This window comes from Camelus dromedarius, chromosome 21, assembly GCF_036321535.1.
Source record: "Camelus dromedarius isolate mCamDro1 chromosome 21, mCamDro1.pat, whole genome shotgun sequence".
NCBI classification, from domain to species: Eukaryota; Metazoa; Chordata; class Mammalia; order Artiodactyla; family Camelidae; genus Camelus; species Camelus dromedarius.
The window spans coordinates 32,424,780-32,496,868 of NC_087456.1; the positions used below are offsets into that span (position 1 = coordinate 32,424,780).

The 72,089-nt window shown below is 39.6% G+C and overlaps 1 long non-coding RNA gene across 2 annotated transcripts; it reads left to right on the forward strand.

Annotated features, from left to right (window-relative positions):
• The first annotated feature begins 3,227 nt into the window (after positions 1-3,227).
• LOC135318764 (uncharacterized) lies at positions 3,228-52,398 on the forward strand. 2 transcript variants are annotated; one of them, XR_010377084.1, is made up of 5 exons: positions 3,228-3,379; positions 8,117-8,192; positions 9,125-9,213; positions 26,383-26,507; positions 52,007-52,398. It is a non-coding gene; the product is annotated as an uncharacterized LOC135318764 (long non-coding RNA). The 2 variants fall into 2 exon arrangements; XR_010377085.1 differs by lacking the exon at positions 26,383-26,507.
• Positions 52,399-72,089: the final 19,691 nt, after the last annotated feature.

Consider the following 72,089-nt stretch of genomic DNA (forward strand, 5'->3'; position numbering starts at 1 on the left):
TGAGGAAGGCAGGGTGGAAAGATGACAAGTACCTGGTCCTGGTGACACTGAGCCACTGAATCAACCAGCCTCGGAGTCATAGCATTCTCAACTCTTTGTTTAGAGCAGTAAAATCCCTTTTTCTTTAAACCCCGTTGAGCTGTGTTTCTGTCACCTGCTAGGGAGAGCCACCTGGTTCAGGGTCCCCGTGCTCCTTCCTAGCCCGGCTAGTCACGTGCTCCTCGAGAACTCCACTCCTCTCCTCTGTATCTCCTTACGAGCTTGTTGGGGGGATTAAATAACAAAGTAATAATAATAAAAAACACATATGGAGCCCTTTTTATGCATCAAATTGTATTAAACACTTTATACGTTTCAGTTATTTTATGGGCCTGCAAAGGCCTGGGGCTGTGTCTGGCATCTAGTTGATGGAAAAAAGTAATTTTCTCTCCTTTCTTTGCCATTCATTAATGTACTCGGTGCCATGGAGGGAATAAACATGCGGCGTGTCCTTGTTTTTAGGAACCGATGACGTAGATGGAAGGGAGCTGGGTGGGGAGTCTAGTTTACAAGAAATCACAGTAAGTCGTGTTAGAAAACATGTAGCTGTGATTTGATCAACTAAGCGGTGGTTTGAGGTAGATGGGAAGTGAGACTGGGAAGTAGAGGGCTCAGTCTTTCTTAGAAGGTCTTGAAAACTAGGCAAAGTAAATAGGACTTGATGTAATATAAACTGGGGGACACCTGAAAGCTTCTGACTCAGGACTAACATGATGAAAGTATTTAAAGAAGGTAAGTCAGAGTGAAGGGAAAGACTGAAGTCGCATAAATTGATAAGGGAGCTATTGCACTATACTCTGGATGGAATGTGATAAGGCCTAGATTATATTTTAATTAACTCCAATTTGTTTTTGGTCTCAAAAAGCAGAAAGCGCCAATTAAAATAATGCGTTGTGTGTTTCAGTGCAAGGACTATTGAATGAGAGTTACCTGAGAGAACTCAGGATGCTTGAATCACTTGTAGATCACAGAGACAGATCAACTTACATTCAGTCCTGTTTTAAAATTATATTTTTAACAACAAGAAACCTCCAGACAACCTAATCAAAAGGTGAGCAGAAGACCTAAATAGATATTTCTCCAAAGAGGACATACAGTTGGCAATAGGCACATGAAAAAATGCTCAATGTCTCTAATTATTACAGAAATGCAAATCAAAACTGCAATGAGATATCATCTCACACTGGTCACAATGGTCATCATTAAAAAGTCTAAAATAGTAAATGCTGGATAGAGTGTGGAGAAAAGGGAACCTTCCTACACTGCTGGTGGGAATGTAAATTGGTGTAGCCACTGTGGAGAACAGTATGGAAGTTCCTTAAAAAAAAACAAAAAACAAAATAGACTTACCCTATGATCCAGCAATCCCAATCCTGGGCATACATCCAGAGGGAACCTTAATTCAAAAAGACACATGCACCCCAATGTTCATAGCAATACTATTTACAATAGCCAAGACATGGAAGCAACCTAAGTGTGTGTCGACAGATGACTGGATAAAGAAGATGTAGTATATTTATACAATGGAATACTACTCAGCCATTAAAAAGAATGAAATAATGCCATTTGCAGCAACATGGATGGACCTGGAGATTATTATTCTAAGTGAAGTAAGACAGACAGACAGATGTCATATTATGTCACTTATATGTGGAATCTAAAAAAAAAAATAACACAAATGAACTTATTTACAAAACAGAAACAGACTCACAGACATAGAAAACAAACTTATAGTTACCAAAGGGGAAGAGGGGTGTGGAGTGATAAATTAGGAGTTTGGGCTTAACAGATACAAACTACTGTATATAAAATTGATGAACAACAAGGTCCTACTGTATAGCACAGGGAACTAAATTCAGTATCTTATAATAAACTATAATAGAAAATAATCTGAAAAAGAATATTTATGTATATAGATGTGTGATTGTATTACCTTGCTGTACACCAGAAACTAACACAACAATGTAAATCAACTGTTCTCCAATAAAAATTATTTTAAAAGTAGTCCTAGTATATAAAGATTTTAACCCATTTAGTATTTATAACAATTTTATACATACATAAAGGTATATAAACAACAAGTAGATTATTAAAACAGTAGTGTCCTATTCCCTGTCATTGTGGACAGATGAGGAGTCATTTTGCAGTATTTAGAAATGGTTTCTGTATTTACTAATATAGAAAACCTAATGGTAATTTACAGAACATTTTCATACTTTAAGTAAAGATTTTTTTTTTCTGTATCTATTTAGTGGATCTGGCTGTAAATATTCTTCTTTTCCATATTGGAGAAGAAAACAGGTCCACAGATTTCAGGTGACATTTTCCCAGGTTAGTGGGAAGTAGTGCTGTAGAAAGAAAACACTTAGGAAAAAAAGCTACCTGTGTCAGATAACCAGAGAGTGGTTTAAAAGAACAAGCCCTAGCAAATCATAGACTGAAAAACCAGAAGAGAAACAAGAAAGAGATAATGACATGCCGCAGAGCAGAAGGGACCAAGACCAAGGCTGGGCCACTCATTACAAGTACAGACATAAAACCTCGAATGACTACAAGGTCAAAAACAGAATTGTCACTGAGGACCTCAATTTCGGGAAACAAATCACATGTGGCCTCGATGCTGTCATGAAAGGGTATTTCTTGCCCTCTCATCAGATTTTTTATTGTATTTTTTGATTGATTGTCTTGGGTGTACAAAACAACAGTAGGAAACTAGGCAAAATTACTGCCCATGTATTTAAATATAGTATGATTCTGACTCCAGCATTTTGAACACTGTTAACTAGAAAGTAAAGATTTGTTAAAAAAAAAAATCAGACTTCTCTTCCATACACACATGCAATTATAACCAGTTTCACAAATTAAAAAAAAATCACATATTAATAGAAAATAAGGCACATCCTCTTTTTTTTTTTTCCTTTCTTCCTTTCTTATTGACTTTTATAAGCAAATGTTAGGTTACATCCAGCTCTTTTGGTTCCCAGATTTTAAGAGTGAGCTCTTCAAATTGCTAACGTGCACTTGAGATTAGTAACCATTTCCAAAGACTTTGTTATTTTGGAACTGTCTTTTGTAATTCATTAACTCTAAGTTTAAATGCCTTGGCATGACATTTACATTTTAAGCATTTTTTGGAATATACTATCCCGTTGACCAACTAAATTTTAAGCCATTCTGTAAATGCTTATTAAGAGCCTTTTGCAAGTAACAAGTAAGATAGATATTGCCCTGTTCTTCTGGAACTTGAAGGGAGGAGAGATTGTTGGCCAGGCTACCAAGATGTCAGCGGGGTGTGGATGTCGTGGGTGATAGAGGTGATGTTTAAGCCAAAACCCAAAGGGTGAGTAGAAATTTTCAAGTGACAAGGAAGGGAAAGAAGGTCCCTGGGCAGATAAAACTGCTTGTATGAGAGACGAGAGAAAGCACAGGCTTTCCAAAAACTGTAAACCTAGTTTGGGAGGAGCTTTGTTGGTGAAGAGATAAATAAGAACTGCTCTTTTTTCACTTGGCAGAAAGATGGTAAACAGATCTGCCACAACCCAGGCTCTTAAGGCTATTTGACACGAAGGGACAGAAAAAAAATAAAAACCAGAGTGAATTTCTTTTTTATTATTCATGAGAGTAATTACCTGATTTCCTTTAGGCAAGTCTTGATCCCTGTCGATCCCTGGGTTCACGAGATGGAGCTTTTTGCTCTGCTCTGGTACTGGCTTCCATTGTGTATTTCCCTTTTCCGGCAGACTGAGAAGCCTCACACCAAGCCTCAGTTTCCAGTAGGAAACTTATTATCCTCCAAGGAAAATGCTGAGGGAAGAGAGGCATTATATTAAAAAGAATGGAAATGCTTTCTCATTTTGAAACGTGCTTATGAGCCCCACTAGGCAAAGCAGAAATTCCCCTGAAGAGAACTCCAGACACAGGAGGCAGGAAGGCTGGGCTCTTTGTCTGTGCAGGTACCTCACTAACGTGCTATCTGTGGAACAGAGTCAGCGCTGACGTTTTGTGTTCAGTGCGTTTCTTCAGTGGGTTTCATTTCGTTACACGGTTCATTTCGGGCTTCCTAGCTTCTCCCAGGGAGCTCCTTAAGGACAACATGTTTCATAGAGTCACAGGGAGTCAGTCTTCCTCTCTCTACAAATACAGCTGAATCTGATGGGCTCTAGTGTGGATAACAGTTTCGGTCCGATGATAGTGACTTGAGCTGATTGTGTATCTCATGCCAGATGGACTTTAGTAACTGGGAAGACACTGGTCTTGTTCCTGTATCAGCAGCACCTTGGTTTGTAAGTCTGGTTTTAGGTGCTTATCTAAATGTTTGATATAGATACAGAATATTGAGTTGAAGGAGATAATGGACCCCAGCTTGAGGTCTGGTTGTGTCAGTTAGTAGCCATGTGATCTTAGAAAAATAGCTTATCTGAGATTCCTTAATTCTAAATGGGGATAATTTAAGCAAAAATTAAATTGCTGCTACTTATTCCTGCACTTACTCTATTCTTGCTTCTGTTCTAAGTGATTTACAAATACCAGCTCATTTGATTCAACAAACTATGAGGTGGATACTGTTTTAGCTGCTCTGATATTAATCATACCAGGCCAGGGGGCTTTAGGAAGAAGTCAGAAATCAGTGTTTCTACCCACCCTTCATTTCTTCCTTGACCAAAAGGGTGCAGCTAGTTAACGCGAGAGGGCTTACCAGGCGCGTGAGCCTTTGTTTCCTGAGATGGTTTGTGATGGCGTTACACCTGCTGGTGTAACTGGTCTGCTGCTTCTTCCTTATGAGAAATCAAATTTCTGGAATAGACTCTGGCCTGGGAATCTAGAGTGTTCTTTAGCAAGGAAGATTTTAAGGTGTGAAGGAAATGGGTTCTTTTCTACACTGGAGAGAGGAATTAGGGTCATTCCAGATGGTATCATGGTGGCACATGGATGTCTGTGATCCTAGGAATTGGTTCAGTCTGTGGCCAACATTGTCCCTCAGTCTGGCAATCCCTTCTTGGGTGGTGAATAAACTTAGAGCGAATAAAGGGGAAAAATGTAATTTAGGATAGCTCCCATATAGGAAAAAATGTCAATTCCTTGAAACAAATGTGAGAATGAAGACATAAAGAGAAGAGGTCTTTTAATAGAAGCAGTAAAAAAAAAATAATAATATCTTTCAGAGAAAGCATAAAAAATAACACTTTTCATAATAAAGTGGATCATATTGTCATGAAAGGCCAAAAGGATTCCAAAAGTAAAGTGACATTTCTCAGAGCCAAAGATATCTTTGCCAAAACAAGCGTGCTTATTTCTGATAATTCTGGTTATAAGCCTAATAATTAACACAAAATAAAGGGTAAATATTTTCCTTGAAAAAAAAAAAAACAGGAGGTCTTTGGGGTTTTGTGCTGAATTAGAATAGGCTAACTCGTGAGGAAAACAAGAAACACGTTAGTGGCTTGATGCCAGACGGACTGATTTCTCACCCCACGTGGCCGGGGCTCTGTCGGGTGGGCAGCTCTTCTCAGGGGACTCTGGGTGCTTCCATCTGTGGCTCTCACCCATCTCGGTCCTTGGAGGAAAAAGAACAAAGGTTGTAGGTGGAAGCATTTCATAGGCCAAACCTACCCCTGCCTTCCTCCATTCTGCCCGTGTTTTATCTGTTGGGGCTCAGATACCTCTAGGGGAGGCTGGGGCAGACAACTCAGCCATGCCTGGGAGGAAAAGAGAAATGGTCTGGGGACCGCTGCCCTACTGCCACAGGGAACTGAGCCAGATAAGCAGGAACACAGGTTTGCTGACCTTCTCCGGGAGGTCATATTTTTGCCCCTAATGATTTCTCCCACACTTTCCCCTGAGAGATTAGACATTCTCACTGATTCCATGTAAGTTGCCGTGTCCCCCACTGTAGACGTAATACACTTTTCTCCATTGACTCTGAGCTTGGCTACGCTCCTTGCTTTGGCCAATGAGATTCAGATGATACTGTGTTCTGGCAGCAGCTTACAGAGCCCTGGTGCGTTTGGCTCCCCTTTCTCAGTGCAGTGAGGACATAGCTGGCCCTCAGCCTGTCTTCTAGAAAGGGAAGACCTGTGGGGCAGAGCCAAGTAGAGCTGAGTAGAGTTGACATTTGCAGCGGCTGTGGCCAACCTAGAGCCCCCATCATGTACAAGGAGCACGAAATCCATGCCTGTTGTTAAGAGCTACTGAGATCTTTGGCATTATTGGCTGCATACGTCAGCAAAGGTGACTTCGAATGTCTTCTTTAGGCATATGTATAAGTCCATCATAGGAAAGGTCATAAAAACGTTGGCACACAGCTGATGAGTGAGAGACACAAATTCTTCATTTCTCAGAACTGACTCTCACAGTTGATGGTAATTTGCAGGGTATGATCTGAGGGAGGCATAAGGCCCTCCACTTACTCTCCAAGTATTCAAATAGTCATGTTGTTTTCCTTATGCTTCTTTATTTCTAGCTGTAATGAAATTTCTAGCAAGAACGTCACTAAATGGTTAGAAAATAAACATCCTTCTGTATGAACGGTCACTCAAAATAAATACACAGGACTAGGAGGGGTAGGAGGGCCGATAAAGTTCTCCATTCACTTTGTAGCACATCCTAAATATCGATGTAAAATTTTTGACACCCTGTGATATTGAAGGCAGCATTTTAAGCAAGTGGAACATGGTATCATTCTGTTTTAATAGAGGATGAAGAGTCAGACATCAGGGAGTTGTGTAGGACTAGGGAACCCGGGTAGAGCTCTGAGGACCCCTGGGTGGGGAATATCACAGGGAGTAGGTCAGGGGCATTGAGTAAGTCAGAAGACCACATGGGGTGTTAAAATAGTACTTCATCCACGGCGAACCCTATTTGCCACTGTTCGAAGGCTTTAAAAGTAGCTTGAACTTATACGATGATAAAACTTGTGTGGAAATGCACTAAATTCTTTGGCTATTGGTTATGTAGATAGAATCATTACTGGAGAAGTGCATGAGACTTGTCACCGTTATTAAATTTATTTAAAACCAAAGGCTCTGTGCTAAAACGCAAACTGATGTTTTATTGGCACATCAGCTTATTGAAATGACGTTGGACAGTGTAGTTATGTGTCTGGGCTCAGACTTGGAGCATAAGGCTTAGCGGAGCAGTGGGCCATCTTAAAGACAACGTATTTGGTTTGAATGGGGTGATATTCTGATCTGGGTGATGTAAGTGAGAAGATTAATTTAGTGGTTGCAAACAGCAGAAAATTTTGAATTGTTTTAGACAATAAAGGACATTTGTTGGTCATATATCTAATCAGAGACAAGTCAGGCTTCAGGCATGGTTTAACACAGGCTTTAGCTCAGCTTCTCTGTGATTATCTCTGCCTTTTATCATGCGACTGCTTTAACCTCAAAGTGGTAGCCCTCATGCTGGCGTGTGTCTGCCAGCTATAATCAGGGCTGTGTGCTTCCTCATTCACAGTTCAGGGGGAAGGTGATGGTTCCTCACACTTACCTAACAAAATTCCGCCTTTACTCGGATTGTTCCAACCTGAACCTGTCACTGGGTCCAGGGGTAACTCATCTTTTCCAGTTGGCTTTCACTCATCCTGAAGCAACTGCTGTGATTAAATGAATGAAATAGTAGTATCTGACTTATGTCATCCAAACTACATGGCTGCTGCAATGGGGAAAGGGTAGTTCCTCCCAGAAGCATTCTTAGGTAGAGGGCAGAGTGGGAGTGGGTTCTGGGCCAACAGACGAATGTCCCGTCCACTGACCTGGGCTCTGCTACTGACGAAAACGTCCAGGCTGGCTGAGGAGAGTGGAACAACTCAGGGCTTCAGTGTCAAATGGATGTGCTTTCTGTCTTCATTCATGTCACAAACTAGCGTGTGAACTTGATGAGTCCTATAAACCTCAGCTTTCCTATCTGTGAAAAAGAAATAGCCTGTACTCCCTCGGCTCCTGGACTTCAGTGTTTTCTAGATGCATCATTGACTAATGAACAGTTTAAAAAATAGGCTCTGTATAAAATGTACTCAACATTTGTTAAGATGCATCCCAAGTTCAGAAAATGCAAAGCATTTTTTTTTTTTTAACAGAGATGAATCTCAGATCTGAGGATATGGTAATGGTTATGCTTGGCATTGAGGTTTGTTCTGAAGATCAGAGAATATGGTATGTACTAGGCAAGAAAGTATTTCATCATTATCTGTCTGACTTGGGCTCCATTAGTTGTTTGGGTTAAGAGTTATTATCTTGGCTTTAGATTTAAATTTTCTCAAGCTTGCATGAGTCTTTGGGCAAATGCTTCTGTGTTTTCACTTGAAAAATGAGTGGTCTAGATTAGATAATCTCTAATGCTTCTTGCCCCAGTTTTATAGCTGTGAGTGCTGGCATGGACCCACATTCCTAGAAGTAACATGAAATTTAAGCAGCCTCTTAGATTTAGGGGGCAAGTAGCTGAGTGATTGGGTGAGTGGCCCTTCCCTTCTAAACTATGGCCACTGTTGGCTCACAGATCTGTGAAAGCCAGAGCATCTCTGTCTGATTTGCAACATTGCTGGCACCAAGCAACTCACCTTTTAACAAACCAGCATGGAAAACTTCCAGGGCATCTGCCACTCTAATTTATACTTTAGAGGATAAGGCTGACCAGAAAGGCCATAGAAATGACTAAATTTATTCCCATTTGTTCAATTACAGTGCCTCTTTCAGAAAAGTAGATTTGTGGTTAAAGATGTTGAGTATTCACTCTCTTTCCTGGAAGAAGCATCTGTTGGCTATAAAACTAGCAAAATGGAAGTAGTTAACGCTTTGAAAACATCCTTAAATTATCCTCTAAACAATTTTTTTTCTGGAGAAATATAAGTTTAAAAATATGTATGCCAAAGACTTCTCAGGGGAGTCTGCCTTTCTGTTCATCACCAACAGTGAAGTGGTTAAAGGGAAAACTTTTAAAAAATCCTTTTCTCATTCCATTCTGCTTAAGATGAATGGCTGTCCCTCTGCTAAAAATGAGGTAACTCACTTTATTTCTCCATTCTCTTTCTTTTTCTCTCCCTTCTCTCCCCACTCCCCTTCCCTCCTTCCTTCTTTTTTCTTTCCAGAATGAGCTCTATTTTTGAACCATGTAAACTTAGACTAAATTAGGGACTTTTGGAAATGGAACCAATACTTTCGGGCCGATAATCTCTCAGTAAGTATAACCAAGTAGCAATTTATCAAGGATTATACATGATACAGCTTCATAAATGACCAGCCCTATAGGGTTAATTCTTTTGGAAGGGGAGAGGGGAAGAAAATCTTTACTCAAAATGACTACGTCAGGCCCTACGATGGGTTTATTCACATGCATTAATGTATTTCATAACCATAGTATAAGATATGTAGAATTACCCCTAGTTGCACCTGAGGAAGCATAGTTTCGGATGGGATGATGAAATTTATGGCCAAATAACTCAAAAACCATAATTATAAATATGCATATTTGGCTATAAAGCTGGTTATCTTGCTCCTTAGTGCACTTTGATAATCTGGATTTTCATCTTACAAAATTCTGTGTTGATACTTCAAATAAAATTTACTGGGTATTTGCTCAGGGTCGGGCATCAAACCATGTCCTTTACATGCATTCTTTTTAAAATTCTCATAACAGACCCTTCCTATTATTTATCTTTATTTTGGAGATGAAGAAACAGAGCTCTCAAGGATCACATTTTCTATTCACAGTCTCTCCACTTGGTAGCCAGAGGTTTTTTTTGTTTTTTTTTTTAAACCAAAATGGAAGTCTGATCACATCACTCTCTTGGAAGAAAGCTTTTAGGAGCTTCCTCTTTGCACATGTGTCATGTGGCCTGGCCTGGCCCCGCTGACCCACCAACCCCATCTTGCCCTCCTTCCCAGCTCTCTCTTCACCACTGCCAGCCTGTCTCATGCTGGGCTCCCTCTGCCCAGAATGTTCTCCTCACCACCACCCCACTCACCCCCTTCACCAGGATGCTCACCCTTCAGTTCTCATGAAATGGAAACATGAAATGGATCTTCCAGATCCGACCTGGGATCAGGATCACCCATCTGTGTTTCATAGTGTTATTCACATGACATCACCGCGTCTTCATTTCTGTGATTTTGTTTTGATTCCTGTACGATTCCTGAAGACCAAGTGCTAGGCTAGTTTTTATCATCATCCCCAGTGCCAAGGGCATTTTTTGGGTACTTAGTAGGCATGTAATATAATGTTTGCTGAATGAATGATTGACTAGGACTGAAAATAATTTTTGTCTGACTCCATAGCTCTTATCAATAAGACATGTTGATTGAGAAAACAGCGGTGCCACAGGATGATATATAAAGTATTAAATAGACATTTTTAATTTTTCTAAATCCAGTGATCCTAGTCCATTCGAGCAACAAGGATTAAGGTCATCAATGCTCCAGTTGAGCAGAGGGGAAGGTCATTTGGAGAAACTACAGAACGTGATGTTGCAAGCATTGGCTGTTCACTTTTAAAGCCTATGACCAGGTTTAGGAAAGGAAATGTCTGTGGGAAGAAGACTGTACGGGCTGAGTGAGATTAGAGAACAGCCTCTAAATTAATGGTAAAGTGAGGACCACGTGGTCACTAAAGAAGAGAGTTAGATGCTGGTCTGAGTTGCTCAACATTCACCCCCAAACCCTTGGGAGAAGATGATGACCCTCTTGAGGTCATGGGGCCTAAGGAGAGGAGAATGCTAGCTTACAGTTCACATGGTTGCCTAGGAACCGTGAGTGGGGCAGAAAAAGCCTTGTGCCTCTACAGGTGGAGAAAGCAGAGGTGGTTGCATGGATGCGCCTGACTGCAGCCTTGGTGGGAACACCCCGGTGGGGAAGAAGAGCACTTCCACATGGCTTGGGGAGGCAGGGTTATGATGCCGAGAGCCGACGCTCTGCAGGAGGCTCACAGATGTGGCTCAGGGATGCAGGCACAGATGTAAGCAGGGGTTGTACATGCCAGAGCCCAGATGTGGACGGCCCAGGCTTGGAGGATTCCTGCATGGGAGAGTGCAGACAGACGGACGACAGGCGTGGAGAGGAGCACGGCCACGTTCACGACTGAGCACACCGTGATGCAATGATCACATCTCGGGACGGCAGGCCAGGGCACAGCGAAACTAAGCCGTGGAGAGACCCCAGTGCCCCCTCCTCCGGGAAGGACGGAGAAGGAGGGTATCGAGCGTGGCTGAGTATAAACCTTAGGTAATGAAACAGCCAGGTTTATCTGGATATGACCAGAGGACATTCCTTTTCTCTGGGGAAATAAAGGCTGAGGTAGAAATTAAGTTCCATTGTAAGAAAAAAATATATATAATTTGTCCACTTGAGTTTGTAGTTTGTGCGAAATTGTACCTCTTGAAACTCTTGCGCTTTGCTTTTTCAAACATATTTTACAATAATTAAATGGCCATGCATTTTAGGTTGTGTGAAATCAATGTGGCTGAAACCTACTCTGTCCTCCTCTCAATCCCAAAGGAAATATCCTTTGCCTTTGGTTCTCAGAACCAGTAAATCCTCTGGTGGTGATTGTCTTCTTGCATTATACTGAGAAGATGGTGGGAACTGCATAATTCATGGGAGGCAAGTTATTCAGCCTCAGAAGTAAATTGCCCAAAGAAAAGGAGAAACACTGCTTTTTATTATTTTTCCATATAACCCAGTATTATTGCATTGAAGATAAACTGCCTCAAATTCCAACTTACCAAACCAGAATACTCTAATAAAAGCAAGATCTGTCAGGTGGCCAGATTTAGCCCTTTCATTACCTTGAATCACTGGCAAATACAACAATTTTCTAATATAATACTATTTTCATTTCATCTTCTGTTCTGAACTGTAACTGGAGAAGAGTACAAGACCTCTAGATCCAATTTTGCCATTTGGCATGTTGACCATTTGGTGTTGATCAGGGCTTTTTAAAAAAAAATGTTTCCTCAAAACATAAATGACCTTTCAAAAGCACAGGCTGGATTTCTGATATTTTGTTGAATATTGCTTGAACATATCTCTACCTCTTTAAGGAACAAGATGTTTTCTGAGATTGTTTTGGAAAATAGGCACATGATTTTTCATGTCAGATAATAATTACTTGATTTTGTTTCATTTACTTATCAACTTTGTATCATAATCATAGACTATTAAAATAAAACCATAATGTCATTTCCCCCATCCTTTCTCCTCAAGACTCAACCTCGTTTTGCATTTAGGGGTGACTTAGGATTATTTATTCTGTTTTCCTACTTTCCAGGGGAGAGACAAATGGTACAAAGTAGTTTTAATCAACACTAGAGCATTTATTTGTTCTTTATTTTATTTTAGTACAGGTGGGGTCAGTTTTCCCCTCCAACCAGCAGTGAGGAAACGTTACCACTAACAAGTAATAAAGGAACTTTGAGTTCAAAATGCAACAGATATTCTTTAAACAATGCTACCTTTGAGCCTGAGTTATTTGCCCTGAGAGTCTCAACTGATCAAATTAACAGGATAATTTCCAAACAGTTATTGTACAGATGCACTGTAAGATTGGGCACATGGGCTCTTAAAGTGAATCCCGATTTTTACTTCATGTAAATGACCTAGGAGACCCACTGCAATGGAAGCAAAATCATTTATACTGCAAAGTTTTGTCTGGTTTTGGCTCCTGATAGAAGAGATGTGTAGTCAAGGTCAACTGAGAGGGTTTTCCAATTTTTTCCAACTTGGAGGGTTTTCCAATTTTTTCTTTATAGTTGGTAGAAAATGTTTACTTTCTGTTTAAAAATGCTTGGTTAAAGCAATTAGACTAAATCCTAACTCAAACATTTCTCTTATTGAATTTAATAATTACTACATTGGTTAAGATGTATTTTATAAATAATACAAGGTGTAAGGGAGTAGAATCTTATGTGGGGTCATATATTAATGTCAGCTAAAGATGAAAGTTAGATGTAATTTAAATGTAATGTAAGGTAATTAAAATTATCTTTGAAAATCCTTTATATCTCAAATTTGTATCAGTCTAGACATATTTCCTGTAATCCAGTCTCATACAGCCATTGCCTGCATGTCCACTTGGAAATAGAATAGATAACTCAATCTTAGTATGTCCCTAACTAAACCCCTAACCTCCCCTCCCCAAATCTCGTCCTTTTGAGCCTCCTAGAGTGAGTGACAGCAACTTCATTGCTTTTTTTTATTAAGTGTCTCAGATCAAAAAGCTCAAGTCATCCTTGATTACTGTCTTTCTCTTACACTTTCTGAACTTAGTCATACATTTCATATAATTAGTCAAAAGATCTTGGTGGTTTAATTTTCAAAACAGATCCAAAATCTGAGAACAGTATTCATTGGTTTTAAGTGTCTAAAAAATTATATATATTATAATAAAAGTATATGTAATGAACCAGGCATTCATAATGTAGATTCCAACTTTGTATTTGTATGTCAAAAAGGAAAATATTTTAGGGTACTTTTTCTGCTATAAAAATAGCCCCGGTAGGAAGCAAAGTAATGAGTGGCTAACAAAAGGCTCTGGAGTAAATTTTTGGGGATCCTTAACACAGAGTGACAATAAAATGATTAAATCAGTGGTTCTGAGTGTCCCAGTAAACACAGATTACCGTGCAGCATATGGTTGAAGTTGTTGGATCACGGTGCTGAGAGATTTTTGATGACACAGCCAGGCTCTCCCACTGTTAGCGGATGGTAGGCGTGAGCTGGATTAGCTTGGGGTGAGACATGCAGTATCTGGAACCGTTGGCTCACATAGTGATGGAAGTGGAACTTGGGTCCTCTTAACATGCTCTTCTCATCATAGTTAATTTCATAATCAGAAAAGTGTATGTTTTATTATATTTTTTTCCTAAATAATATGCCTGTGTCTGGGTGTGATATGTATCACTTTGGTGCCAAAGCTGAGAAGAGCTGTACCCTAACCATCAGTCACCTCTCTCTTGGCCCAGGTCAGAGGAGGCTGTGTGATCCTGGCGGTGCAGTTAAGGTTTGCTAGAATCTGGCAGCCTGGGTTCTGTCTTGTCTGACCCTTTCCACCTGCACTTGGATATTAGGATCTATCCTGGCTAATGTGAATGCCGTTTACAATAATAATAAAAAATAAATGTTGGTCCATGTTCAGTAGTGAAAGCATGTATGTTCAAAATTGCTTTGGAGACCTGGATCCCCAGTCCATAGGGATCAGTCTATGCAAAGTCATGGAGGCATGAAGTGGAATGAGGGCTGGGGAGCTGATGGTGGGCACTGGGCTGGCAAGAGCACACACACTGTGGGGAGAGCAGAGGTCGCAGACCAGCTCATAGGGGAACTGAGATCTGCTGCACTTAGAGCCCTTGATCCTGCTGTGTGATATGTGGGGAGTCACTGAGACAGACGTATGGACATGAATTAATGGTTACTTGGCTGGACTATATGCTTATATTTGTAATAAAGTCAAGAGAACCTAAATCACCCAGACTCTTAAGGGGAACTAGGTAAGAACCTCAAAATATTAATCACTCATTAGTCATGATCATGGTCTCTAAGTACTGTTCAGCCAGCTCTCTGATTACCTCTCACCCCTAAGTGCAACAGCTAATGACCCCATAGGGCATTAGTATAAGGTCACGTGTCCACATAACTCTTCCTTTTAAAGCAATAATTCTCAACCTGAACTGGACGTGAGAAATGCATAGAAGGGTAGAGCACTTCCAGGGTCCTTAGTCATGCCCAGGACTAGTTAAATCAGAATCTCGGCAAGGACCCAGACACCTGTATTTTATAAAGACACAGATACGACAATCAGCTTCCTTGGTCTACAAAAAAAAAATTACTATTTCCACCTCAGTAATAACTTCCTACTGGTTAATGAGGTATGTGGCACGTTGTCGTTTCAAATGACCGTTTCCTTGTATGATTTAACTGTCTTTTTATTATGAGTGTTATTTGCAAAGTAGAATGTAATACCTCTGGGGAAATCTTAGACATTCCAGTTCCCCTTAATGTTTCAAGGGCTGGATTAGCGTTTTCCCGGGTTTTGATCCATTGATTTATTTCCTCGAGGCCTTAGCTAGACAAGGGAAGTGCCATGTGGGAGCTGACATTCAGCTAAAATCACTACATGTGTGTATTTGAAGATAATTATTGAAGTAAACACAGTTGACATTATTCTAGTGTGCCAGGTGCAGGATATGTGTATGTGCAAATGTGTGTGTCTTGGGAACAGCAGTATGTCCTTGTTGTATTAAAAAGTTTGTAATGAAAAATACTTGATATTTACATACTGAAAGAAGAATTTTTGTTAAGGCTTTTGCATCTTCATGAAGTCCTTGCAAAGCCTGAATTTATAGGCACAAGTTCCTATCCACTGTTCTAAAAGAAAAACTGACTTCCTCTTTCTGTTTGGAAATATATGGGTGAGATAAATTCACATGCAGGGGTACATATGAATATGTATCTGTATACTAGCGTGTCAGGCTGTGCACTTGGTAGTAAATCTTTGTAGTAATCAATTTCATGAACTACTTGCTATGATAAGTTCTTATTTGATAAGTTCTTATTTCTAAACATTCCATAAACAGGAAGTATTTTCAGTGATTGAACCATGGGCTTTGCTGCCAGACAGGTTGGGTTTGAACCCAGTCACACAACTCACTAGTTGTATGATTTGGGGAAATTTACTAAATATCCCTGTTCCTCAATTTCTTCATCTGTAAAGTCAAGGATGGCTGTAATGTTATTTACTTCATAGGATTATTGTAAGGCATAAATGAGATGCTATATTTAAAATGCTTAGAAGAGGGCCTGGGACATAGATGATGCTAAAAAAATATTTACTACTGTTCAGAAGTCATGTGAAATATAGGACAAGACATTATGTCCCTAATGTACATAAACAAGTTTTAGCTAAAAGCCGTTAAGTGAGAAGACCGCATATAGACAAAGAGAAGCATCTGTCCTCAGAACGCATTTGCTTTATGTGCACGTTGATCCTGGAGCTTCATGCAACTTTATGACTTTTGTCTCATGGTTTTCACACCATTGGAAAACTCACCGAATTATCTCATCTGTTGTGTTCTGTGAAACCGCGGCTCTCCTGCTTCATTGGTTTCTCAGCCACTTTGGTTGTGAACTATGGTTGTTTCCAGTTGAGAATTAATGGCATCTTCTGTTGACTTCGTTGCATTATGAGGTTATTCTTCACTGGGGTGAGACGTCTGTTCCCGCTCTGTGCTTTCCATTCTCCACGGTCTCCAAGTACGGAGGTCTTGACTGTGTGTTCCTGCACACTTACCTACGTAGACCACTGATGGGAAGGAAACAGGTACCTGATGTATATCTGCTTTCTCTTGCCTTTCACTCAAAATACGTCTCTTTTCAAAATGCACATGCCTCAGTGTTTTACGGACCATCTGGGGATGAGGTATCCAAGGAGAAGATGCCTTGAAATGAGACCTTTAGATGCCCAACATCACAATTCAGAGACATGAACCTCTAACGAGACTCTGGGTATCACGGCAGGTGGATGAAGTAACCTGAAGCTAAGAAATGAAATGTAAGGCACTGTTGTTGAGATTTTCTTGTCACCTCTCCTAAAACTCTGCTACTTCAGGGAAAAAGACGGTTTCACTCTAAGTTAATCAGAAGAACTTAGTATTACGTGCTTTCTGAAATTATTTATATATATATATACACACACAGTATATATATTTATAGATATACATTATATATTTTTTTATATATACATATATTATATATTATATATATATATATGTTTGTTTTCTATGTCTATGAGTCTCTCTGGTTTTTTATAAATAAGTTTATTTGCATCTTTTTTTTAAGATTCCACTTATAACTGATATATGACATTTGTCTTTCTCTGTCTAACTTACTTCACTTAGTATAATAATCACTAGGTCCATCCATGTTGCTTCAAATGGCATTATTTTATTTCTTTATGGCTGAGTAGTATCCCATTTTGTGTGTGTGTGTGTATAACGTACATCTATATATCACATCTTCTTTATCCAATCATCTGTTGATGGACATATTTAGATTGCTTCCACCAAAAGGGGTGGGGAGAGGGATAAATTAGGAGTTTGGGATTAGCCTATATACACTACTATATATAAAATTGATAAACAACAAGGTCCTACTCCATCACTCAGGGAACTATATTCAATATCTTGTAATAACCTATAATGAATAAGAATATATATATAACTGAATCACTATGCTCTATACCAGAAACTAACACAACATTGTGAGTCAACTACACCTCAACTAAAAAAAAAAATATATGTGTATATATATATGTTAATTAGAACTTAAACTAATAATAGAAGAGTCATCATATGCCAGTGGGGGCAGTTTCTGTAACACATTCCAACAAGGAGACTTGGGGTTTTTTCTTCTTTTTTTTTATCATAGCCATTTAATGCTCTGTCAGCTGTAAAGAGTCATCCACTAGTCTTGTCATTTGATACTAAGAATTAGGGTAATGCTGGCAGCTTTAATGGGATTATAAGCAGGCCACCTTTCCACTAATGGATATTTTATATCAGCACTGCATTTAGAATTTTAATCAGCTGCTTTTGTTACTTGCTCATAGAAAATAGAAGGAACATATCAAATGTAAGATTAATTATGGCTAACCCAAGGTTGTTTCATTCAAGCTCAGTGGGAATTTCTCCTGATACAGAAGTAACACAACAAGTGAAGGCAGTCTCTCCATGAGATGCTTTAGAAACAGTCAACCTAGTAAAGAGAAATCACAGTTGTTTTTAGCTGGACAATTCCGTCATTTAAAAGTTTTTTTTTTAGTGCTCTGGTTTAAAAAAAGAACGTCAAATGGGGCACGAAGAAAAAGCTAATGTCATGGCATCTAAAAGCTGATGTTTTAATTTAGCTTGTTTCATCTGTATCTTATAATCAGTTTCCATGAACCGTCTCCCAAGAATAGCCTCCTCAGATTACTTTTCATCTGATCACAAAGTTATTAATCACATTTTAAGCACTTCATAAATCCCAGCGCAGAAAAGGCTTGCCTGTTTGTTAGTTGCATGTGGAGGCTCAAAGGGCTGCAGGATGGTTCAAGGGCCATGCACTTTTTTTGCTACCACCTGCGTTTGCTTTTTATGACACTTAATTACTGTCAGCAAATAGACAGGGACTATGAAACAGGTAACAGATCACCTCCATGTCTCTCTCACACTTCTTCATGCTTTGAGAGGCATTGACTGCCTTTGTTCTGGACTCTCTTCAATATTTGTACAGTTAACTGCATGGGAAGGTACAGTGTCTCCCTCTGGAGCAAGAGGCTGGCAAGGTCACTGTCCAGGAGGATAAGAAAATGGCACAAAGGACAGGCATTCTCACTACCCATCGTGAGTGGTTCCCTGGCCGCAGGGTTCTGAGAGCGAGCCACCACATGTGTGTGTTGCCTGAGCCTCTTGGTATTGCTGTGTGGGAATTTGAACCTGGGGAACCAGTGTGGATGCTGACGTCCTGGCTCCTGCTTTGCAGTGATGAGCTGTCCTTTGTCTCTGACCCGGGAGCCTCACGTCCTCCCCGCAGCCGTGGAACTACGACAGGCTAACTCATTAGCTTCAAAGTAGAATAAAATCTCAGCTCCTTCACGGTTCCTGAGCATTCAAAACCCTCTGCTTGGATTTTTGAATGTTATTCAGTTCATATTATTATTTTAGGTTTTTCCTTCATATTGTTGCCACAAAACTGGCCTCTGCACCCTGAATGCCAGATTGAGACTGAGAGGCAGAGTTTTGGGAGAAAAAGAACAGCTTTATTGCTTTGCCAGGCAAAGGGGAGTTGGAGCAGGCTCATGCCTTAGAAGCTGTGAACCTGTCTTGGAGTTGGGATCTCAAAGTTTTATAGAAAAAAACCTGGATGGAGCAGACAAGGTGAGAACAATCAGGGCGCTTTCCAGGCAGCTGCTTTCCCCTTAACCTCCGTGGGTCTTTCTGGCCCATCACCTTCTTCCTGGAGCATAGCCTCTGGGTTAAAACTACTGCAGAGAGTGTAAGGGAGAAGTTTGGGGGTTACTTAGCACGAAAGCAGTAAGGGAGAGAAAGCAGACTGCGGGATTTCTTGGAAAGAATCAGCAAGCGATTTAGCATCGGGGGAGTTGGTTCGCTTCCCACTCCTTCAATATTCCTAGCTTGGGATTTGGGATTAGCTAGCTATCTCCACTGAGCCTCATTTACACCTGTCCTATGGCCTTCTTGGAGAATTGAATGAAGTAATATTTGTAAGATAGTGTTATGTAAAGCAGCGTACTGCTTTAGTAATTCGTTCTGTAGCTCACAGTAAGTTTCCCATTGTAATGTGCTAGTTAGTGCTCATTGACAGGTTACAAATAAGCACAACAATCTGTCACCAGGACACTCTAAAAGCATCCTTGTGAAGTTAGAAAAGAGGGGCAGAATTTATGGTCTTTTTGTTTCCATTGGAAAATGAAGACAAAGAAATGTTAAACTCATTTCTCCATAGTTTCACAGCTTTCAGGGCTCACATATTTTAGGAAGCAGCTACAGTTCATGCGTGGAAATCCACAGATGTTTTTATCCATGAGACATAATTTCCAAAATCATCTTTTCATAACCTGGATCATTAAAATGTAGGTGTTAACAGTTTTCTAAAAAACACAGAACGAATATTGCTCGATACTTTTATATGGGAATATCTTTTATTTTTTTAACATCTTCGCAAAGTACTAAGTTTAAAATATCTGAAATGTTGAAAATAGTAAACTGGACTGGATGGATGTGTAATTATAGTCAATAATCTAGTGTCAAAAGTAGACTAAAACGCGGTTAAAGAGCACCTCTTACAGAGTTCAGTCTTACCTAATCTTAGCTCTGTCATGGTGCACTGCCTGCTTTCAAAGGTTCAGGAATGGGTGTTGGAAGGTAGGCGGTGGGTCCTGACAGAAAGCAAACATCTGGGACTCTCATGTGTGTGTGGTTTATTCCATGGAATCATTTCTCATGAATGCAGTGATGCTGGGTTTATTTTCTGCAAGCAACACCTAACCATGGACATCCTGTTAATACATAAGATCCCTCCTCATAGCAAATATCATTCCTGTATTTGCTCGAGAGTCCAATTACCCTCTCAACAAAGAGATCAGATCATTTGCTTTCTTTTTTTCTCCCCCAGGGACCTCTGATGGTAAACAGAGTGAACCTTCCCAAACCAGATGCGTTAACTCTTTTCTCTCCAAATACTAAGAGAGAAAAATGAGAAAGTCACTTTTGGAGAACTGAAACATTATATTTAGAACTAATTCTGATGTTGTTGCTAAAACTCTGCTAAACATTTTGTATGTATTATCTCATTTTGTCATAAAAATAACCCAGCAAGATTGAGGGTATTATTCAGTGTTTACAAATAAGGTCGTTGAACTTTAAAGGAAGTAAACTTTTTTCCCAAGTTGATCCAGGTTTAAGTGTCACAATCAGTTTGAATCCAGATCTCTTTTAATATATGTTCGAAGCTTTCTCCCTGCATCACACTGATTCTTCTCAGACCTCAGTTGGTTTGACTCAACTCTGTGTTATGTATTGGAAAGTTGATCATCAATGGTCTGTGTCTTGGGGTGGTTTGGTTTCCTCCAAAGCAGTGACTGGAAAAAAAAAAAACCTTCAACTAGTTTAAGGGGAGCAGGGGCTGAACTTCTGAAATTTACCACAGAGACCCCTCTTTGGCTGACACTGGAAAGCACTGAAAATGAGCGTACCAGTAAAGAAATGTTTTAAATTCTGTCCACACACCTTACTTCACACACCCTTTTACTCACCTGAACTGACTAGAAATGGCAGTTCTCAAAATAGGCTACTTTTAAGATCCTTCTGCTCAAGAAGCTGGAGACGGGAATGAGCTGGGAGTAATGGAGGGTAGCAGAACTCCACGAGCGCGTTCCGACTAAAGCCTACGTTCAGACAGCAGACGAGGCGCACTGAGGTTCTCTTAGGGCCCAGGTGCCTTCCTCGGGCGGGTGTTAAGGGCCTCTTCGTCCTCGGGAACACCTCTGCGCTTGTTTCCCCATGTCTCTCCCCACGCACACACACGGAAGACTTTTATTGGTTTCGTATCATGTGTTGAACACTTAGCTACTCTATTTTCCACAGCCTCATCTTTCCAGAAGTCGTGGGCCACCGTCTGTCTTTTCTCTACCTTTATTCTGAGGGGGGCACAGATGTTTAGACTGTAAGGAGGAAGGTGGTAGGCGTGCGTGTCTTTGTGTAAATTTGTATATTGTGGGCTTGGAGGTGGATGATTTATAGCAGCTTACACATTTTGCAAATCTGTGTTCTGGTTGTTGAAGTGTTTGAAAATTTAACCAGGGTTCTCGGAAACAGGCGCTAATTTTGCCAGTGGGTTGGAAGTAGTCCTACCTGGCGTACTAGGAATTTATTATTTGACTTTCTTTGTACAAATCACACAAAGTAAATCATTTACAAAAGATAAATGTGTGCATAAACAAAACATGTATATACAAATAGTTACTTATAGTGTATTTCTCACTCGTTACGTATGATTGGTGACCAAAGTCGTATTTATTTAAAATGCTTTTATTGCTTGTTACACTATAGCCTACTTAACATAATTATCCAAAGCAAATAGAGTCAATAAGCTTGCGGAAATACGATGTCCTAAAACCAAGAATTACGAGTTACCGTGTTCCTCATTTATATATTATTGGTTATTAAATGGTACGTTTCACAGTTCACTTACAGGAAGATACAGCCGTTGGGTATAGTTACCCAAGGGGTTGAGAGAAACAACTTTGAGTTGTTTAGATCTTCTGGAAGATCACTCGTGGGAAAGTAATTTGAATTTTTTGGCAGGTAGGAGTTTTATTTTCGAGCATTGATAAGAGAAGGAGCAGTTGGCTGCCGTGAGTCATGGTTCTTGCCTCATGTTTGATAGGAGCACTGGTGGGAGCCTTTGGGTAAATCATTTAACAGCTGAGAGCTTGGTGTTCTTAGCTGTGAAGGCTGCTCCTCTCTCTGGAACGCTCACTTCGTTGGGTCTCAGGGAGGAATAAACGAGGTAGTGCTGGAAACAGTGCTCCCCAGCCCTTCCAGGGGCTGCCCCCCTTTCACCCTTCCCATCTCAACGAAAAGTCAGCTTGTTAGTAAGTCTTGCCCCTTCTGTCCCGCGCTCTCCGCATCCCCACCGGTCTTCCCCGTCCTCAGGCACTGCTTACCTCCTTCACAGCACTTACTACCTCTGACCTTAGCTTGCTGACAGGTTTGCCCACTTGTTTATTTTCTGTTTGCTCCCATTAAATGTGAATTTCATAAGGTTAGGAAGCTTAGTTTCCTTCTGCATTCCCTAGGACAGTAGCTAAAACAAGCGCTGGCACATATAAGCATTCAGCAAACATATGGAGGCAGAAAATGGGCATGAAAAGGATAAAAAGCGTAAAGCACGTGCAGGAGGGCTGCTTCGCTTTCATATTAAAAGGCGCTTCTGTTTTATCTAGACGTGTGTGTTGCTTTCCTTCGTGAGAACAATTTTTCCCCTATAGGCTTTGCAAGTGTCAGAGCTTTTTTTTCCCCCTCTTTTTTGTTCTCTTTAAAAAAGATCCGTGGAAAGTATTGGCTGGCGAAGAACCATGGGGAAGACACGGTGAGGCTAGCAGTTGATGCAGGAGCCAGCTTTGCAGTGGGTGAAAGCAAGTAATGTAGGAATGACCTCCCCCCACTGCCATGTCGACCAGGTCCTGAGTCTGAGACAGGAATCGTCTGATTGCTAATGGGACTGAACGGGAGGAGGAGGAAATGCAGAGATAAAGCCCTGGCCGAAGAGACTCCATCCCTCGGGTTGTAATGAGACACCTTGAATAGCCAGTTGGACCTGCTGTGCCTTAAACCAGTTAAAGGTGGTCCTTGATGGGTGCCAGCTATTTCTGTGAAGGCTCCAGTTTACTTGAGAACAATTTTCTCTTAATAAGTTTATTCAGTACAACCACAGGGGGAATATCATTTAGATGGCAGAGATAACCCTCAGCATTTAACCAGCTAAGAGTAGAAATGGATCAAAATGCGCACCTATTAAAGGACAGAGGAGAACAATCTTTTTGATTTGCTTGGAAAGTCTGGTGGGTTGAATGCCTGCCCCAGGGAAGCAGTGGACCCTGGGGTTAATAATGTCATCTCTAGAGTTAAAGCTGACAGGCCCCCGTCATGGGCAATCGTTAGCTCAATGATCGTCATTCTGTAAGCCTCGGTTTCCTCACCTGTAAGATGAAGACGGTGATGGCGACAGTCTGGTGGCACTGTTTGGAGGATTAAGTGACATTAAGTGAGTACACATATATCAGACTGGAAGTGGAGGCTGACGCATGGGGAGCATTTGGGGATCATCAGCCAACGTTACAGTCTTCCTCGTGCGTCGGTCACCCAGAAAGGGGAAACACAGATCTAACCGCTTCTGCGGTGGCTCTGAGGTCCTACGGCTATGACGGTTTGAAGTAAAATGCCTCTCCTGTTGTCTCAGAGCTCTGGAGGAGGAGGAGTGATCACAGGCCTTTGATGCGCTGGTGAATAAACCAAGTGAAGGGACAGTCACAGAGGAAGGGAGCAGGCTCACCCAGGCTGCGCTGTGAGCCTGTGTGTAGCTTTCTGCGGAGATGGGTAAATATTGCTAGTTTTCTGTGCTGCTTTTTTTCAGAGGAAAATGAGTGTTTTTGAAAGAGATTCTTTTCACTAAAGATTTATGTTAAAAAAAAATCTTATCTCTTTGGGACATAAGTGCCTTTATCTGTGTTTCTCATAGGGAATGCATAACTTGCATTTAATTATGTGTTTGCGGGTCTCTGGGTCACAACAGCACCCACACAGGGTCTGTTCACAGGAGGCACTCGGGGGGCCACGTCGTTCACGGTGTGTGGGCTGCGAGGCTGGAGAAACTGCAGTGCGGGTGGATTTCCACGTGGCTCACACCCCAGGTGCACCCAGACCACCGAGGAGCACCTTTCACTTAGTAATGAAACTGGCATCTTAGGCTTAGGGTACCTGTTTCCATCAGTGACTTTATCTCATATTTTGTGTCACTACCTTACTACGTAAAAAAAAAAAAAAAAAGAGAGTAATGAGTCCTTCTCTGAGTGAACGTTGGAAATGTCACAGATGCAAAATAATCCTCACTCACATCTGCCCTCCCTCTTCACCCTCTGTTCCTTCTCTCTCTTCTTGCTCCTGTGCTAGTATGCACCTACCTACGATATGTTTATTCTCAGAGCAGTCTTTCCAGTGAACACTCACAGACTTTGACGGGTGAACTGATAGGTGTGATATAGACCTGCCTGTATGTTACAGTAAAGAGAGGATGCACTGACTTCTTAGGGTTTTTATTGGTCAGAGTAAAACATCATGCACTTGAAGACAGGAAGATCCTTATCAAACGCTGGAATTGTTATTGCTTAGCTTCCACAGCTTCCCTGCAACTTGCCAGGAAAGAGGCATTTCTCCTCCCAGTCTGGAGGGAATAGAAGGGGAAATTGACTGCAGTTTGTGTTTGTATGCATAATGAAAGAAAAATAATAAACACAGAGTCCTGACTGGCGGGGGCAATTCATGTCACTATTTTGTGTCCCGATTTATTTTTTTATTCTGCTATAACCTTTTATCAACACCAGCTTCTTTCCTCTCTCTCCAAACAGAAGGAGGTCAACATAAACATGCCTGTCCAGGAACTGACAGAACAGATTTATTGTGCAAGTCAGATTTTGTTGGAGCGTTCTTCCCTTACATTTTGCCCTAGGTGCTGGATATTTTTGTTTTCTTTCTTGAAATATATATATTTTCCTCTCCTGAAAGAATGCAAACATAAACCACATAGGTTATTCCAGGAGCTTTGAGATATTGGTATACTAGCTAAAAAAAATTATGAGAATTTTCTTCATTGCTTAGAGATCTATGGTGATAATGAAAAAAAATCTTATAAACAGTGGGATACCTGAGGTTTAATGGAGATATTTAAAAACTAAGACTTTGATATATTCCTTCCGTGAATTTTTATTTCTAAAAATTTTTTGGTATTTTTTTTTTTCAAATGGAGCTGAGTCTGTACATCAAACATCACATGAAGACTGAGGCATTTTAATATATAGGTCATGAGAAAATAGCACCATTTCTCCCCTACTTCCCCCCCTTTTTTAAAAAAAATTATCACCTAGATAATTCAGGTTAATTATTTTTCTGACCTAAATCTTCTGGGAAATGACTTTAATTATCCAGCTAACCTTGCACATGTACAAAGTTTAAGTAAGGCACAGGCCCAGAAGAATATATTTTTTTAAAGTGGAAATTCAGTTAACCTGTTTATTGACATCATGTGATTAAAAATACAAAGAAAAATGATTTTTCAATTTAACTTGAATGAACTCGGGTGCTTTGCTGAAATCAGACCGTGGGCACAACGTCCTCCAAGCCCAGGAGATCCCGGGGGAGCTGATCGCATGTGTCCTGGTTTAGAACTGCCCTGTGATGCCGAGCTGGGCTCTGAGTGTTGTTGCCAGTGTCCTAGGGCTGCTGTAAGAACCAGCACAAACTGGGTGGCTTAATGCAATGACAGAAGTAACTTCTCTCTCAGTTTTGGAGCCTAGAGTTCTGAGATGGAGGTGTTAGCAGCGCTGTGCTCCCTTTGAGACTCTGGGTAAAATCCTTCCTTGGGTCTTCTTTGCTTCTGGTGGTTGGGGTGGCCCTCGGTCCCAGGGCAGCACCACCTTGCCGCTGTGACACTCCAGTCTCTGCCTCTGTCTCTCATGCTGTTCTCCTCTGGCGTCTCCGTATGGCTCTCTTCTTATAAGGACGTTTGTCATCATTGGATTAAGGGATGACTCTAATCCAGTGTGGTCTCATTTCAACTAATGACACCAACAGCCGTATTTCCAAATAAGGTCACATTCAGAGGTACTGAGGTTAGGGACACAGTTCAACCATAACACATGTCCATTCGTGTCATCACGATGCTGGTGCCCACAACTGCTGAACTCAACAAAGGCTTCCACAGTGAGGTCCCTAACGCCCCAATAATACCAGCCTCCCCATGGCATTGCCGCTGCTCATGACCTACCAGCCTGGATTCTCCCTCCCCTTGCCTGCTCGGCCACATCCCTGCTCTGCCACATCCCTACTCTGCTGAGCTGGTCATTATCTCAACGATCAGAAATTGTTGGCTGCCAAAATGACTAATTGCCTCCCCCACTACAGCGATGCCAAAGCTTATCTGGTGAAACAAACTCGTATCACTTTCTGCTCCCTCATTTTAGTGTTCTGTGGGCTTACCTGTGTTCTCCGAGGTCCTAACTCTTACTTTCCTTTTTCCTGAGGTGACATTATCCACCTGGGTGCCTTCGACTACCACTTGTACGCTGATGATTGCCTCATTCATATGTCTGTCCAAGATCTTACATCTCAACTGCCTGTTGGGAACTTCCACGAGGAAGTATGTCAGGTACCTTACATATTCCACAGCTCGCACTGAGCCTGTTTTCCCCTCCGCGGAGGCGATTTAGGTGTCGTTCCAGAATCCTACTTCTCTTTACATTGTCCATATTCAATTGATAAATAAGTCTCATCTAGTCAACGTTCTAAACACGTCTTGTTTGAACCCTCCTAACTTCTCAGTTACTGCCTGAGTTCACGCCCGGAGTGTTCCGTTCCTGGACTGTTGCACTGCCTTTCCTGTAGGTCCCTCCGTTTGCAGGCATGTCCCACTGTAATCAAGCTTTTGAGTGGTATCTAAGGTGATTTTAAAACAACGTTTCTGAACATGTCTCTTTCTTACTCAAAATCCATTACCAGCATAGTTTAATGGTGCGTTTTTTAACCCCTTGTTTAATTCCGTTTTGGAGCTCTTGCAGACCTCTCTGGCCGCATCTCCTGCATGGCCCCAGCCATGCTGGGCTCTGTGCCGTCCCCTGCAGGCAGTGTGCTGTTTGCTGCCCTCGTGCCTGTGCTCCTGTGATGGGAATGAACTCCCACTCCCTCTCATCCTGCTAACCAATGTGTCATTTAAAATTCTTTTTAAATGGCAGCTTCTTAAGGAAAATTCTTGTAACTGAAGGAGACCCTAGACTGCAATGGAACACTGTTTTGAAGATCTGGGTTGAGTTCAGCTTGCTTTTGATTTTTATCCATCTCTATAATGATGAGAGTTTTCTCTCTGATCATGATACAATTAAATTGGGGGAAAAAATTAGTCATACTAATAGAGTTCTTCTGTCCCACTATCTTTGCTTAATTATTTTGAAACTGAAGCACTTGTGGAGGTGGATTGAAGCGAGCCTAGGATTAAGCTGGATTGATGACGGTTCGGCCAGCATTTCCACTGAGTAGCAGCTATTAAAGCTATTTGGCCTCAAAAATTATTACTTACTGCGAGACTGTTTTATTTCAAATGGAAAAGTAATGTACTGAGTGGTAAACAATGGGGTTGATGTAGGCTGTCTTGGAAGTGAGCTGGAATTCGCCTAATCAATCATAAATCTTTGGCCGTCCTAATGACTGAATTACCTGGGTGAACTGCAGCATGATGAGAAAGAACCTAGTTATATGGACTGTCTGACCTCTGTGCCATCCATTGTACAACAGCCTGATGGATGACTCTGTGACTGGCCTAAACTATCTGGAAAATGATCAATTTTCTGTCATGTCTAATCCTGTCCATATTATAATGCAGGCTGTTGCTAAAACTGCATTCTATTCAGTTCTCCCTCAGTGGTGAGCAAGGTCACTGTCATTGGTGATACATGAAGCCTTTTCTCATCATGTGAATAGGGGGACTCAAATTTAAACAGTGCCTTAAACAATGAGTCCTTTAATTTAATCAGAGTGTCTGCAGCTACGTGGTGGCACTTCTCTCAAGTAGTGCTTGAAAGACCTTGTCTTACCATCTCAGCGTCTCCACTGCTGACTTGGATCATGATTGGAAAATAACAGGTGTTTTGCCACCTGCATAAATTTGACTTTTTCTCCTATTTTATTCTTGTGTTACATTCTAGATAGTGTATTAATTTAAAAAAAAGAATAAAATTGCTACAACTAGAGAGTGAGTTATAATAAGGGTATGTAATACATGACTAGCGAGCTACAGAATCTCTAAAAATAGCCGTTGGTCTACTGACCAGAGATAGAGTGACTATAAATATTTATAATAAAAAAGCCTTAGCCTTTTGATTTCCCTAAGTACACACTTGCATGTTTATTTTAACAGTGGGAACACAAACACTGGACACAGGCTAAGAAGAAGAAGGCTAATAATATTTAAGTGCTTGAGTTGCCAGATCACTAAAACTAATTTGCTCTCATGGATAGTGAATGAAATGTTGGGGTGAACTGAAATTTAATTTATATAATCCTGAAGTAAGGATTTCTTGCAAAGTATGTTAATAGCAGCACTTCCTTTCAGAAACCCTTTGTGGTGGGCATTCATAACGAGGAAGGTTTGCAAGTGCTTTATCTGCCATGATCTATGTTCAATTTGTTATTCCAAGCATCAGTTGTACTCAATATACTTCAAAGAGATCTTGTAGAGATAGGTTTAAGAATGATTCTAATTACTCTAGGCAAAAAGCCTATACAGTATAGCTTTTCTTTAAAAGTTATCATACACAGAAAGCCAGAGTTCAAGAAGTTTATACCAAGTGATGTATATGTTCAAAGTAAAGTTCACTTTAATTATAAAAATTAAAGTGGTGGTTCTGAAAAATTCAGAATTCAGGAATTCAGGACTATATTTGGAATGTAAATTAACGAAAGGAATAAAAGCCCTCACCTGAAGTCAACTTGCTTACTTAAAATTAAATCACTTTAATGACCCAGCATGTTTAGGCTTTGATGCGCACCAGGAAAATGCGTGCACACGTGCATTAAAGATTTGCACCAGAATTAGCATAACGTCCTTTTCCACGTTAACCCTAAATTGACCATGACCCAAATTCCTTCCAAAGTGAAATGGATCAGTAAATTGTGATGTGTTCGTACCACAGAAAACTCTACACAATGAAGACAGTAGAGCAACAACATGGACGATCTCACACTGTACTTTTGAGCTTTTGAGCAAAAGAAGCCTTACAGCATAATACTGACTGCATACTTCCATTTATTCATATAAATTCCCAGTTACAGTGAGTGAGTGTTAGACGTCACCCTGGGTCCCCTCAAGGAGGAGGAGGTGGAAAGCGGTAATAATCGGGAGGGGGTGGCCAGGGAGCATTCTTTCTTGATCTAGGAGGTGGTCGCCTAGACTGACTTACTTTGTGATAATTCCTGGGTGATTTGTAAACTTTTCTGTGTCCAAATTACACTTCAGTAAAGCAGTTTTTAAATTAGGTTTAAAAAAAAAAAAAAGGAGATCCTTGAAAACCAGCATCCTAATATGACAAAAAAGCAATATTTTTAGCAATCCAGGAATAATGCCAGTTTAATTAGATTCCTTTTTTAAAATTATTATTACCAGCTACAGTTACCATGCTGTACATTACATCCCCATGACTTACTTAGCTTATAACTGGAAGTTAGTACCCCTTGATCTCCTTCACCCATTTCCTCTTATTTATTATTGTAATAAAGATGGTGAAGAAAGAACTCTTATAAAGGACAGAAAAATAGAGAACTCAGAATGCTGTGGGAAAAACAACTAGTGGTTTTCAGGCAAATGACTTGAGTTCTGTCACTTAATTGCTATGATTATGATCTTTAATTTTCATGTCCATCAGCTGGTATATAACCAATTTTATATAGATGAAGTATGATAATATGTATAAAAATACTTTGGAATACTAAATAAAAATGTCACTTTTTATCAACACTATTGATATTTATTTGACATAGAAATTTCCATTTATGTCTCCATGAAAACTGGACAATTGATTGGAAATAATAATTTAGCCATGTCCTGAAAGATACCTCATCAAATGATGTATTAAAATCCAGACAATCAACGGCATATTCTGTTCTTTAATGTGTCAGTCATGTGACTTGTAAAAGAAGGAGTTCGTCTGATATGTCTTATTTCTGGTTCACAGACTATAATTTCGGAAATGGAAGCAATCAGATATTATCTTTGTTGGCGTGTGTTCCCATTTGACCAGTTCAATTAATTTTAATGATGTCGTTAAGGGTGTGTGGTGTTGTATGTGTGCTAGGATACTGCAGAATTGTAAACAGCACAGACACCTTTCCCTTAGGTGGTCACAGCTTTAAAGTGAGACTTTTGAGAAGCTGCTTGGGGAACTGGACTGGGGGGTCGGGTGTGTGTGGGGTGGCATATCAGAGATGGAGCTGGTTGTTGGTAAGAAAATTATTAGCAGCTAATATGGTGGGAATTGGCGGCAAAGCTCAAAGCAGGAAGAGGAAAAAATCAGAAAAGAAAAAAATCTGGGTTTCTGAGTTTTCTTGAAGGAGGGAGATACAGAAATCAAACCTGCCCCAAGCAAACAAAACAAAACGTAAAACATTGCTATGTTATTTGGAAGGGTCACTAAGCATTCATGATGTCAGAGTCCAGGGTTCTGTCCAGGAATCATGACGGGGTGAATGTCTTCAGTAAGTCCCACTAGCTGGTTAAGAAAGACCGAAGTCGCTGTTCTTACTGTGTCTTTGAGGAACCGAACCCTGGGTGACAAGACCTCATGTGCAAGATTTACTGAGTAATAAAAGTATCCTTTGCCTGACTCTCCACGCCGACCTTGTACCCAGGGACTAATTTACTTCATAAAATTTCCAAAATGTTTTGAAAACCACCTTCCTTCAGAAAGGAATAAAAATGATTTGTGATCCTAAAACTTTGAATTGTAGCCTCATCAAGTCCACTGAGCATTATATTCTAGACAAGATACGTAGCCTGGTCTGGTTACGTCTTTATTTTTGTGTTCTCCGGCATATATTTTAAAACTTTAGAGCTCTTATTTAGTGATGTGGGGACACTGTAATAGTGCTTTGTTAGCCAAATGAAGGGCTTTTCTTCCAATGAAAGTTTATTGAAATTGCTAGATGCCAGGTACTTTTCTAGGTGCCCGATAACTGTGTAAAATCTTCAGTATTAGGCAGTGGTAGGCTTTGTTGATTCATCTAGGAAATTCAGCCTTTAAATTGAACATTTGTAGTATACAGAATCCATAAAAATCTCTTAAAAATTTATTTGTGTCTGTAATTGTTTGAAGTCTGTACTGATGTGTGGTAAGATATTTCCACTGAAAATTTCCAGAAGAACTAGCTGATGCCTGTGCTTGAATAGCTTGTTGGTGAAAATTTAGGTAGAAACTATATGGGACCCTCTTTTCAGAGGATTATTGATTAATCAATTCGGTCTTTAACAGGTGTCTATCCAGTACGTGACATCTGGTACTTTATACTATCATGCACTGAGTATGCAAAGGTTATTAAGACATTCTTATCTTGACTCACTAGAGGTTTACATGCCAATTTGCAGTTGATATCTGAGACTCCTCAACCCAAACAAGAAAACAGTGATGTCTTGCATTCAGCCCATGAAAACAATAAAAACATGCCAGTTGATTGTCACTTCCATAGTGACAGCCATTGGGTAGATGGTTTTTGTTCCAGAGATGTTAAATTCAGTAAGATTCTGTGTATATATATGGATGTGTGTCTGTGTGAGTGACAGGGAGTGGGTGAGAGGTGAGAGAGTTGTTTTAAGCTTCACTAATAATGAAGAAGCTTCTCTTTCATAGAAAGCAAAAGCAGCACAGTTATATTTTATGCAAAATATAGACTCATAGCAGTGATGTACTGGAGCTGGCTTGTGCCAGTGCATGAGAGTTGGCTTGTATGAGCTGGTAAGAGATGATCGTTAAATTTTCAGGAACTTGTGAGCTGATGGTTAAGCTTAGCTATTATTCAAAATTAATGATAAAAATTTAGAATTAAATAAATTATATTAAAAATGAAAGTAATTAATGTTAAAGATCCATCAGCTCCTAATTAGTTGATGACGTTTTATTATTCTCTACGCTCTCAAGTTTATTGACCCGTATGACACGTGTATGGAGGAGAAAGTATATGATAGTGTTCTATGGACCATCTTTTCCCAACTCTGCCTATCAGGTCAATAGCTTGAAATTGGCTTGGGGAGTGTTCACACTTCGAAAATAGGCGAACGCTACGAATTAGGTCCCTCCCTCCAAACTTCAAAAGGCACTTGTTAAACATTTGCCGGCGCACCAGCGGCTTGCACTCCAAGCTCACCACTCCTTTGTTTCTCTTTCAAAGAGCAGAATCACAGCTTCAGTAACATTCATTTTCTCTTAGTCCAAATTTGTCATTTCTCACCTTGTAGGACTTGAATGAAGCAGATGGCAAATCTGTGAACTAATTAATCACTGTTCTCGGAGTTGTATTGTGAGTTTCAGGGAGCTCATGTAGGACACAGAAGAAACTAACGCTTCCCAGGTCAAGCCACAAACGTGCAGAATTTACCTTGTCTAAAGTCAAGGATGTGGAGAAAGCAAACGAACCCAGAATTAAAGTGGGCGTGAAAAGATTGTTTATTGTCCTGTCAATTGTGAAGCTCCTTAGACATGGATTAAGTGAATATTCATCGCAGATAAATAGTCATTTAATGATTGTCCCTGGTGCTTTTTCACTATGAGAGCAAGTCAGGAGTACTTTGTCAGTAAGTGGGCATTTGGGGGCAAACAGACATCTCTAACAGTTGACTGACTGTACAGCATAATGGGGCTAAAATGCAGTATGTGAAAGCAAAACTTCCATGTGTGGTTATGTCACATACACGTATATGTATGTATATATATATGGATATGCACACAAACACGGTGAGACATTTTTAGATACATTACAGCTAAGCATCACATATTATTCTCTATTTTGCATATACTAAACTCTTTGTAATTATTACTTCACACTTACAGGTCCAGATGGTTTTCTTACTGTGGAAACCAAGAAGAGAAGGCTAAGTGAGCTTAGAATCTTGACAGCAAACCTTATATAAAATATGAAAAAGTAATGAAACAACACGTTAGAAGAAAAGCAGCTCTGTGACGTTATAGTTAGATGAGAAAAATCTTTTACAGAGTTCATGTTTAGTTCTGCATAGAAAGATAGTCTATAAAGCTGTGTCTGTGTATCCATATAGATTAGAGGTTAACAAAGATTTTCTGTAAAGGGCCAGACAGGAAATAGTTTAGACTTTTCTGACTTAGAGTCTCTGTGATGGTGGTTCAACTTTGCTGCTACTGTAGGGCTGAGGCCACCAGAGACAAGATGTAAATGAATGGGAGTGGCTGCTTTCCCATAACTCTCCTGGGGCCAGGTTGGGCTCATGGGGCTGTGGTTTGTTAGGCTTTGATCTATAGCGGGAGAGATTTGGTAATTACGCTCGCCAGCTAAACGTTCTCCTTTTGGACCCAAATCACTTGATTAGGAGATCTGTGCTGATCACCATTACTGGGGAATTCCCAGGTATCACTGTATTTGCATTATGAAGACTGATGTGGCCAGGAATTAAGACTGCACTGTAGCTATTAGATACAGATTGAGACAATTATCTGCATGTTCTACACTCCAGAATATTTCCTCAATTTTCTGTGTACACTGTGAGGATATTGTAGGATATCTGGATAATCCCAACCTTCTAGTGTGCTTTTCACGTTTACAGCCTCAGTGTCATATTTGCTAACCATAAGATAACCATGAAATCTCATACATAGGACAAATGACTGCCCTGGTTTGAGGACCGTTGTTTTTAAACATGAGATTCTAAGAGTAGGTATGATAAAAGTTTGGAAACTGAAACCAACATCATTAAACAATACAGGGACAGGACATTCTTTGCACTAAAATTAAGGAAACATAATTTAGCTGTTGGTTCCTGGAAGATAACAATTTGAACCATCGAAAATAGCTTACTTATTGAGGGTAATGGTTAATTTTTACATGTCAACTTCACTGGGCCATGGGGTGCCCAACATTCAGTTCATTATTCTGGGTGTTTCTGTGTGGTGTGCTGGAGCCAAAGTGGGGTTCATTTTGGCATCCAGCTAAGTCTAAGGGCTGCAGTTTATATCTTACTTGTGGCCTAAGGAAGCACTAGCAGGTCTCTTCAGAATCACAAGCCACTAGGTCTGTGTATTAGCTGTTTTGTGCTTAGGAGATTAGCATTTAAATTGGTAGACAGAGTATAGCAGATTGCCTTCCCTAATGTGGGTCGGCCTCGTCCAATCAGTTGGAGACTTGACTAGAACAAAAGGCTAACCCTCCCCTGAGTAACAGAATTGTTCCTGCCTGATGGCCTTCAAACTGGGACATTGGCTTTTTTTCCTGCCTTTGGATTTAACTGAAACATTGTCTCTTCCTGGGTCTCCAGCCTGTGGCCTTCAGATTGGAACTACACCATTGGTTCTTCTGCTTTTCAGGCCTTTGGACTCAGGCTGGAATGAAACCATCAGCTTTCCTGGGTCTCCAGGTTGCTGGGGCTTACCCTGCAGATCTTGGGACTTGTCAGCTTCCATAATCACATGAGATAATTCTTTATAATAAATCTTTTCCCATATATGTTAGTTTTGTTTCTCTGGAGAACCCTGACTAGTTAAGATGAACAGTTTCCTCATTAAGGAATTTTAAGCAGGTTGCCACATTGCACCCACCAACCCAAAACTATTAATGTCATAATTTCTGCTAACTCTAGCCGGTCCCTTTCTTTGCAAGACTCACCTTAATATCCCCCAGCCCAAACCATAACACTAGAAGTACTGTAAATACTGTCCTCTGACTGTCCCCTTCTGGACACCACTCTAGGTAGCTAAGGGTGGTCCTTTCCCTTAATGTCACAGGTCTAATAATCATAGCTTTGCTCAAAGCTGGTTTTTCCGAAGGTCCTAAAGAACCGACAGTTGAAATTTCCTGGCCGTTAACTTGGATTGGTTACACATTCATCATTCAACAAATATTTCCTATGGCGCAGGACTTGTGCTCGGTGGCTGGGCGTGTACTGGTCAACAAGAGAAATGCAGGCTTCACGCTGGTGTTCTAACAGAACTTAGAACCCGTGACATCCCTCTACTATAAAGATTCTGGTGGCATAAAGCCAAATTTGTCTCTCACCAGCCCCGACTTTCTACTGGTTATTGATAGTTTCCGTTGGACATTTTCCCATAGGGACTTGTAAGTAAACAGTGATGCACTCCCACACAATAGTACCTGCTTGTCATATGTCAAATATGTCCTAAAACCATTTCTGAGCTCAGTTCTGTTGGGCCATTTCCCCTAATCCATCCTTGAGCTCTCTGTTCCCCCATCTTCACTGCACACTTACAAAGACAACGAGGATTTGCTTCACTCACACACAGACCTGGCGACTTGTGACCCTGAAGAGACCCCCTGGCTTTTGCTTGCGCCACCAGTAAGATATAAACTACAACCCTTAAGATTTAGCCGGATGCCAAAAGGAGCCCTGCTTTGGCTCCAGTACATCACAGTTCCTTGGCACTTAATTTCTATGAACATAATCAAGATAATAAGAATGTGCCCTTAAATCAATGGCTTCTGTTGCTGTTGGGATAAAGCAAAAAAAAAAAAAAAAAAAAAAAGTCAATCCTTCACTTTATTGAAAATAAGAATCCAATTTCATGGAGTTATATCTTATAGGAAAGAAAGCTGCCATTTCTAAGGATTAAAATACCTGTTTCCAGGCACACATCTTTCCCACGTTTGTCCACCAGAAGAGCCTTGGCTAGTAGAGTAGATTTCGACGCTCATTTCTAGGCTGTGGTGAAGCTCGCAGCAGGTGTCAGGGTGGAGAAATCAACTCGCTGGCCTACCGACTGTATTTCTTCAAGAAATTTAAGTTGCTATAGTATACGTAGCTGTGTTTGAAGTGAGATACAGGTTGCAGGGTGCTGGCTTTTCAGAGCACCTCCCGGTTTTGCAGACTTGACTCCAAACCCGCAGGCCTGCAACTGTTCACGTGCCTGCCTTTGGTCCCAGAGTGGGGCAGGCGGCCAGCTGCGTGCCTGGTTAACTCCTCAAGGGAGCAGGTATCTCAATACACAAGTTTTGTTGGGAAGCCTTTTAAAATGTTTTTCTGGCACGTGGTTGTGGGGAAACCTCTCGAGGTGAGACCAGTTCTTTCCAGTTACCGTTCGGCCTTGCTTCTGGAGCAGCCGTGCGCAGCAGCCCCGCACACGTGTGCTGCAAACCCGTGGAAGGTGTTCTTCCTTACAGACTTCGTGGCTCAACCGGAACCAAGCATACCTGGCTCCCTTCTCCCGTAAAATGGGTGTAACTAATTAGAATAGCAGCAACGTTACATTTTATTACAAGGCTGTGTTAATGCAGTTGCTTTTGTTTGCCATTATTCCTTAATAAGATACAATAAAATCACCATAATGCATGAAAACAACTGTCCTCTCTGGGATAAAACTGGATTAATGACATATTTTGTGTTTATAGAAACAAACACCATTTAGCAGCCTTTCCTCTCAGGAGATTTTTCTTAACCAGCAACCAGGTACTTATTTTAGACCTAAAAGGAAAACACAGTTAATAATATTGAAAGGTTATTAGTGCAACAGGATACTTATCATCCTTGCGTGATGGAGAAAGCAGGTTCATTTAGAAAGACTCGCAAAGAAAATTTGCATATTTATATGAAACGTGGGACTGTTGGCGTTCTGTCTCTCAGGGGTTAGAGTTATTTTTAATTATGAATTCCCTTGCTGGTGAGGATCCGACAAAAGAGAAAGGGAAGTAGTCATTTCTAAATTGAAAACCTGAAGTGTTCTTTGTTAACCGCATTTTGAACAGCAAGGAAACTTCAGATGGTGAGATGGCATTTTCAGCTTAATTAACTTTGACTTAAAAGTTGTAGATGAAGAGCTTCTCCAGTAACAGAGCCACGCCTCCCACATGCACAGTTAAGCTGCAGCGTACATCCGGGTGGATGAAGTCCTACCCTTTAAAGTGGGCAGAGCAGAAAATGTCGTGTACTTCTTTGTGTTCTCTTGCTTGCACTCTTCTCATTTTTAAATGAAAGTGACTTTTCATTGAAAGCAGATTTAAAATGAAGGAATAATATTTATTTAACTCAGTGTATTAGTTTCTTATTGCTGCTATAACAAACTATCACAAATTTAGCAGCTTAAAACCCCACAGATTTCTCTTACAGTTCTGGAAGTCAGAAATCTGACATGGAATTCGCTGGGCTAAAATCAAGGTGTTGGTGGGTTTGCATCCCTTCTGGAGGCTCTAGGGGAGACTTTCTTTCCTTGCTTTTTCTTTCCTTGCTTTCTTCAGTGTCTTAAGGCTGCCTGCAGTCCTTGGCTTGTGGCCCCTTCCTCCGTCTTCAGTGCCAGCGGTTCCATCACTCAGACCCCTGCTTTAATGTCATTTTCCTCCTTGACTCTGACACTCCTACCTAGCTAGTGTAGGGAGCCTGGTTATCACATTGAATCCACTCAGGTAATTCAGGAAAATCTTCCCATCTCAAAATCCCTAGCTTAGTAAACGAGCTTAATTAATCCTTTCGTTCCACGGAAGATAACATACTCATAGATTTCCCCGATGAGGACGTGGCCGTCTTTGGGACGCTGCTGCTCAGACTGCTACATCCAGTCATTGCTTTGTTTACTTAGGTCCTCGTTGCTCGCTTCACTTACACCATGTTTTCCTTTGTGTTTTTAGTGCTCTTGTCAGCATGTGACATTTGTCTTACGTGGGTTCTTAGTGGTTTTCTGGTTAATATATTGTTTTCAGCAGATAAATAGTATGGCGATTCAGTCAGTTATCTGCCACTTAATTTTTATTATTCGTTCGTGAAACTGGTATTTATTTCCTGAATTTTGGTGCAAGTTGCTGGGTGAAGGAAATGACCCTCAGTGATGACGCAGATCAGATGCTCTATATGCAGACTGGTCCTGCTTCCTTCCTTTTAAATTATTGAAAATTAGTTCCAAGATACAGAATGTAGGTCAACTATCATGACTCCTCCCTCGTTACTTTGATTTGTGAAGTTGCGCTGGTTCACAATGATAAAGGAGGGAGAACCTAAGTAGATGTTAAAGCTTTCTTTTTTAAAAAAGAAACTAATGGTTTACTGCAAACCTAAAAAAGCCCCAAAAACCTAATTTGACATCTGCAGTATGTGACTTTTTCACACCATCATTCATCTAAAATTCATTTTTTTTAAAAACTGGGTTTTTCATGAGCAAGTCAGAAAAGATAATCCATTGGGAGGTAGACCTGAGCCTTTCTAACACCAAAAGTCCCCAATGAAATGGGAAAATACAGTAGCAATGCTACGCAGAAAGAGGAAAGGGGTATATTCTGTGCAGAGCTAAACACAAGACTGTTATTTTAATATCTCACAAGCTCCAGTTTTATGCTTCCTCTTGTAGGGATAATTTTTAATATGCTTTGATATGCTATACAATGCAATCATGTTTTCTGAAGGACTCCTTGCACTTTGCAATGTTCTGTGTGTTGAAATTTAATAAAGAGACATTGATGAGAAGTTTTGAATCTTAAAGGGGACTGTTGAGTGGGTCTGTGGGAATCCTTTGAGTTTCAGTCAGATGTAAACTGATTGAAGCACCTTCTCTGATAAAACTGTGAGGCTTTGCTCTTTCTATCCCTTTCAAGCATGTGGCTTTGTCTTCTAGTAACTGCACTAAAAGCTTCCAGTTCAGTGGATGAAGCTCTTTTACCTCAGTAAGAAAAGGTCAAACTCTGTTTCCCCTTCCAGTCGCCTCTCACCACTTACAAGTGCTGTGATTCAGGGTGAGTTACTGAAAACCCTACTTTACCTTCAGATGCGGCGGTTTGTGCTTTCAAGGCTTCTAATCAGAGCTGGCCCCTTCCTGAGCCTGCTTTCACCGCTGAAATCATTCTCCCTTTCTTCCAGGTGTTTAAAGCAGCCTCTGAAAGACTTTCCCTCTGTCTCTCCCTGCGTATTTACATGCTACTATCTGGGCATATATCTCAATAGACTGATTTGAGGATTACTGCTATTTGCAAAATGGTAAAAACGTGAAATAACTTACAAGAAAATAGCATAAGGGAATGGAATCGGACGTATTCAGCACTTAGTGGACATAGAGAAAAAAAGTAATTTTGATGTTTTTATATGGTGCCTGCATGAAAGATTGTGTAGACAGTTAATGAGAATTCATTTTCAAGTTTATAAAATGCTCCTTGTGTGGACAGTATTATTAGCTAATAGACAGGTAACGTATGTGTGTAAATAAACACAATGGTTGCAAATTGTTTTTCAAAACAGCTTCATTTTGTAGTTAGACCAGGAGGAACGTGAAATGGTGTTGAATTAAGTGGTGTTAATGATTTCACTATTTGATAATTTTGAATGGAAATTTTTCTTTTTTTCTGTAATGCAGGCAGTTGTGACGATGATGCTAATTTAGGAGTTTCCTGAGTTTAAGATACTTATTTCCAAAATGTCCTTACTATTCAAAGTGATCGGCATACAGTTAAGGCTGTTACAGCCGCTTGGTAGTTGATGCTTTAGCTTCAGCCATGATCACTGAACAGCCTCATCTTTGCTGTAAGGAGAGAATCATGTTTTTCAGCATAAAAAACTCACAGTTCTTTATAATTGGCTAACCATTAGCATTAAGGATTTAACAGGTAACACAAATCGGGGAAGATTTAAAGCAACAACATTGAGCTATATTCAACCCTAAAAATGTAAAATTGTTTGAATCTAAACCCATTCATTTCTCCAGACTTTGTCAGATAGGTCTTTCCATAATGCTCTACAGACGCTTATCTCGGCATTGTGACTTTTCTGGGAGACAGGGGTAACTTGCCGCTTTCCCTGGGATGAAGTTTCCGCAGTTTCAGTCACAGGAGAAGGTGAGCCTCCGTTTCTGTGGTGCTGCCCTCACTTTGTCTAGTTTCCTAAACATGCGGCAGAAACAAAGCAGAAACGAATGTACGAAAGTAACTAAGGCAGGTAAAAATTGCTGACACATGGCCTTGAGTAGACACTCTTTGAATGTCTGCCGGGGATCTGTCCTTAACTGTCAAGAATGGTGAGTAAATTTACTTGCTGTCTTAATAGTGGATTTATTATGACAAAAACTTCCAGTCGTGATTCATGTCAGTTTCCCTGGGACAAGGTTCATGTAAATGTGCTTCTGTTATTCTAATATAATCACACGGCGGTCATGCTGGTTTGTGGAGAAATTCTAGAACATGACAGTTCAAAGAGATGCTCAAATCTCCTCTCCTCTCCTGACATGTAACTGGTCTAGCCTTCCAATGAGACAGTTATTCAGATAAAAACTGGGATTAGGTGATCAGCTGCCAGGACATTTAATTAATAGTGTATATGTAGGAGGTGTTGCACAGTGTCGGAGAGGGAGGGAGTTAAAATCTAAGGATTCTGCTTGTGGTTTAGCTCCGCCGTGAATCACTGGTGTTGGTCATGAGGCTTGTCTGAAGTTTCATTTCTAAATCCAGGGGCTGTTCTTAGTGCTGTCAAAATATTCTCCCAGCCTCGAGCATGTTTATACTTTTTGGATGATTCTGGTCTGTATGATCACATTCTCTGTAGCAGTTAGTAACTCGCTGCCCCGCTTCTAGTGTTTTCCTCCAGCGCATCCTGCATCTTCCTCCAGTGCACCTGACACCCTGCGTTCGGAGCAGGCATTGCCTAAGACTTATCTTGCTCTTTCCTTCTGTAGTTGTTAGCGATTCCTTGATGACTAGGAAAAACACCACAGGCTCATTCTTGTCTGTCTTTTTAAGCTTTGTTGCTGAGTTCTCTTGTACATATTTCTTTTCTGCTTCAGTTTATTAAAAGGAAACCAGAGCAAAGCATAGAAACCTCCAACCATCTATTCAACCAACTGGCCAACTAAACACCATAAGAATAGCATGTCAGTTTATCCCTTGGATCAGAGTGGCTTTTTGCTTTCTTCCTGTGTAACCAATCTTATTCCTCCTTTAAGGCCTCACTTAGCACTTTGACCTACTGGAAAATTTTCCACATCTTTCCAGAATGGAACTAATGCTTCTTTGAATGCATCATGCTTTTGATTTGTGTTGATCTCTGCACATCTCTTGTAAAGATCCTCCTGTTCGTGGCTAAAGTTGTAATCTGACACTTACATATTGATTTCTTACTTGTTTATATGTTTATTTTTTATCCCCAACTAGGATATAGGCATTTTGAGGAAAGAATGCATGTAGTTCTCTGTATTATTCTTGGAACCTGGCCTGTATTAGAAGACATTCAGTAAATATTCATCAAAACAACCTATAATTTGAAACACTTTTGCTTTCATAGAATTAAAACATGTTTTTTTCTGATGCAAAAAATCAAGTGGAATGAAACAACTAACATTTTATTTTTTTCTAGCAAGGAACTGTGGAGAGTGAGTATATGGCTAAGGAAATACTAAAAAGGATTTATATGTCAGACTATGTGATTAATAATTAAATATTCCTCCACCATTGGGCCCTTACTATTTGAGATGCTAGCCGTCGAATTCTTATTTACTGCATAACAGCACTGTGTTTAGCTTGCTGAAACCCGACTAAAATCCGGGTCTTCTGGCTTCTGCTTTAAGGCCATTCAGCAGTGTCATATCCAGTGTAAGCACAAACATTTACACACAGCTCTGAGAAACAGTGTCTGCGTATCCCAGAGCTATCCTGAAGATACTGAGAAGTGTCTTCAAGGCATAAAGCAGTAAGATACCTACAAAACTTCCTAAAATTGTATCCAAAACTCTGTTTCTTAGCAAAACTTACTAAAATTTCTCTTTAGATACCTGGATATTCTTATTCTCTAGGAGTTTTTTGGGTTTTTTATTCTCTCTCTCATCTTTTCCCAGTGCTCCAGTTTTATACATTATTTTAACCTGGACCGCAGCTTCCCCAGAGCAGGTCAACACAAAGAATTTCTGCTGAGCAGCCTGGAGAGGGAGGAAGCTATAAACACATATGCTATGGTATTTTCACCTGTGCCATAGAGTTTTCATCAGCCCCATTAGAGGTTCTGACTCCTCATGTTAGAAACTCCAGAAAGTGAGGGTTAGAGAAAACACGTAACTTGCCCCAGGGTACTGTTCTGGTTAATGCTGCTGCCCCAGTCACCCCAGAGTTCAGTGGTGTACAATAACCATTTCAGTAGTCATGCGGACTCCAAGGGTCAGGAATTTGGACAGGGTGCAGCAGGGTGATGTCTGGGGCCACAGCTGGGAAGGTGTGAATGCTGGGGTGATGGACGTCTGAGCTGTAATCTTCTGCAGACATCTTCATTCACGTGTGCGGTAGCTGATGTGGCCGTGGACCAGCCTCTCACCTGGTCTGTCGGCTGGAACACTTGCCATGGCCCTTCCAGACACTCTCTTTACATGCACAAGTTTAGGCTTCCTCAAAGCGTGGAGGGTGGGTTCCAAGGACGAATACTGCAAGGAAGCAGAGCTGTGTGCACCACTTTTATGATTAAGGCATGAAACCTGCAAGTGTCGCTTCCACAGGACTCCCTTTGCTGGCTGAGGCAGTCATAAAGGTCTGCCCAGGTTCAGGGGGAAGGGATCCTTACCGCTAAGTGGGTGAATGTCAAGGTGTGCTGTGTGAGGAGCACGGAGGACGGGAGTTATTGCTGCAGCCACATCTCTGGAAAACACTCTCTTCCAGGATCACAGAGGTGGTGAGTAGCTGCGTAGGGATTTGAACTAAGTTTTTTCTGAGCCCGGTTCCTATCACTTTTAATCACTATCCCCAAATCCACTCTCCAGGGTAAATAAAAATTGTCACAGTGTACAGTTGTATTTGTTACATTTTAGATATCAGCACATAATTGAAAAGGAAATGCATTTGCAAAAATGTTGAAGTATACAAGAAAAAAATTTGTCAAAAAAACATTTTAGATGTACCATTTTCCAAATAATAATGGGGAGGACTTTATTTCCTTTCAAGACCACGTCTTTCTAAAGTGAGTGTGGGGGTTTGGCTTACAGGGAGTTACTCTGATACTTCTAAATGAAATGTCAAATATAATTTAATGCTTGAAACCTGAAGCAAGCCTGACTACATTTAGAGTTTGACAGCTTGCTGTGTTTCTGTTAAGCTATCTATCCATGGGGATCAAACACTATGTTTAATGGAGAAGTCTGTGAGGTGATATCTGCGGGTATATGTATACATGAGTTATTGATGAATAATAATAACACTTGCTTATTGAGTGCTTACTGTGTGCCTTGTTCCTTTCACAGTTGATCATTTTGAATGTCTTCAGTAACTGTGCGGGAAAGTTGCTGTCATTTCATTCTGACAGTTGGAGAGGCTTAGAGATGTTTTTTGATAACTTTGTCTGAGGTCAGACAGCTGGGCAGAGCAGCCTACTTGAACTATTTCATCCTGCTTCTGTAATGTATGAAGCAGGGCAATCTCATTCACAGTTGGATTATCCAAACTTCAGCTCTGCCCAGGGTGGCTCTCGAATGTGATCCAACCTGGCCCGGCCTGCCTTGAGGAGCAAGGCGAGCAGCATCGGTGAAGCTACAATCTTCATGAGCATCTCCATCAAGTCACTGTAGCTGAGGAAATGCTTGGCAAATAGGATTTCTTTTGTCGCTTGTGAAGACCTGTGAGTTACCACGATCCACACGTTATAGAAGAGGAGTGGCTTCCGAACTAAAGTGGAGCACGGCTGTCACTTTCATTTCACTGCAGGGAAGCGTGTGTCTTCTTGTCCATTAGTGCTTTTCCCTGTAGCAGAAGCACACAGACTCAGACACACACACACTCACACTTAGAGTGAGAGGGGAGAAGTAGGTGGAAGGAGTGATGGGGCTCATTGCTTCCTTTAACCCTGCTTTTCAGACATAGAATTTGTGCTCATGGAAGACGGAAACCCGCGTAGGAATGCTCTGGGTTAGTGCGACAGCGAGCCTCTTGTGTGTTAGTGCAGCATCTGGTGAATCCGGAGCATTAATACAAGGATGAACTGAACCGTTCCTTCCTTAATTTAAAATTCTGAGGATAAATACAGACCCAGTTATGTAAGCGATGTTCATGACATGGTGAGGAAGTGGCCTGTGGAGCTCGACTCCTGAAATGTCAGAAAGGACTTGGGTTTTCTTTTCTTCCACAGTCTGGTGGAAAACTTCCCCGACACCTACTTTCAGTTGATAAGAACCCCTTTCTTCTCCTGTTGGGTACTCTTTTGTGATTCTAAAATCTGTTTCCTGTGGTCTAACCATAGAAATCTTTACTTGAACTATCAATGGTTTAGTTGCTATTAGGGGATCATTTTCAGAACATTTTGGCAATTAACATTTAGCTGAAACTCACAGGTTGGCCTGACAGCTCACCTGTGACTAGCAGACGATGCTCTGAGTTTTTACAATTCTGAGCTTTCAACTCAAGATACCATCTTGTGGTGCTCCTTGGAATGCCGTGTGCAGTTTCGGCTGCCACGTAGCAAGAAAAACATAACAGCACTGATGAAAGTCCAGGGCAAATAACCAAACAGGAAAAGAAAAGATTCTCCAAATAGGGACATACTAAAAGGATCTGAACTAAGTTTGGAAATAAAATCTTAAAGAATACGAGGAACAGAGGGATACGGTTGAAGTCTAGAAGCGAACAGGTGAATCGAATCTGTGTGAGGTTTCCATATCAGGTAGTTAGCAGAGGTACAGACTGAAAACATAAATCGATTAACATTTTGGAAGTAAAATCAAGAATAGTATATTCAGGTGGAGTTGTTAAGAGGGAGCCAGTTGCATTCGGGGTGTTTTTCTAACTTCTGGAGTTTTCCATCCTGGTAGATCCCCATGGTGTCCCATCACAAAGCGTCTCCTGGTGACATAGGTGGAAATCTGGGCATGCTGCCCCAGCACGACGTTGCTCACATGCTTACCTGCCTTGTCTTTCCCTTCATTCTCAATGTGGGAATATTTATAGATTATCTGTGGTCATTTGTTATTTTTGATTCCTTTCTCTTAGCAGTTCTCATAAAGAAATGCATGACATTTATTATTGACACAAAGACCAGTATAATTTTTTTTAAAAAGCTCATGAAAATGATTATAGGCAACCTCTATTGCCAAGTTTAAATCAATCTAGCCTATTTAATCTATGTCTCTCTTTACTTAATTCTATACCTCGATCTATAATTTATTAACTGTATTGTTATGAGACCCATTTCCTTGGTTTATGAAGTAAGTTTTCTACTTGATACTAAAGCCTTATATTCTGATCTGATTTTTCAGCGTTCTTTCTGCTGGCGCTGGCTCCCTGAATGCCTAGGGTATATGTGTGCATCAAGCGACTGCAATCTGGGGGCATTGGACATAAACTGCTAATCGCACCAGCGAGGAGCTAATGGTTTGGCAGAAGAGCTGTGAGTGATGGAGCCAGGCCTCCGGTTACTGTGCTTTGCCTGTTGAACTTTAGTAAGTTCAGAGCCCTGAACAGGTGGTTTAGCACTTACCCGCTCAGTTCCAGGCACCCACCTTGCGAGGACCTCATGTGCTGTGGTGAATTTGGCAGGTTTCCCGCATTTGTTTGGCATTTAAGGAAAATCAAGCTATAATCTTTAGGAATAGCAAAGGTGTTAGAACTGTGGAACAGACTTCAGGCTTTAAGACAGAAACAAGGCTGATCTGATCCGAACAGGGACACCAGTTTCATAGACAAGACGAATTATACTTAGGGAACAAAACAAACACTGAATAAAAATCAGTGCCATTGATTTAGTCAAAGCATTCCTCATAAGGGTCCGGGAAGATAGTCACATGCTGACAATCGGGGATGAAATCTGAGATACAGAGGGAAATGATGCTTGAATCTTCTGACAGAATATTACATTTTTTTCACTTGCTCCTTATGTCTGCGACATAATTGAATGTTCTTTAATATGTCTCTCTTCCCCCAAGCAAGTGTGCCCTGACCCAGTTACAGAACATTTGTGGCAATTTTAGATGAAGGGTGGAGGGGGAGGGTCATGAGTCTGAGATAGTAAAAGAAAATTTAATTTACTTGGTAGGTCTCCCTGCCTGTTTGAAGTCTTCTGGCACAGCACTGCTTGGCCTGAGTCTTTATTTTAGCTTGAAAAATAACATTTGTTAAAATAACAAGTTCATGGGGCTGATCTTTGGTGAAGGATTTTATTTGAAAATAAAGATTACTCCAATCCTACTTAATTTGTAAAGTGCTCAGAAATAAACTACAGTCGTATGTTGTATCTATCGTTCAGTCTAATACAAGTAAACAGAGATTCTGGGGTTGCAGCTTTATCTGAGACCCCCTGGGAAGTGCTTTGGAGGAAGAAATGCCTGCAATAAAAAAACAAAAACAAAAAGGAGGAAAAAAGCATTTAACCTGTATAAAACATAACCTTTTTCTTCCATTTGTTTTGCAACTAAAATTATCTGAAGACATGAGTATCCATTTCTAATCTCCAAATAGCTAGATGTACACGCGACGTTAACATGACAAATAGAATATAGCGTTCACATTGTATTAGCTTGGAAGGAAGGAAACCACGCACATATGCTCACTAAGATGTACATTCCAGCTGGAGAAATCTTCAGAATTGTGCTGAAAAGTAAAAACTAGCACTCAGATTGGTGGGGGGAAGGAAGTTCACTGAAGTTACTTGTTTTTTAGGGAGACAGGGTCCTGTAGGAGAGTGTGTTTCAAATTGTCATAGGCTTCACCTGGGAAATACATGCTTCACCTGGGAATCTTGTTCAAATGCAGATTTTAATTCAGCAGGTCTGAGATGAGACCTGAGTCTGTTTCTAATAAGTTCCCAGGTGAGGCCAGTGCGGCTGGTCTGAGGGTCATACTTTGAGGAAAAAGCAGTTGCAGAGGAGGCTACCTATGTATGTGCTAAGGGTAAATCCTAGTCTGTTCACTCGCTGAGCTTAACCTCTCTGAGCTCCAGCATGCTTACCTGTCCGATTGACCCTATTTAAAGGAAGATTGTAAACCTACTAACGTTAGTAAAGCTTTTTTTTTTTTTTTTTGCATGACTGCTATAAGCCATGTCAGTATAAAGACTTTTTGAAATTAACTGAAACCTCACAGAGCATCATTATCATTACTTTTGGTGGAATGTGTCCATTGTTTAAGGAGAATTCGTTGAATTGTTCCAGATACAGGAAGAAAGAGAAATAAGGAAGTTGAATGGATACAACAAAGAGAGTCACAGGTGGAGACTGATGGAGCGGGGTTCTCAGAGCCTGGTCTGCCCAGCAGCACGAGCCTCACTGGGCAACTTGAAAGAAATGCAGATTCTCAGACCCCATCCCAGGCTTACTGAATCAGGGGCGGCCCAGCCCCGTGTGACCCACACGACCTCCAGGCGGTTCTCATGCACGTTGAGGAGCGAGGACCCCTGAGGAGGAGCAGGAGACCCCACATCTGGGTGGAGGGGGAGGCTCTGTGGTCGTGGGCTCAGTAAACCACTCCTGACCGCGCTCCGCAAAGTGGCCCAGTTGCATTCTCTGAGCCCAGCTCTTCACATCAGTCAAGGGTTCCACTCAGAAAGTATTAATGTGCATTACTAATGAAGTAGCAGGAAGTTAAATAATCAGGAGCCCAGGCAAGAGGTGCTGATGGGGTGGATACAAGGGCAGACATGAATAAAAAAATAAACAGGAAGATTTGGTGGAATCTAGGAGTAAAGAAAAGCTGATCTAAACAGAATCAGATCAGTGACGAGCATCCAAAATATTTATAATGACACAGGCACAATATACTCATGCCTTGATATTTCTCTTAGATACAGTGATGAAACAGAGACTGTTACTCTGGCAAAGGAAGCTTCAAAGAAACTATCACAATTTTCTAACTGTATAAGAGTGTAGAGAATGGTGCAACCAAAAATAGCCACAGATTCAGGAGCCTTCAGTGAACCAGGACAGAAACATAGGACTTAAAAGACTGTGGATGTGCACAGTCGTTAGAAGGTCCAACCACGGCTGCGCCTATGAATTCTAGCCTGTGATGTCTGCATTTTAATGTCGCTCTTGAGCTCTGGAAATCTGTTTGTCACACACTGCTTTCACTCAGGCACCTACTTGTGTCTGTCTGTCTCCACCCACAAGGCATGACATTGAACATTTCTTAAAATAGAAGAAAAAACCAGCTTTATGGAGGATGATACAACATCTCTTGGTTTCTGAACAAAATGTTTTGCATTTCAACAAGGTCTTGGAAATCAGAGACTGTCATGATGTGCAGGCGGTGATTTGAGATAAGCTGCATAACCGAACGTTTTTAAGTTCTCATATTGGGTGTGTATCGGGTCAGGGGAGGAGGGGGAGGAGGGGGAAGACAGGGAGTGTGTATACTGTTTTACGTACATTCATTGAGTTAGAAAATCATGCTGTATCTTAGTGAGATGAGCGTTGTAGGAAACCAGGGCCCTGTTTGCTTGTGGCCCCGAGCGAGCAAGAGCAGTGCGTGACCTGTTCACGCCACGAGGTGCAGCTCAGACCTGTTCTCTGCAGGTTGGGCCATCTCGGCGCTGCTGGCCTGTTTCTAAGAAAGAAGCACTGCGGATGTGGGAAAGAATCAGGTCAGGACTGTGTGTCTGCTGCCCTCAGCTGAGTTTCCCTATAGAATGTTCTGTCATTTTTCCTTGGTGATGTGTTTCCTTGGTGATACGTTTCCATTTTTCTAAAGGGAAAAGGGGAAGGATAAAAGAGCAGAGACCTAACTGTGGAATCTCCTGTCTCTAAACTACTCTCCGCATCTTGCTTAAGGGTCTTTTTCTGGCTTCATGAAAGGGGTCCTTTCTCCCTTGGCCAACGTGATTGAGGATGTCCCTTCTATAAGTAGAGAAGAGATACTTATGGCGAATGAGGCGTTTTTTTGGTGAAGGGTGTGTAAAACTCTTGTTTTTATACTGTAGGAAAACTAGTCCAGTTTTACTCATATACTTTATTATTTCATGGGTTTCACCTCACTGGATCGATTACCTTAATTTTATATGCTATCGGACAATGAGGTCAGAATCTGGTGTTTTCATCTTTATATCTGTTTCTAGTATATTGACTGGCACTCAGTATTAGTTGAATGAATAAACAAATCAATGAATAAATAGCATTTCTTTAAATGACATTGGAGAGATAGTAGATGATGGGTCTATTTTTGAACAGCAATTGGGGTGAACTTTGAGAAATTGAAAATCACATTATTTGGAGTTGGAATGAATATTGTAATAAATATTTGTTGAATGAATGTGAATTAAACTGGATTCTGTCTGTCGTTTTACCAATGAGCGAACAAAAGGGGTTAACTGATTTCCTGATGGTTCCGTTTCTAGTTAGTCACAGGACTGGCACTGGGATACACTTTTGACATATTTCTATTATAGGAAATTGTAAACATTTATGAAAGTAGGGGAGATGTTATAATAAATGTCATGTCTCCATCAGTGTCTCCAAGCATATTCTATTCATCTATTCAGTAGTGTTTTATCAACGCCCATGTCTACCCTCTGCTGTTTCCAGATTATTTTTATGCAAATCCCAGAAAGCACTTCATTTGCAAACATTTTAGTATTTAGCTCTAAATGTTAGAGACAAAATATCCACAGTACCATTAATTAATTAATACTTCCTTGTTATCATTTAATATCCAGTCAGTGTTCACATTTTCTTGTTTGTCTTAGACATTTTCTTTTAGTTTTCATTTGTTTGGACTGGAATTCAAATAAAGTCCATACACAGTAATTAATTATATCTGTTAAGTATTTTTTATTCTGGAAGTTCTTCCTCCCCCTGTCCCCCAGTCTCCCTTTGATTTTTAAGTTGCTCATGAAACTGGGGTCATTTGTCCTGTTTTCCCAAATTTGAATTTTGCTGGTTGCCTAAAATATAATTTTCTAAGATAAAAATGATCATTTAGGACCCATTTAAAAAAAAAAAACTTTGTGGTGAAGGATACACATATATTGAAAATTGTTTCCCTAGTGTATATTCTTCTAAAGTTTGAAAAAGTTGTGCCATGAAATTTATTTCTATTCGAAAAACATTCAGAAATAACATCTCAAGGAAGTTTTACCACAGGATTCCTTAAATGACCTTATTAATTTTCTAAAGTGTTTATTTCTCTTTTCTCTTTGATACTTGGATTAAGACCAACTTTTAATTAATGAAGAAAAAATACAAATCAGAACTGTGACAGGAACTTTCATAATGCTTAAGTGTTTCTTTACTGATTAGAGCAAATCCAAAGCAGTTAATTTTTATAATTATTCAGTTTTTTATTAACCATTCAGAACATGAACCAAATGGAGACGAAAATCCCCAGTCTCTTAAGAACTTACAGCAATAAAACTCTCAGTGTTGCTGGTTGGTGGTCTTTCTGAGCACAGGACACCATTGTTTGCCTTTTCTGGTTTACATAACCCAGGTTTTATCTCTGTAGGCTTCTGAGACTCCCAGAGATTTATACTGGTAAATTGGAGTCAATTTGTGAATTTTCAGTTTATTTCATAAAAACAAAAAGACTAAAATATGTGTTAAAGGATTGTGGAGTATAAACTGCAGATCACACGTAGCGAGAATTAGCTAATCCATCTGAACGGCAATGATACCGGAACAACTGATGCTACACTGAAAATTTCCCTAAAAACAAAGTAATCTTCCTCATTAGAGATTTCTGTTCTCCTTTTGCTCCTTTGCTGACCTGACTTTTCTCTGGGCATTTTAATTTCTGCAGCTGTGAAAACACTGGCATCTGAAACAGGCCTTCCTGAGAGGCCAGAGGAAGTGCGTGTTTGATTCCTTTTCATTAGAAACACTTAGGAGGGAAGGCTGGGTGAAGGGTACCTGAGGACTCTCTGAACTGTACAGTAATTTCAGTTTTTCTTTAACTTTGAAACTATTCCAAAAGAGAAAGAGATTTTAAAAACTTGAGTTTTATTAATTTCGATCTATACTACTAAAATTTCATCAAAATAGTAAATACATAGTCACCCATGCTTTCTTCAGCTGACAGCAATTTAACATTTAAAAAATAAAATCAGAAAGGAGGAATATATTTGGCTTATATTTGGCATTTTAGTGAAACAAAATGGTTATTTTGTCTGTTTCAAGGGTAAAACCATTTACTGAGTGTTTTCCTCTCGAAAGGGATGTCTGCTTAATGGCCACCTTATATTTTCACAAAAATAAAGTTATCATAGAATCCAAAAAAACCCAGCTCTTATAAGATGAGTTATTTACTTTATGAAAAGGGTAAAAAATTAATAATGAAATTCTGTGACCCAAGCAATTATTATATCATAACATTGGAACAAACTAGAACAATTGGAGATGTGTTCTTCTCAGTAGCCGAGGCTTCTAGACGGTTGAGGGTTTACACTTTAAGCATGGAAGTTTTCACAATTTTGAATTTGTCATGTTCCTTTCTGAAGTTAGTATTTAACCCTTTCCTGATGACTCTGGATTCTGAGTCTTACACTGTCTTCAGACTTAAACTTCTCAATTCTATTTTTCATAGGACTTCCAGGGACATCTCATTAAATATAAGAACAAACAAACAAACATTTTTTTAACCTCCTTCCGTGGTTTTCTCCAACCTTCAGGATGAAGCCCTAGCTCCCCCCGTGACAGATGGCACTCTGATGCCTGGTCCCTAAGGTCCCCCTGTTTGCACCTTTTCCTACTCCTCCTTGGCTGGGGTTCTTGTCATACAGGCCAGTTCTCACTCACTTTTTCTGTCACACAGAGTGCGACTATTGCCTGGAATGCCTTCCTCTACTCCTGTCTTGGAGTAAATAGAAAAGATTTAAAACAGGCAGACCTCCCTTCCTTCCTCCTCTTCCCTCTTCCTTCAGGGTACCAGAGATACAGGTGACCACTGTCACTTTGCGTGTGATGCTGTATGGTAATTGACTATTTGTTTGTCATCATATAAGATGGTACATATTATGGACACAGACCATTTACCATTTTTTTTTTTTCTTTTTTCTTTTAGCATCTAGCATTGCTATCCTACCCATAAGAACCAATCAACAAATAGTGGTGGCTGTTGAATGATTCAGTATGACATCATAATTACTGGAGTTTACTGAAGAATCGAGGGCTATAGTGGATTATGTCAAATGCTGTGGTTTTGTAATGATGGAGCTTTCATGCTGTGGCCATTCTGAACATTCCTTCTTTGATTGTCATTTGCCAATTCTTGATCCTTCAGTGTATCTGTCCATGGTAGCTAAATCTTTTTCTGATTTGGTAAGTTTCATGTACTTTTTGTTTGCTTCTCAAGTGAGAATGTGAGAATATTCTATTTGTGGCTAGAACTATTTGCTTCTAAGTTTGCTGATTCTATTAAAGAACTGATTAAATGTGATGATTAATTTTATAGCACCGTTGGTTTGATATGTCTTCCTTGAATTCTTGGTTATCTCAATACAATCAACCATTGTTTTTGTATCATTCAATAATAGCTTCTGTTACTTTTCTGCAACAAGCAAACTGCTATTATGTACTATAAGCATGCACTTACTGAAACAAGTTTAACCAGGTCATTTCAATGTTAAGAGCAAAACAAAGTCAACAAAAATTTTAACTTAAAATTCACAAGGGTAAGTGAAAAAGAATTCAACACCAACCTCTGATTCTGTTTATGGAAAGATAGTTAAACCATATTACGTTATCTCAAATGATTAGAATACTTTTTAAAATAAGAGTTGGAATGATTATTTTTAGAGTTTCATAACAACCAGTTTTCTAAGTGAAACCATATGAAGGTAGAATATTTTCCTGTCTTATAAATGAGAAAACTGGTACACAGGAAACTAAATATTTGGATTCACCCCTCAATTTTGGCCATGTTTAGTGGGAATACTACCTCTTTTCATTAACCTTGTTTCAAAGGCAGTGATCATTTAACTCGCCTTCCCCATAACCTGTTTTGTTTTTTTTTTAAATTAAAATATCAGGTGCTTTATCACACAGTAGATTTAGGTGTCACTTCTTTGGGGGTCTTGTATTCATCCTGACTATGGGACTTAAATTCATCTTCTCAAACAGTTTTCTTGTTAAACGTTCTCAGCAAAGTGCCCTGGGTTGACAAACTGAAGTGCATATTGGGCATTTCAACATGAGCAGAAGGAGTGTGGAGAGGATGCTGCATAAACTTGTTTTACTCAACCTTGAGGAAATGTTAATTCCCTCTTCAAATGAAGTGCACCAAGTGTATGTGCAGCGTTCCCGAGAGCCTCCTAATGAACTGAGAAGCAAACAGTCTGAGGTGGGAAGAAATACGTTTCATCAGCCCCCTGGGCAGCGATGATTCTCCTCAGCTTGTCACACATACTTGATTCTGATTAAAACAAGGCAGATGAGCTAACTATTTGAACCGTTCCTGATAAAGAAATTGCTCTTGTCTCTGGTAGAGTCTCAGATCTCACATCATCTAGATTGCATGTCTTGTTTGTTAAAATACAGGCTAGCAAAGTGCACGGAATAATTAGAGGAACGTCTTTCAGAGGCTGTGACTGGAAGAGAAGCCATCATTTTAAATGACCCAGATGACAGAGGTGACAAGGTTGATGTGATGTCCTGGCTAAAGGGGCATTCGAAACTTGGGGTTAAAGTAGACTCTTCTTTAAATTGCTCTACTCCTTTTCAACATTTCTTGTAGTTGGGTTAAGAAAAGTTACGAAGGTAGCTGATGTTTAAGGAGAGAGGAAACTGGGTCTTTGGGAGAAACACAGAGGCAACGCAGGGATTTCTGGGTTAAGATTTATGTGCTACAAAAAACACATGAAGGGCAACAAGACAAAAAGGTGAGGAGAGTTCCCAGGCCCCCTTTGTGTGCTGCTGTCCCCACTGCAGGTCTGAGTGGAGGAGGGGCAGCTGGAGGCTGGTTTGCTACCGCAGGGCGCCTGTGAACAAGCCCGCTTCCCAGCACGGGAAGTCGGCTGACGTCGTCGACCACAACAGCGAGGCTTTTCAGAGGCAGCCCACAGAACTCTGACCGGAGCCCTGCTCTGCCGCACTAGCAGTCAGTTGAGGTGACTGTGTAGTTAGTACGATGCTTTGTGTTTTACGGAGCAAGTTCAGCAGGTAATCTCGTGGGGTGTCCGCAAGGATTTGGGGAGGCATCGTTACCCTTTATGGAGGAGGCGCACAGAGGTGGTTCCGTAGTCGCTGAGTAACCAGAACATGCAGCTGGATTTTTTTTTATTTCAAATCCAGAGCTATTCTACTGTTTTGCTGGTAGATTTTCTGGATTTTTACCTGAATGTCATAGTGGAATTTACTTTGACAGAGAGCATCTTGAAGTGATCAGGCAGTCATATCTGTTCCTACGTCTGTTACTGTTTCTTGCCACTTACTTGTTACAGAGTGTGGCTTTTTCTCCTTATGCATCCTGCATTTCAAACTTCCCATCATAAAATATGATATAAAGATAGAATATGACTCTTTTGTTCTATCTGACATATTTGAATGTGGTGTACTGCTGTCTTCTGTAGAGCTACCCTCTAATTTCATGTTAGGGTTGTTCTGTGTGTGATATCAAGTAATTCACTGCCCTTTGGGATATCCTGGTTATGAAAATGTTGATTTGTAGTTATAGAATTCTGGACTGTTGAGGACCCTGTTAAACAAAAGGTCTTAATGGTCATGTATTTTTATCTGAATAAGCCAAAATATTTTTTCATTGGGATCTTATTATTATACTTAATGTCTGCTTATAAATGCACACACACACGTACACTCTGACTTTCAGGACGACTATAAGGAATTCTACATCATTTTAAAGTGACACATAACATGTTTATGGAACATTTTAATAACCTACCCCTCACTCACAGCCTGTTTTACTCCCACAAGTTCACTCAGTGTAATTAATATCTCAATCTTTAGTCAGAGTATTTAATATTATGAAGGTATATATTCTCCCTAACGTAATAAAACCTATAATATCAATATGATGTCAGTAACATTTCCAGATAGATTTTTTTTTAAACTCTGAAAAATAAAGTTCAACTGGAAATTTATTTGAAAAGTAGCAGGAAAATTCAGAAAAAGAAGAGTAATGCAGGAAGAGGATTTATTTTTAATCAAATATTGATTGTAATTTAAAGCTACAGGACATTTGGCACTGGCAGAGAGAGTGGAACAGAGGAGGGTGCAGGAACAGGTCCCTGTGAATATTCGTGCACGTGATGGTGGAGGTCAGGAACTAGTATTGGGGTAGCAGTGGTTCATGTGGAAAAGTCAAGATGGATCTCAGTCCTCGCAGCATGGGAGACTTTTCCTTTTTACTTGTACCATCTTGTCCCGTTTCACGTTTGTATTCTGTTCATGTTTTATTTTACAATAAAAGTAAGTTATTTTTTAAAAAAGCTAATGACCTCATAATTTGACTCCCTTCATTTGTGTTAATGCCAGTTTACTCTGTTGTTACCATGAAAAATGAGTGACTTCTTATTCTCATGGTTTCCTATTTTTGCTCTTTGTAAACCTTGATTATGTATTTTTAAATGTGGACTTGCAGGTTGACAACAACAACAAAATGCAGTGCTTAGAAAATGCAAAACTGTCAAGCAGTTCCTCTTAATGGGTAGTTTTAATCCCCCCTTTCCTTATATGATGCTTCTTGTGAACTGCTCTTGATTCTACTTTAAGCCTCTGATTTTATAAAGCTCAACTTTCTCTTATGATGCATGCCTGTGACCTTCCTACAGGCGAAGACGATTTCTGCTACCACCTGATCTGTGGGTTCCTTTTCTGAGCTGAGCCTCTTACCGCCATGACTCAGTGTCAACATGACACTGCTCCTACCTGGTTAAAATCTGGGTGTCATTAACAGCACCTTGGAAACACTCCGTCTTCATCTAATAACAATTTGAAGTGAACTTGCATCATTGAAATTGTTACACGATCTTAGGACACAAGCATCCTACATGGAGAGCAACACTTCCTAGCAATGAAATATTTTCTGCCTGTCTTCTTTGGTGATATCATTGAAAGGGTGCTTTATAATTCCCCTAATTTATCCTGTAGATAAGTAAATATAGTTTTCTGTGGGATGAGATATATACATATATGTGTGTGTATGTCTCTGTGTGTTTATTGCCTAAAATAGTGTTTTACATTGTAAAGGGAGCTTAATAAATGTTCATCATAAGAATATTTGAAATACAAAGTAGACTAGTAGCTTACAGTAGGATTGGACAACCACTCAATTTTCTTTAAGCTGGGAATGTACATTGTTTTATTTAACTCAACTCTCATATTTAGTCCTTCCTGATAATTCTTTCTTCTAATCTGCCACCTCAATGTTCCTTTTCAGTTACATGAAAGAGAAACAAGAAGAGACATATGCTGAAATCTTAACCTGTTTTGTAAGACCTCTGGGTGGTGGTAGCTTTTAATGAAGAATAGTTAAAAAAGGCAAACATTTCAGACTGAATTGAGGACAAAGTTGAGTGTACTGCTCTAAGTAGATGTTACCTTCATAGGGACTTAACCACCAGAGCAAAGAAAATCTACTTCCAAAATCTGTTATATATATATTGACAGCATCTTGGAAACACTCTGTCATATATATATATATATAAATTAAGATCAGTTTATGGTTCACAGCAAAATTGAGGGAAAGATATAAAGAGTTCACCTGGCTCCACAGGTGCATAGCCCGCCCCATTATCAACATTCCCTGAAGTGTCCATTTGCTACAATTGCTGAACTTACATTGACACATCATGATTATCCATGGTCCATAGTTTACCTTAGGGTTCAATCTTAGTGTTCTACAGTCTACAGCTTTTGACAAATATATAATAATATGCATCCACCATTATGATATAATATAGAGTATTTTCCCTACAGAAGAATCCTGTATGATCTGTCTATTCATTCTCCTGGTCCCCCAACCCCTGACTACCACTGATCTTTTTACTTTTTAAGTGAGCATCGGCTTCAACTTAAAGTCACCTGTTACGTTAGCTTCTAACAAGAGAGTCAGCCTGTCCTTGGAAGCTTTGAATAACAGTTTTATTAGACATATCCCTTGAGAATATGCAAATAAATAAAATATAATAATTGCCCTAGAAATTCTAAAATCATAATTGATCATTGAGGACTGGATGATTAGGGAAGGTTTAGACCACTATGTCTTGGCTGAAGAATATGCAACTTCTAGAGAAAGGGGAAGGAATTCAGACCTTGGCAGCTCAGAAGCAAAGTGGGCTGAAGGATTTGGTCTTCCTTGCTCCTCTTTTAACCTGCATCTCAAACCTGGATATGACCACTTCAGTGTGAGAAAATTGCAGTTACTCCTACGGCAAATAGAAGTCAGGGGCCAGGTGCCCATGTGCTGAGGACACTGCCTCTGTCAGGTGTGTTTCTTGGATCAGTATGAGTTGCTGTAACAAAATTTCATAGACAGGGGGTGGCTTCTAAAGAACAGACATTTATTTCTCATAATTCTGTAGGCTGGAGTCAGAGATCAGGGGGCCTGCATGGTGGGGTTCTGGTGAGGGCCGTCTTCCAGGTTGCAGGCTGCCAACTTCTTGGAGCCTCATACGGTGGAAAGAGTGAGCTAGTTCTTTTCTTATGAAGGCCCTGACCCCATTCACAAGGGCTCCACCCTCAAGCCCTCATCACCTTCTAAAGTCCTCACCTCCACATTGCATCATGCTGGAGGTCAGATTACAGCGGATGCATTTGGGTGAAATACAACATTCAACCAATAACGGTTATTGGGGAGGAGGTGGTTCTCAAAGCAGCTGCCTTCAGGGTCTGGGACACACTGCTGTATGGAGGAGGAAAAGCAAGCATCTGAAGACAGCCAGTTCAAGCCAAATGCCATGTAGATAATAATTCCACATGAGGAACCCAAAGGATGATTTAAAACCTGTTGAATCACAGCAGCACCTTTTCTCCTTTGGGATGGAGTATTGCACAGCAAACAGTGGGTGGGTGGAGAAGAGCCAGGAGCTCCCCTTTGAACTGTGGTCCTCGTTCATCTTTTCTATCGCAGCACACATGAGCACTGTCGCCATGGACCATCAGAGAAAATGGGTCTCAGAGGCAGCAAAGGAAAGACATCACTCTCCCTCACGGAAGTGAATCAGACTGTGAGAGAGGAGGAGGATGTAGCTGGAAGAGGCCCCCTCTTCCTGTCCGGGGGATTCTGATGCACCACGCCTTCTTCTGACTCAGTAGGACTCTCATCTTAAAATTTCATCCACAGTGAAACACAGTGTAGGGAGGGTGGTGAACATGAAGGAAATCAAATATCATCTCTGTAATCAGATTCTGGCTTGTGCTGGATACTAAAACCAAGAGGAATATATGAAAAAAAAAAAAAAAACAGGAGATAACATGAGATGGAGGTAAAACATAACTAAAACAGAAAGATAAATAGCCCTGACTATATACGGTGTAAAAACGCATTGGTCTTGCTAACAAGGAATAGTGGAAGGTACGTTGGCGTTTGTCAGTCATCAGTGGGTGGATCATTGAACCAGCCAGTGTGATTTCTGTCCTGTGTGACAGATTGATCAAGAAGACCCTACTAGAAATTTGACGATTCTGTGAAGTCTGGATAAAGATTTTTGGATTTACTCTGTAGTACCATTGAATTATGTAGAATATTGTCAGTACTTTAAAATTTAAATTATATTTGGCTGTTTTGATCATCAAAATATTTTATAAAAAACATTTCCCTCTTTTAAAATTAGGAAAGTGCCAGTAAAGATCTCACATGCACACATACACTTTTTACTATAATTCAGTGCTTTATACAAGTTCTCATTCTGCAATAAAATGGCAATATGCAGATGTTGCTGCACAGCCCCAGGGAAAAGTTAGTAATACTAGGTGGTTTCCTGTGCTCATTTGGATTTACCCAGTGGTATAAAATTGAATCATTGTGAAATATCAGACAATTCTCTGAATGACATCATCTCACTATGAGATGCCTCACCAGAGCAGTTCACCCAGTTCTTGGCTGATGTTATCATTTTGGTGACTTTTGAGAAAGGAAGTGCAGCAGATTTCTTTTTGTGTGTTTATGGGCCAGGAAAGACAGGTCTTTGGGCAAAAGAGGATGATCTTGAAAACTAGACCTTTACGTACAGAAAAGTGCCAACACTTTGGTACGAACACAACTTACCTTGGATGCTGCTCTTCAAGTCTCAATCATGTAAGCCTCCACAGTGTCATGGTAACTGATTAGTAATTACAATATAGGAAACTTTCATTCGTGGAGTCTTTTATGTTGCTTTTTCATCTATTCATAGCACACTAGTAACCAGCAGTTTTATATCCTTACAGTACAGTGACGAATGCTGCTTACAGAATATCTCAAAGGTACTGTAAAAATCATTAAGTTCTTTGTGTCATCAAAGAAGCATAAAACCATATTCAAAATAATTGTATAAAATATGCTTAGTATGTTGATTTTTTATTTTGGAAATTATAATTACTGTTAAGATACATAACATATTTTTCACTTCTCTACCATATCATACAATACAGTTTGCTGTGCTGATTTGATTTACTATATTTATACATTATCATAGGTTATTTTTAGCCCAAAATTGTTTTGTTCTTGCATATTGCTAACAGGACAAAATGCAAGGCTTTCCACTTTGAAGTAAGAAAACAAGGTTAGTAAGACCAGCATAGATCTTATAATGAAAAAAATATATAAAGCACTAAAAAGAGTTACATTGCATCATTCTAGAAGTGCTTATATATGAAAATAAAGGAATATAAACATATCATATTCTATGGTGATCTCTCTCTATACCTCCTTTAATCATTTCAGGAACAAGATACAGTTTAACTACAGTCACAGACCATAGACATTGTAGATTAGCAATAAACCTAGAAAAAATACATCTTGTTTAAACACCTTCTGTAAGGGGGCTATTAATATGTCCCTCACCTAATCCCCATTCTGCATGCTAAAATAACAGGAGTCAGTTATGGCTTATTTGGCATTGTCAGGAGGATTTTTTTTTTAATGCTTCATGAAAATAACCAAAGGACTGCTGCAGAATGCATGAATTCACAATGTGGAATGAAAACTGTAGGCAATTTCTCATACAATTAAACATAACTTATACAAGTACATACAGATAACATTCATTGCCGTTTTGCTAGTCTCTCAGTCAGTTTAGGCTGGGTTACGCTTTGGAAACAGGCAACCCTGAACTCTCAGCTGCTCAGATCGCCAAAGTTTATTTTCTTCTTGTCTTCCTGGATAACAGAGTTTGGCCCATTCTCTGCTCCATGTCATCTTCACTCAAGCCTCAGGCTGACTGAGGGGTTCTGTTTGGAATATTGCTGGTCTCAAGGCAAAAGGGAAAAATTGAAAACCATGAGCTTCAGGGCTTAAAGTTTGGCTCAGAAGACATATACACCTCTTCTTCATGTATTTCGTATTTCACATCTGAGTTCAGCAGCATGGAAGTGGATAATTCTCCCCTAGGGAGGGATTCCCTGGTGAGGGGGGCATACAAGATGGGAGCAGCAAATATTTGGAACAATAATAATTCTAATGTAGATTTAAACTTCTCGATCGTCCATATTAATGAGCCAATAGAAATCCCTGGACCAGGTATGGTTAAATATGATGCAAATAATACTACTAACCTGTGAATTCAGTTGGTGGATCTCATGCTTTTACTGACTAACTTGTCCATGAATTTTAAAATCATTTTTTCTCGCTGAACTCTAGTTTTATAAGGAGACTCTAGTACCCTGCACTTGTAGCTGCTCCAAGCTTATTTTATTCAACAAAGTTTAGTAAGTACTCTTAGGTACTCATAAATATGACAGAATTCATACCCCTCAGAAGCTCAGAGCTTGGGGAAATAGACAGTTACATTGAATATTGCGATGATAAGGAAATGAAAATGTAGGTAAACTGCTGTGTTTAATATTATTTCAAAAAAAGTGAAATGTGTTTCGTGGAGATTTTTTTCATTTAATACGACAATGCTACCCTGTAGAGGTCATCATTTTTTTTCATAATTAGAGGTTTAGGGAGGTTAAGTGACATGCCCACGGTCACATGGCTGTGCTCAACTCCAACTAGCTCATCCACTTTAGAACCTAAACATTTTCATAACACTCTACTGTCAGCCCCTATTTTTATTTCTCTGAAATGGTCTTATTTTCAGTCTGTGTGATCCTGAAGTTATTGTCTGCTTTGTGCTCTGCATCTGGGTTACTGGCAATGTTGAGGGCTGTTTTCTCCCACTTTTTAAATTTAATTTTAGTTTTTATTGAATTGTAGTTAATTTACAATGTTAGTTTCAAATGTATAGCAAAGATGATTCAATTATATGTATAAATATATATGTTTTTTCACATTCTTTTCCATTATATGTTATTACAAGAAATTGAATACGGTTCCCTGTGCCATACAGCAGCTCTTGTTGTTTTTCTATTTTATATATAGTAACGTCAGTCTGTTAATCCTCAACCCCTAAATTATCCCACCCCCGCCCTTTCCCCTTTGGTAACCATAGTTTGTTTTCTATGTCTGTTAGTTTATTTTTGGTTTGTGAATAAAATTTGTATCTTACTTTTTTAGACTCCACATATAATTTTATATGTCTGTGAGTCTATGTTTGGCTTGTAAAAAAAATTTGTATCTTTTTTTTTAAGATTCCACATATAAGTGATATCATATGATATTTCTCTTTCTCTGTCTGACTTCACTTAGAATGACGATCTCTAGGTCCATCCATGTTGCTGCAAATAGCATTGTTTTGTTCTTGTTTTATGGCTGAGTAGAATTCCACTGTATATATATATGTATATACACCACATATTCTTTATCCATTCATCTGTCGGTTTCTCCCACGTTTGATAGGATGAGTGTCTTCTGCTTTGAGATCAAAGCTGAAATGTACGTCCCGTTGGGCAGGACATGGGAAACAGTACCTCCTACACATTTTTATTCAACTTCCCCAGTCGTGGCAGTTTAAGATTATGGCACCATTTATGTACTTCAGAGTGGATCTATTTGCTTTCTCTAAAATAAAAAGTAATTTAAAACTTTATGATTATTAAATAGATTTAAATTCATAAAATTGTTTTAGATACCCTCACTTAAATTACTAAGCCTTGACCGCATGGAAAATCAATTTATCCAAAATATTTTTATTGTTGAATAGAATGCAATCTGCATATCTAATTAATAAAGTCATTGTACACTTTTCTGATCATCCTTGTCAAGCTGCCATGCTCTGAAAAGACTGATCAAAACTGTGAAGAACTCACAATCATTTTTTTTTTGAATTCTGAAGTTTTGAGGACCATATAATTGGCTTTATTTTTTAAAGGATGATTTATTTTTCTGTAACTCAGAAATAACAAGGATTCAGATTTTGTCCAAATATAAGGAAGATACATATATATTTACATTTGAGCTTTTCTCCAAAAAAAATTAAATGCTTTTGGAGGTGAAGAATTTTTAAAATCATTGTAGAATCCAGGTAGAAACTAGATGTCCACTTCACAGACCTGTGATGGAGGGACTGTGGCATTAGCTAAAACGCAGCAGATGCTGGCAGTCTGCTTGCAGCCTCAGTGTTTAACTCTCGAAGCAGGACTCACACATCCTATGCCCTTGACATCCTAATGTAAATTTATTTCCCAAATTCAAATTAGTAGTGGACATTTAAGTGAGGTTTCCTGGGGTGACAGAGAACAAAAACGTGTCACCGATCCCACAGCAAATAACTTTATAAAAACTTCATTAGATGTCCCGTTCTTCTAAAAACTCCTCAGCCTTTACCTGCCAGGGTGTCTGCTGCTGTCCGCCTTTGATTCTTGCATATTCAGGCTTCTCAGCTTTCCTAGATCTGGTTCCTTGTCTCAGTCCACTGCCAGCAGTTATTTTCTTCAAATTTCTCTTTATCTCCTTCTTCTTAAAATCAGAGAAATCTGTCTCTTTCTCAGTTCGCAATACGTATCCGAGTCTCTTCGCCTTGCTGTGCTAACAGACCACCTTCTGGCTAGCAATCTCTACTCTTCCTTGAATGCAGTGGTGATTCTCAAGAACAAAGGTAATTTTACTGTGATATACATACAAATATATGTGTCTTGAGATCAGAATGTGTCAATAATAAAAAAAAATGGATGAAGCTGCCTTTCGGATTGCAAGCACATAAAACGCTTGCTTTCTGAAGTTAATAAGCCTCCGTTTTCTTGGCTGATTCAATTGACTGGTATCTTCAGTACAATGGTAAAATGACTAGTATCTTCAGTACAATGATAAAAAAAATGGTGTTGGAAGGCACGGACTTGTTCTCGACTTCTGAGGGACTGCCTCGACTCTCCTCAGTAAGCATAGCCCTGCCTTTAAGCAGAACAGCTGTGTTTTATAACGTGAAGAATCTATTTCTGTTTCAATGTCCAGTGACTTTGTCTTCAGGTAGAAAGTTTTAGGTCCGTTTCCTCTGCTATATGTCCTTTTTAATATTACTAGATTCACGTCTTCTTTTCTTTCACAGGGCTATATTTGAATTATAAGTTATATATTTTTTATTTTCTATACTTTTGGTTTTCTTTGAGAATACAAACATCTTTATATTGAGTCTGCTTTGTGTATCTTTTATCTATCTCTTTTTCTGCTTTTAAGTATTTTTCTTTATTTGCTTAATTTGTCACAATTATGACCACTGTGTGCTTCCTGCAGCATTTCTTCTTCTTCATGCAAACTCCAGTTATTATCTTTATCACCATGAATGTCTGTGTTCTTTGCTCAAGTCCTCTCCTCTCGGCTCACATCTCTTCTGTTTTGTTTGTTATCTCCATGCTGAATCCCTGCAAGCTCCTTTTTTGGTCTTTTATTGGCAATTGCTATTTTTAAAAATGGTGCAATTTTTATTCACAAATTTTATGTGCTCTTTCATACATTTCTTCTCTTCTGTGTTTTGCACAGCAGATTATTTAGCTACTATTTTCTATAGTTTTTTACTGTATCTTTGTATTGAATCTCTTATGGATTTCCCTTTCATGGCTTTTGAAAGAGGTTCCTTTGGGGATAGAGGGTTTTTCTACAGCCCAAACCTCCCTCCTCCCCCATCACGTGACATAGGGACAGAGTGATTCCCACATACGTGGTTCCACTGTGTGTGTGTGCGCGTGTGCGTGTGCGTGTGCAGGTGGAGCTCCACCTCTTACTTCTCTCCGGCAGGCCAGTTATAGGAAGGCTTCTACTGACATTCTTAACTTTTCTTCCTCCTTCCTTCATTCAAGACTGTAGCCCTTATTTTCCAAGGTAAACTCACCAACTAGTGTATTTTTGTTGTCACGTCTTGGAATCTTCCATCTCGATCCCCTGGACACTTCCCTGAATCTCTCCCATCACGGATTCTGACCACTCTGATACTGTTGTGTGCTCTTTCCTATATTTTGAAGTCTGAGGGTTTAAATGTGCCTGAATTTGGTGTTTGTGAAATTTTAAAAATTCCCCTTGTAACTTTATACAGTTTTCAGAAATTTTGATGATAACATGTTTAGGTCAAAAATCTGAATGGCCTTTTACTGATGCTAAGAGGGGAAGAGCTAGAGAACCGGGAACTCACTAAGGATGCTGTCAGCGTAGGATGGGTTAGAAGACGCAGCATAACCTGCAGCTTACAAGGTACTTTTTTTTTAACTTTTATATAAACATTTTTATTGAGCTATAGTCATTTCACAATGTTGTGTCAAATTCCAATGTAGAGCACAATTTTTCAGTTGTACATGAACATACATTCACTGTCACATTCTCTTTTGCTGTGAGCCACCACAAGATCCTGTATATATTTCCCTTTGCTACACAGTACAATCTTATTTTTCTATTCTACATTTTGAAATCCCAGTCCCTTCCCACCTCCCATCCCCCTGGCAACCACAAGTTTGTATTCTATGTCTATGAGTCTGTTTCTGTTTTGCACTTTTGTTTGTTTGTTTGTTTTTTTAGATTCCACTTATGAGCAATCTCATATGGTATTTTTCTTTCTCTTTCTGGCTTACTTCACTTAGAATGACATTCTCCAGGAGCATCCATGTTGCTGCAAATGGCGTTATGTTGTCAGTTTTTATGGCTGAATAGTATTCCATTGTATAAATATACCACATTTTCTTTATCCAGTCATCTGTTGATGGACATTTAGGCTGTTTCCATGTCTTGGCTATTGTAAATAGTGCTGCCACGAACATCGTTACTTTTTAAATGCTTAGCCTTTACTCTGTTAGTATTTATGTAGGTTGCATCAAATAACACTAATTCCTCACATCTCTGTATACACACCCTTTGGCCAGGTCCTTTGACTCCCTTCCCATCAAGAAATGGAGTCTGTTTCTCCACCCGCATAAATATTCGCTGATCTCATAACTTGCTTTGGCCAGTGGATTAAATCAGAAGTGACACTGCACATGGGAGCTCTAAGCCCAGGTCTCAGAAGACCTGGTAGCTTTTGTCCTTGCCCTTGTAGAGCCCTGTCCTCACCCTGTACAGACACCAGGCTAGGCTTTCTGAAGGTGAGAGACCAAAAGGGAAGGGCCCAACCTAACTTTGGCCCTAATTCCTAGATAAGTGTGTCAAGCCATTTAGGCCAGCCAGCTGCAGCTGAACTCCTGGCTGATTGCAACTGTGTGGCCCACCCGAAGGGAGACCGGCAGAGCATCCACCTAGCTGAGCCCGACCCAGACTGCTGACCCACTCACTTGTGAGCCTGCAAAATGGTGGTGATTGTCAGCCTATATAATCTGGGGGCTTTGTTATAGAGCAATAGGAACTTGATGCAACAGTTCAGTGTATTTATTAAATATTTCACTGTATCTATGCTGTCATCAGATATGATATGAAAAATCTCATGCATTATTATGGTTTTTAAATAGTTCAGTATGCTACATTATAGAATAAGATTTTAGTGATGTGCTGAAAATAAGGTCTTTGATACTACATAAAATGAGGTTTGTTGATGTATTCAGAATTGCTTTATCTTAAATCAGAGATTCAGCATTCTAAATTACTGCTCTCACACACATTTGGTTGGAACTCAGTGGCAATATATATTAAGTGTGTCAAAAATTTAATAATTTACCCAATAAATTGTATATATGACTAAAAGATACTCTAAGATTGTGGAATACATTTTATATTTACCAGTTGGAATACGTAGTGTATCACTTTTTAACTTGTCTCTAGAAGGTTTTCAGTCATTCCAAAGAGCAAGGTCTTAAATTGATTTCTAGGCAGAATTTCTTTGAAGATGTACAGAATCCATGGTGAGTAAGTAATCAAGAAAAACTTCGAGTTTCAGGGCAAAGATCAACAAGTTCTGAAAAAGAAAGCCAGCCTTGTCTCTGACATCTCACCTCCACTTATTAATTTGTTTTAAAATTGGGTTAAGTTCCTTTTTTTTTAAACACTTTTTTTAATTGAGTTATAGTCATTTTACAATGTTGTGTCAAATTCCAGTGTAGAGCACAGTCTTTCAGTTATACATGAACATACATATAATCATTGTCACATTTTTTTTTGCTGTGAGCTACCACAAGATCTTGTATATATTTCCTTGTGCCATACAGCATTAATCTTGTTTAGCTATTCTGCATATGCCTGTCAGTATCTACAAATTTTGAATCCCAGTAAGTTACTTTTTTTATTTGTTGAGATAAATTCATTTAAAAAATGTCAATTGCTTCATGTACAGTGTCCATAAAATAAACTGCATTCATTTTTAGTATAGATTTTGATGAGTTTTGACAGAGGTGTTTTGATGAGCTTTTGACACCCCACAGTCATTACTTCAGTCAAGATCTAGAACATTTCAGTCGCCTTAAAAGGTTGACACTGTCCCTTCCCAGTCAGTCTCCACCCCTAATCCTTGGCCTTGCACACTCGCTCATCTGTTCTCTATCACTCTTGATTACACTAGTGCTTTTCTTAGAATTCCATGTAAATGGCATCTTACTACTAGTCTCTACTCTGGGCCTGACTCCTTTTGCTTAGTGTCATATGTCAGAGATTCACTCATTCTGCTGCATGTATCAGTAGCCTGTTTCCTTTCATTGCTAAGCGATGCTCAGTTCTATGGGTGGACCACAGGTTGTTTATCCATTCATCGGTTGATGGGTATTTTAATTGCTTCCAGTTTTTGACCACTATCAATAAAGCTTGTATAAACATTTTTGGACAACTCTGTATGGAGGTACATGAATGGAAATTTCTTCTGGGTAAATACCTAAGAGTTGGAATGGCTGATAAAGAGTAAGCACATATTTGACTTTATGAGACATTGACAACCCGTTTTCCAAAGTGATTTTACTGTTTACATTGCCATCAGCAGTGTATGAAAGTTCTAGTTTCTCTACATCCTCACCAACACTTGATATTTCTCAGTCTTTTAAATTTTAGCCTTTCTAGTGTGTGTGTGTAGTGATACCTCATTGTGGTTTTATTTGCAATTTTTTGATGACTATTAGTTTTGAACATCTTTTCATATTCTTTTGGTTATTTTATCTTATTTTCAAAGTGTCCATTGAAATGGTTTGCTTTTTTTTTTTAAGTTCGGTGCTTTTCTCCCTCTTATCAATTTGTAAGAGGTTTTAAAATTAAACTAAAAAGTTCCTTTGCTATCTATAGAATATTTTCTCCCTCTCAGTGGCTTACCTTTTATTTTCTTAGCAGTATACAAAGAAGAGCTGAAATTTTAAATTTTGATAAAGTGCAACTTACCAATGTTTTTCTGTTATGGTTAATGGTTTTTGTGTCATAGCTAGGATATCTTTGGTTTCCCCCACAGCTGCAAAGTTTTCGTCTTATGTTTCTTCTACCTTTTTAATAGCTTTAACTTTCCACTTAGATCTATGATTCATTTTAAGATAATTTTTGTGTGTCGTATGTGGTCAAGGCCAAGATGCATTCATTTTTTTTTTTCCGTATGGTTATGCAGTTGCTCAAGCACCATTTATTTGAAAGCTCTCTTTCTGCGTTAAATTACCTCATCTACTTTGCTGCAATTGAATATATACGTGTAGATCTATTTCTGCACTCACTGTGAGCTCAGGACGTTTTAAAAAGTAGTCGTCTTTATTTTACTTGTATTCTGACGGCCTCTTAACACATAATCATAACCGAGTCACACTGAAGGACTGACTAGCTGAAGGAGTGGGGGCTGGGAAGGAGGGATTGTTAGGACTGGAGGGTGGTGGGGAGGCAGCCCCAGCAGGAAGTGAAGGTGTGCAGCAACACGCATGCACCGAGCACTGGCTGGTGGGAGAAAGACAGCCCGTGAGAAAGGTTTGTCTCACTTTCACAATAAACATGTATTTTAATTAAATAATGAATGAATTGATGGATGAATAAATTGGGAGGTGGAGAAGCAGATAAATGTTCTCTCCTTATAAATTACTACTATTCCTGCTTTTTTAAGGCTTTCAATGCATTTCATTCTAAGACCCGTTTGGCATAGTGTGTCAATAAGCAGAATGAATTTCGGTGCCATCTGGTAAAAGTTTCTCATTTTACATGTTAAGAAAACATTCCAGCCACCGGGGAGACAGATAATGTTCAAGGCACATAGCAAATGGTCAAAGCAGAATCTCGATCCAGATCTTTGGACTTTTTGTGCAGGTTTGGGTTCCTTCAACTACACTCAAAGTTTTGTTTCTAACATCAAAAGTGGTGCTTTTAAATAAATAACTGAACCAACTTCAGTAGGCTAAAAAGGATTTTTAAATCTCTTAAAGTATACCTAAAAGGGAGTGAATGTTTTGCCAATTGTTAAATCTCATGCTTTCTTCCCTCCAAGATCAGTTTGGGTCTAAATAATGTTTGAAGACTTTATAGTACTGTCCTGGGATATAATGCCTAATTGTGTAGTGCTCAAATCAAGCAAGGGGTATGTGCACATCCCCTTCTGTATAGTTTTTAAAGCAGGGTTACGCTTGCAGGAAATCAGACATCTGTGATAGTGATGGGAACGTAAGGAGCTGTGAATAGTTTGTTGTTTCTTTCTGTCTTGTGATTGAATATAAACTGTTATATTTACTTATTTCCTGAAAAAAGAGGTCCCTCTCAAGAATGAGGTATTAAGTCTTCTTTCTGCAACTAAATTACATCATCAATAGACAATGGATCAGAATAAAGATATTCAACATTAGCTTTAGGAAACAGAATGGCTTTCACAGCCAAGGCTAGACTTGGGACTAAAGTAATTTGAAGGCACTAATCTGTTAACAGAATGAATGTGTCTTTCATTCAGGAGAAGGGTTGGCCAGTAGTGGAAACATAGCCCAAAATGTTAGGGATATAGACGCATGCAAATTAGTGCCAGTAGTGCTGAGAGACGAGAATGTTCTTTTTTTTTTTTTAAACCTTTCTTCTTTCTTCTTTCTTTCTCTCTTTCTCTCTTTCTCTCTTTCTCTCTTTCTCTCTTTCTCTCTTTCTTTCTTTCTTTCTTTCTTTCTTTCTTTCTTTCTTTCTTTCTTTCTTTCTTTCTTTCTTTCTGTGAGAACATGTAAGATCTATTCTCTTAGCAAATTTCAACTATACAACACAGTGTTACCAACTACAGTCACCATTTATAGTTCGATCCTTAAACCTTATTCATCTGGTAACTGAAAGTTTGTACACTTTTACCAGTCTCTCCCAACTTTCCCTCACCCCCCAGCTTCTGGTAGCCACTTTCTGCTTCTATGACTTCTACTTTTTTTTTTTTAAGGTTTTTTTTTTTTTTTTTTCAGATTTAGACTATAAGTGATACCATATAATATTTGTCTTTCTTTGTCTGGCTCATTTCACTTTCATAAATGTTCTCTGAGTTCATCCATGTTGTTGCATATGTCAGGAGTTCCTTCTTTTTTAAAGGCTGAATAATATTGCATTTTATGTATATACCACATTTTCTTTATCCATTCATCCTTTCATGGACACTTAGGTTGTTTCCATATGTTGGCTATTGTGAATAATGCCACAATGAACATGGGAGGGGAGTGTAGATATCTCTTCGGAGATAATGACTTCATCTCCTTTGGGTATATACCTAGAAGTGAGATTGCTGGATCATATGGTAATTCTATTTTAAATTTCTAAGGGAACCTCTATACTTTTTTCCGTAGTGGCCTTATCAGTTTACATTCCCACCACTAGTACACAAGTGTTCCTTTTCTCCACATCCTTACCAATATTTGATGTCTCTTGACTTTTTGATAGCACACATCCTAATATCTCATTGTGGTTTGATTTCCCTGATGATTAATGATGAACAGCCTTCCATGTACCTATTGACTATTTATATGTCTTCATTGGAAAAATGTCTATTTAGGTACTTTTCCCCCTTTTAAATTGGGTTATTATTACTTTTGCTATTGTCTCTAGGAATTTATCCACTTTTCTAGGTTGTCCCGTTTGTTGGCATGTAATAGTTTATAGTGGTATCATGATGGTATGTATTTCTGCAGTGTCAATTATAATGTCTTCTCTGTAATTTCTGATTTTATTTGAGTCCTCTCTCTCTCTTTTTTTCCCCTTAATTTAGCTAAAAGTCTGCCAATTTTGTTTATCTTTTCAGAAAACCAGCTCTTGTTTTGTTGACCTTTTCTATTATTTTTCTGGTCTCTGTTTCATTTCAGAGATGCACTCTGATCTTTCTTACGTCTTTTCTGCTGCTAACTTTGGCCTTTGTTTGTCCTGTTCTGGTCTTTGGTTTAGACATTTAGGTTTTTTTTTGTATGAGAGCTTTCTTGTTTCTTAATGTAGGTGTTTATAGCTATGAACTTACCTCTTAGAACTGCTTTTGCTGAATCCTTTGCTGTATACTTATATCAGACAAAATAGACTTTAACCCAAAGACTGTAACAAAAGACCAAAAAGTAATTATATAATGATAAAGGGGTATATAATAATTGTATATATAATATACAAAGGATATAACAATTGTAAATATGTATTCACTGAACCTATGAGCACCTAAATATATAATGCAGATTTTGACAGTTGTGAGGAGAGAAATAGCCATACAATGACAGCAGAGGATTTCAGTATTCCACTTTCAACAATATATGTGTTATCCAGATAGAAAATCAGTAAAGAAATATTGGATTTAAACTACACATTCAAACTGATAGCCTAACAGACACACATATAGAACATTCCATGCAACAACAGCAGAATACACATTTTTCTCAATTATTGCACATGGAACATTCTCTGGAATAGATCATATGTTGTGTCACAAGACATGCCACTGATTTTAAGAAGACTGAAGTCATATCAAGCATCCTCTCTTAACACAACTGTGTGAAAGTAGAAAGCAGTTACAAGAAGGAAACTAAAATATTCACAGGTATGTGGAGATTAAACAGTAAGCTCCTCAGTGACCAGTGGGTCAATGAAGAAGTTGAAAGAAAAATTTAAAAAAAAATCTTGAGGTAAATTAAAATGAGAATGTAACACGCCCAAACTTAACTGGAGAATGTTCTGAACTACAGGTATGTGTCTTATTCGGGTGTCCAGTGTAATCCTGCTGTAAGGAGGAGTAGTTTGGGTTGCCTGATGTCATTAGACATCTGGGTTTTATGTCCCACTTCCCATTCTCTAATTTGTGGTCATCAAGTCATCTTCAATTTATATTTTGGCTTCCCAGAAGCACATTCATGTTGACAGTGTGCTGGCCAGAGGATATTAGTTTCCAGGTCTATTAATCATTAATATTCTAAAAGTTATTGAGTAAAGTGTCATTTTGATTTCATATCTCAACCTCAGCCAACACAAATATGGTACAGACTCTGCATCCGCGAATGCGATAAGCAGCTGAGGAGATGGTCGTCCGTGAGTCTGCAAGGGAAACATGGTAGGAAGAAACTCTCGTGGAGGATGAATCTTGGCATTGTGTCAGATGTTACTGAGCCAGCCAGGGAGGGACTCAAGGATTACTAATATTTGGAATTCAGTTTTAGTTTTTTCTTATCTGCATTATAATTCACTTACATGATCTTCTCATTTCCAATATGGAACCCTGTGGGGTTATGCGTTGGAAAGAAGGGAACATGTTTTGTTCACCTTTGTAGCAAAATTA